Source organism: Heteronotia binoei, chromosome 15 (genome assembly GCF_032191835.1).
Source record: "Heteronotia binoei isolate CCM8104 ecotype False Entrance Well chromosome 15, APGP_CSIRO_Hbin_v1, whole genome shotgun sequence".
Classification (NCBI taxonomy): Eukaryota; Metazoa; Chordata; class Lepidosauria; order Squamata; family Gekkonidae; genus Heteronotia; species Heteronotia binoei.
The window spans coordinates 26591331-26663419 of NC_083237.1; the positions used below are offsets into that span (position 1 = coordinate 26591331).

The window sequence follows — 72089 nt, forward strand, 5'->3', positions numbered from 1 at the left end:
TCTCCGTCGCTCGTTGCCACGTGGGGGCCCTTGGATCCGTTCCTTGTGGGCGACGGAGCTGGAAAACCTCTTCATCCTCCGGGTCGCCTGGCGCCATCTCCTCCTGGTGGACGGCCTCTCCATGTGGATGGCTGTATGCTTTGGTGGCTCTCTCGAAGGCGGCCGCCTCGTTGAAGGCTTGTTGGAGGGTGAGCTCTTCCTTGGCGAAGAGCTTCTGCTGCAGCCTTTCATCTCGGAGGTTCCAGACGAATCGGTCCCTCAGGGCTTCCTCCCGCTTATCGAAACTGCAGTTTCCCGCGATCTGGCGGAGAGCGGCCAGGTAGACTGCAGCTGTTTCCCCGGGCTTCTGATCCCTCTTATGGAAGAGGAATCAGCGGGCGATGATGGACGGCTGGGACGCGAAGTGCCCTGTGAGGAGTCTGATGATCTCCCCGTACGTCCTCTCAGTGAGCTTAGCGGGGGCAGAGAGCCCTCGGGCGATCTCGAAGGTTTCCTCTCCGCAGACACTCAATAGGACGTCTCTCATTCGGTTGTCATCTGTGATCATGTTGGCCCGCAAGTAGCATTCGACCCGCTCTGTGTAGGTCTCCCACCTCTCTGGGTTGGCGGGGTTGAACTCAGCAAGATGGCCCGTCGTTACACTCGAGTTCGCCATGTCGGCGGCGGGCATCTCAGTTTCTTGCGGTTCTGCGTCTTCCTCGTCTCCAGCCAGGTGAGCTGCTTTCCGCTTGGGAAGCCTTCCTAGCTAGATCCCACCTTCGTCGCCAGTGTAATGTACTCAGAGACGAGACGTGTGGAAGGCAACATGCTTTATTGGATGGTACATCACAGAACGAGGGAATGCGGGCCAGGACCCGCTTTATATACATTCTACCCGGAATAGCCCTCCAGCTGGCCAGTCCAATCCTGGCCAGTCAAACTTCCCGCCACTGATCTTGATTGGCGGAGGCTTTTCGTGCGCTGCGCAGAGTAACCAAGGGACTTCCCCTGGTCGTCTCTGCTGCATGGCCGCGCGGTGCTGTAGTTAAACACAAGACACTACAGCAGCTCTGAGCCCCATTCAGTTTTTGAGGATATCATAAAAAAATAAGAAGTGACGACAAAGAATAAGCATCAAAATAATTTGCGAAACTCAAATATAAAAAAATAACAACTGTCTAAATCTGAAGCTTCCCTTGAGGCCCAGAATAAATTTCTATCCCCCTCACTGACCACACAAAGAGTGAGGCTGAGTTTTGATTATCCCACCTCCCTTCCTTCATTGCAGTCCGTATGGCTGCTAACAGATAGGAACGAGCAGAACTTTGTTTGTAGACAAAGCCCAGCAGGAACTCATTTACATATTAGGCCACACTTCCCGACATCACCATTGTTTCACATAGGGCTATTTTGTAGCAAAGGCCCAGCAGGGACTCATTTTCATATAAGGCCACACCCCCTGATGCCAAGCCAGCCGGAACTGCTTTCCTGTGCATTCCTGCTCAAAAAAAGCCCTGGGAAAGAGCCCTTTCCGTTTTTCTGGCAGAATGGGATTGAATCAGTGGGTGGATCCCTTCTGATGTTGCTCAGTTCTACATAGGGCCCCTATGCAGAGATGTGAAGACTAGGGTTGCTAATCCCCAGGTGGGGGAAGGGGATCCCCCCCCCCTCGTTGGAGGCCCTCCCCCCACTTCAGGGTCATCAGAAAACGAGGGGGGGGAGGGATGTCTGTTGGGCACTATGGAGACTGATTCCCTTAGGGTATAATGGAAAATTAATCTGTGTGCATCTGGGGCTCTGGGGGGGCTGTTTTTTGAGGTAGAGACACCATAGCATCTGGTGCCTCTCCTCAAAAGACCCTCCAAGTTTCAAAAAGATTGGATCAGGGGGTCCAGTTCTATGAGCCCCCGAAGAAGGTGCCCCTATCCTTCATTATTTCCAATGAAGGGAAGGCATTTAAAAGGTATGCGAGCTTTTTAAATGTGATGGCCAGAGCTCCCTTTGGAGTTCAATTATGTTTGTCACAACCTTGCTCCTGGCTCCACCCCCAAAGTCCCCAGATATTTCTTTAAGTGGACTTGGCAACCCTAGAAGGCCCAAGGCAAAGGAGTGGACAAACTGAAGGGAAGCTAGCTTTCCTGCTGGCGAAAAAGGAGGAAGTGATCCACTTTGGCTATCCAAACCCTATGCTGGGGATCATCAGATTTGCATAGTAAAAAACCATGTAGGACAAATTGAGCAATACTGAACAACAAAGCACTTTAACACTATATTTGCAGTTGTTGTTTGATTAAAACTAAGGTAATTCTCTGCTTAAATTTCGTTAAATCACTTCAGAATGAAATGTAATGCATTAACTAAATTATGCATTGAGCGTGTTATATCCTCAGAACAGTAAATTTAAGGTCTTATAAGAAAATGCATTGTTAATTGTTCAGACTCCCTGTCTTCCCCTGTCTGTCCCCCAAAAATTCACTTGGAGAATTAAAAAAAACTTTTTTACCCAATGGCTTCAAAGTTTCCATTTTTTTAAAAAAAAAAATCTCTATTGATGCTAAAGAGAGCGAACCTAAGCAGGTCTAACTAGAATCCTGCTCAAGTCTATTCAATGGGGCTTAGTCCCAAGAAGATGTTCTTAAGATCGTGCTCTAGATCTTTACTAAGCAACTTTTTCCCCAAATAAATGAGCAGTGAGCTAATTTGTTGTCTAATTGTTTTAAAGAGATGAATCAGGATCCTGTGGATGTTCTCACAATAATCTGAACCTGGTTTTATGTAGTCCCCCAGAGCATGCAAAAGTCTTCCATTGTGCAGAGTTTCCATTGCAAACTCCTCCTTCCAAATATAATTCTTGTTTGCTTTCTCATCCAGGACAACATTTTTATTATAGGAAGCCTTCAATCTCTGTGAGACCAGAGGTGGTCGCCCTGGGGGAAAACTTCACTGTCCACTGTAGCAATGCAAGCCAACCAAAAGCAGAGTTCTCTCTATACAGGGCTGATTCATCTTTGACACATTTGCCTTCCCAAATGGCAAAGGGTTATGAGGCCAAATTTATCATTTCGAACACCAGGATTTCAGATGCAGGCATCTACCAGTGTTCATATTGCTTTAAATCCAGCACTGAGACGCGATGTTCACATTACAGTGACAAAGCACACATCAACATAGCAGGTGAGAGTCAGCCTCAGTTCTTGTATGCCTATTTTTAAGAATGATACTGAAGTGGCCTTTGCATTTCTTACATCTAGTAATCAAATCAAAAAGTGTCATGGGCTAAAATATATTGTTATAGATGTTGGGTATGCTTTTTTGTTAGGTTAATAACCCTGAATGCAATTGGTGTTGTCAAAGAGAGGTAATGGTTAGGAAATGGTGACTTGATATGTGGGTAATAAGAGGACTTAACTTGACCAATTTAGAGAAATCTGCAATCATGTGCGTCACAGTAGCTATCTGAATTAAGAATCACACAAAAGCAGGAACTGAGAAGAACCTGCAGCTAATGGTTGACTCTTATACAGGACACAGAGTAGGGATCTCAAACCCAACTTGTGTACCCTATATCAGATCTTGAAACACAAGACAGGAACTGAGACAGCTGTAAGCAGAAGGCAGGTACAGCTCCTGGGTCAGTTGGGGAAACCCTATACCTGGGAACCTGTGGGTTTCCCGAATAGCTTCCCTGCGCAGTTTCATCTCAGGAAAATGGCACAGGTGAGAAGGCTGAAGTCCCTTCTCCATATGCACCACAGTCTTGATCCAAGTCAGGAATCTTGCGCACAGGAATTGTGAACCCACTACTCGCATGTGAATGTTACATCTGACCAGTGTTCCCTCTAAGCTGAATTAGCGTGAGCTAGCTCACAGATTTCTAGCCTCCAGCTCACACATTTTTGTCTTAGCTCAGGAAGATTGACCTCAGAGCACAATAATTTATGCAGTAGCTCACGACTTCAATGCCAATAGCTCACAATTTTAATGCCAGTAGCTCACCAAGTAGAATTTTTGCTCACAAGACTCTGCAGCTTAAAGGGAACATTGCATCTGACCGAGCCTTTTTTTGTAGAAAAAGCCCCGCAGGAGCTCATTTGTATATTAGGCCACACCCCTGATCCCAAGCCAGCCGGAATTGTGTTTCTGTGCATTCCTGTTCAAAAAAAGCTCTGTATCTGAGATTGGGTGCAGATCCAGATCCACTCTGCATACTTTGTAATGTATTCCCTGGAGACTAGATATGGGTTAGTGGATCTCCTGTCAAGGGCTTGCTGGTAACCATAGGCTGTTTTGGTACATTGGTAAATAAACCAAACATTACAAAGACATTATAGAACTCCTGTGTTTTTTCTCATCCAAAGGAAATGATGCTCACACCCATACCTGGGTTTGAAAAGAAAATCTCTCTCACTTCCTAAGTCACATAAACATCATTTGAAACATTTTAAGAGAGTCATTCCTGTCTAATAAATTATTTTGTGGCTGTGTTCTGCAGGATTTGTGAACTGAATTTTCACTGATATTTCTGACCCCTAGATCCTAGCATCCCCAAACCCTCCATCAAGGTGAAACCAGGGTACCGGAATGCTTTACACTCAAGCGTCAGTATTGAATGCCAGGGACAAGAAGATGATCTGAACTTCTTCCTTCGTAAAGCAAACACTGGAGAAATATTACAGGAATCATCAGCACTAGCTACAGGCACAGCCACCTTTCATTTCTTTCAGGTTAGGAGTGAGGATGCTGGAAGCTACATCTGCCAATATCACCACAGAAGCTCTCCATTTATCTGGTCCGAGCCAAGTGACCCTGTGAAGCTCATTGTGGAAGGTAAGACAATGCACGACATTCCCTCCCATGCCTTTCCCCCTTTCCCACCACGCATACATGTAGCAGGAACTTTCCATGACTAGTTATCGATATAGAACAGCTTCTCTAAGACCAGCATCAATCAGAAAATGCTCAAGGAAAGCAGGATGGAGAAGAACAAAGAAAACTCCAGCTGAGGATAGCAGGGATTGTGTTTCTGCATTTACAGATCCCTTTGAGATTTTTTTTTTAAATTTTATTGTTATATATTCCAACACCAATCCACCTCTGTGAGAGTCCCAGGCCATAGATACATTATAATATTCCATAAATTTATAACTATTAACATTTCATCCAAATACAACTCCATCACTCTATTTAAACATCTTATCCATTCATTTTCTTATTAACCAACCAATCGTCTTAAATTGTTTAAACTTTTCCAAATATCTCACCATCTTCCTAAACCACCCCTCCTCCTGTTCCCTAACCTTTAATCCGTTCATTCTTCGTATCTTCATCGTTAAATACTCCAAAATAATTATATTATTCATTTTATCCCTCCAGTGATTAATTGTCAATTCCTCAGCTTCTTTCCAATTCCTTGCTATCACTTGTCTTGCTGCTACTAACATCAAATTAATCCATTTACTATCCTCTTTTGATCTTAATCCCACACCATCCAAATTAATAATAGCCATTGCTTTAGATATACTTATTTTCCATCCCATAATCTTTGTCATCTCTATGCCAACCTGCAACCAGAATTTTTTCACTAAGGGACAATCCCACCACATGTGACTGAAAGTTCCAATTTCTCCACATTTCCTCCAACAATTTTTACTCCCTGATTTAGAAATATAATACATCTTAATGGGTGTATAATACCATTTCTGTATCATCTTCAATCCCTGCTCCTGCACTAACCTAGATGTTGTAACGAAGGGAGGTAATCTAAACATCCTCTCCCAATCTTCATCTAAAATTTTATCTCCAATATCTGTTTCCCAATGCTCCTTCAAAAATTCTCTCGGGGATTTCCCTGTACCTAATAAAATCTTATACAATTTTGAAACTATTTTTGACTTATCTTCGCTATACTCTTTCACCAAGTTTTCAAAGGGAGTATTAATTCTTTTACCAATATTTTTAAGTTCTTCCTCCTTCAGCAATGAGGAGATTTGACTTTTTAACAACCAATTAATATTATTCAAAATATTATACTCCTCTTTCTTCACCCCATCAGTACCCCAAACCTCTTTCAATTCTCGAATCGTAATCCTCTTCAGTTTATCTCCTACTTCCTTTGACAGCGATCCCCTTAATGGAGCAAATTTATCATAGTACCACATTTTAGTAATATATGATATCTCCGGAGCGAGTTCTTTTTTCCACTTCTCCCATACCCTACTGGGCCCCATAAAGGTTGATAATTTATCACCTATCTTCTTCCTCCTTTTCGTTCTCTCAAATAAACTTTCCTTTCCTCCTACTACCTCTAAATTTTCCTTTTCTATCCCGTTCAGCTCTTCTCCTAATTCTCCCTCCAACCAAATCATTAAGTGCCTTAATTGATATGCATCATAATAGTAAATTATATTGGGAATCCCCCATCTTTAATACCATAATATCTATACCTATTAGCTGTCCTTGGTTTCTTTGATGCAAAAACAAATCTATCTATATCTCCTTGCCATCTCTTCAGTACGTATTCTGGTATATGCCAAGGCAATACATAAAATAAATAAGTCAACCTAGGAACTAGAAACATTTTAACCATAGCATTCCTTGTACTAATTGACTCCTTTCTCTTCCTCCAGTCTCTCATTTTAACTTGAATTCCACTCCAGATTCTTTTATAATTATACTCAAATATTTTTTTTAATATTCCTAGGAATATTAACCCCTAAATATTTCACCATTTTATTTGCTATGGGAATACCCAAAATTTTTGAAGCTGCTAATTGTAACCCTGGTTTTACATTAACACACATCATCGAAGATTTTGAAAAATTCACTTTTAACCCTGACACTTCCTCAAATTCCTGTAGTATCTTTTTTAAAGGTGCCACTGCGGGCTCCACATCCTTAATTGTCACCATCATGTCATCTGCATACATTGTTAAGAGATTCCCATCTATTTTCCCTTTCCCTGGAACTTCAAAGCCTATAATTCTTTTGTCCTTTTTTAATTTATTCACTAACAGTTCCAATGCTAAAATAAATAACATAGGGGATAAAGGGCATCCCTGCTTCATACCACTCATTACCTGAACATATCCCTCTACTGATCCACCAACTCCTATCAACGCCTTGGATTTAGAATATATTGCCTCAATCACATTTTGAAATTTCTCCCCAATCCTATACTTTTGAAATATAATCTTCATGTATGTCCAATCCACAGAATCAAAGGCCTTATAAATATCCAACGCCAAAAGCGTAAGCGGCAAATCCTTATTTTTAGCTAAATAAACCATACCCATCACCTTCCTAACTGCCTCTACTAAATACTTTTGAGGCATAAACCCAAATTGCTCTTTCCCTATCAATTGTGCTATACATTTTTTAAGTCTCATTGCCATAACCTTTGCAAATATTCGATAATCCATATTGGTAATTGAGATTATTAACACTTTTTACCAATATCCATAGCAGCACAAGGCCTGGTTCTTAACGCTATTACCTTGAGGCCCCATCTAGAAACTTTAGAATCTAACTGGCAGGTGCCTGGGAACACCATCTTTTCCACCCCCAATTTCAGAAATACAGGCTGGATATTGAGGTCTGCACATATGTCCTAGGACAAGCTAAATCACAAAGAGAAAGTTCACACTAAGCACAAAGCCCTTCCATGCAGAAGGAGATAATCCCATCTCAAAGCTCTAGTCTTCTCCAGTCCTCTCCTTCTCAAAGCAGATTCCAATGGAAGTGTAGCGTTCCAAGATCTCTTTTCAACATAGTACATGTCATCAGACAATAGGAGGAAGTGTGCTTCTAGCACACGAAAGCTTAGATTCTGAATAAAACTTTGTTGGTCTTAAATCTGCAACTTGACCCCTACTTTGTTCTGTTGCTTCAGACCAATATGGCTGCCCACTTGCATCTTTTCAACATAGATTGTTACAACAGGGGTATGTTCTCAAAATGACCTACTGTCAAGTCGACGGATTCAAAAATGAGCCAAAGTTGATACTAAGACTACATTTATTGATATCCAGTACTCTGGCGCAAGCCTCTAGCTTGCTAAGAATGAAACCAATACATTGATGCATGGGTTTTAAGATACACTTCAAAAACATTCCTATGGGAGGGGGGTTCCAGGAGGGAACATTCACACATAACTACAGGATACTTTCTCAGGCAATAGCTGGCAGTTTGTCCTTGTATTATCATGCAAGCCTTCCTCCCACCTCAGGCCCTGAGAAGGCACCGACTATTTCCTTCACACCAGTTGCATATCAAAATAAGAAAGGGGGAAAGGGAAGTAGCTAAGGGTAAAACATTAGCTGCAGTGGATCCATTATGATTTTAACCAAGCCTGACACTCAGGCCAAGATCCCCCAGTCTTTAGTCAGAATCATTCGATCTTGACATACTGCCCCCCTTAAGCTGACACTCTTGGTCTCTGAGGGTGCTTATTTAGAAACTTCTTAATCAGATCAGGGGCTGACACATCTTTTTCTGCTACCCACTCATTTTCACTAGGAGGAAAATGTTTCCATTTAATTAGATAATACAGCTTCCCATGTTTAAGTCCAGGATTTCCTGGATCTCATGGTGACTCTGGCTCCCCATCTGGATAGGTTGAGGTGCTTCCGGCCGAGGATGCCCAGGGGAACAACCAGGGTCCTTCCGGAGAAGACTGCAATGAAAGACAGGGTGTACTTTACTAAACATCTTTGGTAACTCCAGCTCTACTGTAACTTTATTTATCACCCTTTTGATCTTGAAAAGACCCAGGTACTTATATGCCAACTTTTTAGATGGTTGGGTCAGTGGAAGGTTCTCTGTTGACACAAACACAGAGTCCCCTACTTTGAAATCTCAAGCGGGGACATGGCTTTTGTCATATTGTTTTTTGTAAGCCTCCTTGGCTGCTTCCAAGTTCTCCTGTATTTTCTTCCAGCTTTTTGTTAGCGTGCCCCACCACTGATCGAACAGGCTTGGCTCTTTCGTGGTGTCCCCCCCTGGGAGCAAAGGGAGGGGTTTTCCCTCATAACCACTCACCGTTTGGAATGGTGAGGCTTTAGTGGAGCTATGAACGCTATTATTATAGCAGTATTCAGCAAAGGGAAGTAGATCTACCCAATTGGATTGTTGATGGTTGATATAACATCTTAAATACTGCTCTAATAGCCCGTTCACGCGTTCCGTCTGTCTGCGGGTGGTAGGCGGAACTCAGCCCCTGCTCCATGCCCATTAGCTTGCAAAACTCCCACCAGAAGGTGGCAACAAACTGTGGGCCCTGGTCGCTAATCACCTTGTCTGGGATTGAGTGTAGTTTGGTTACATGATTGAAGAATAGGTAAGCCAGTTTCTTAGCAGTGGGGACTTGGGCACAGGGAATAAAATGAGCTTGTTTAGAAAAAGTGTCCACTACCACCAATATCACTGTTTTGCCAAGAGAGGGCGGTAGCTCCACAATGAAATCCATGGAGACTATCGACCAGGGTCTAGAGGCAGTCTCCAGCAGTTTGAGTAGCCCAGGGGGCTTCCCCCCCCTTCTTTTGGCCATTAGGCAAATGAGGCACGTAGATACGAACTCAGATATATCCTTTTTCATGGAGGGCCACCAAAATTGTCTGTTAACCAAATGCAGGGTCTTGATATACCCAATGTGCCCAGCCAGTTTGTTGGAATGACAGAACTGTAACACTTCTTATCTCATGGTCTTGGAAACATATAGCTTTTCTCCTTTATACCATAGCCCATCCTCTCGTTTCTGAATTTCCCCGGGCCGTTCCTCCCCCTCCTCTTGGTTTCTGCTGCCATCCTTTCTGTTTGTCAGCAAAGGGTTCATTGAAGTTTCAAAATGATCAGACTTGTCTTTGTTCAAAACTAAGTTTCATTTATTGATTACAACAATGTTACTCTCTACACAGGTTCATTGAAACTGATAACGGATAGCATGAAACATTGGCATTTATGAATACACTTCAAAGGATTTGGGCTTTAAACTACTTCTCATAATAAAACTACATTTGTCCCTGCAAGTAACACTTTCTCAGGCCCGCTTATCTCCCACCGGTGTTGGTTGTTTTCTCCCCCCTGGTGATGTCCTTGCTCTTTCTTGGGAGGTGCCAGAGAGGCTAGCTTGGCGCTCTGCACTTCAAAGGCATTGCTGGCCTTTGGAGTTTTGGCAACTTCCATTCCCACCCCTCCCTTTTCTCCTGCAGGGCGCAAGGATTAATGGCACAGTTTTATTCAGCAATAGGGTTAGTAAGCAGGTATCAGAAAGCAATTATAAAGCATAAATGACTTCAATGAAACATTGCCTGACACTGTTCCCCACCCCTGTAGTTGGCGTTTCTTCTGTGACCGGGTGGTTATGACCGCGGCCACCTGGGTGGGTGGAATTAGAGAGTCCACTATCTCCTCTCTCTGGCTATTGTGCTGGGGCAGACAGGACAGGGCGTCAGCTAAAAAGTTTTTCGTGCCCGGGATGTGCTTAAGCACAAAATCGAATTTAGAGAAAGACCCCGCCCATCTGATCTGTTTTTCACTCAGTTTCCTCTTCCCAGTGAGGGCGAGGTTTTTATGGTCAGTCCATATCTCAAACAGCACTTTCGCCCCTTCCAACCAAGATCGCCATGTTTTCAGTGCAAACATTACTGCGAACGCCTCCTTGTCCCACAGCGACCAATTTCTTTGCTCCGCCGTGAACTTTTTTGAGATATAAGCACAGGGCCTCAGTTTCCCTTCCTCATCTTTCTGCATGAGGATGGCTCCGATGGCTACATCAGAGGCGTTGCATTGCACAACAAAGGGCTTGAGCTCGTTGGGGTGACTCAGGACCGGCTCACTTGTGAACAGCCACTTCAATTTGTCAAACTGGCAATTTGGTGTCCAATTCAAACGTGCTCCTGGCCGTTTTGCCTTCTGGCCTTTCCCCTTGGTTTTTAACAACTCAGTCAGGGGGAGCATGATTTGGGCGAACCCCTGTATGAACGTTCTATAAAAATTTGCGAACCCGAGGAATGATTGGAGTTGTCTACGTGTCCTCGGGGGAGCCCAATCCAAAATGGCTTGTACTTTTGCCTGGCCCATTGCCAACCCCCTGGCGGATACTCGGAAACCCAAGTAATCCAGTTCTGTTTTATGAAATTCACATTTTGACAGCTTAGCATACAGTTTATGACTCAACAGGGTGCTTAACACTTCCCGAACCAATTTCACATGAGACTTTTCGTCTTGCGAGTAAATAATGGTGTCATCCAGGTAGACCACCACCCCTTTAAATAAAAACTTTCTTAACACATTGTTTATAAAGCTCATGAACACCCCAGGGGCCCCCTGCAGTCCGAATGGCATCACCAGGTATTCAAACTGTCCCAATGGTGTGTTGAACACTGTTTTCCACTCATCCCCCTCCTTGATGCGCACCCTAAAGTATGCATCTCTCAAGTCCAGCTTTGTAAAGATTTCCCCCTCCGACACAGTACTTAACAAGTCTTTAATGAGGGGGATGGGGTAGGCGTTGGAAGTTGAAATTGTGTTTATCCCGCGAAAATCTGTGCAAAGTCTAAGCAAGCCGTCCTTCTTTTTCCGGAACAAAACCGGGGCTGCGTGGGGGGCCGTGGCTGGCCTGATGAACCCCCGCTTTAAGTTCTTGTCCAGAAACTTGCGCAGCTCCGCCTTCTTCGCCCATCCCATCGGGTATAGTTTGGCTTTTGGGAGTGATTGCTCCGGTATTAACTCAATTGCACAGTCCGTGTCTCTGTGGGGCGGCAACTCGTTGGCACCCTGCTCACTAAACACCCCCATCAAATCCTGATATGCCTGAGGGATCTCTGGGACTTCTTCCACCGTCAAACACACCCTCTCGGTGGAGGGCAGGGGGTGAGGCCCCCACTCTAAGTTCCATAAATGGTCCTTGCACAAAGGCTCTATAAACCTTATGGTCTGCCTTCCCCATCGAATGTCCGGTTCATGCCTGGCCACCCTACCCCCAACACCACCGGGTAGGAGCAGGAGGGAGCGATCACGAAAGACTCTTTCTCCCAATGCTTCTCGATTCCCATGGGCAAAAATTGGGTTTCTAAGGCGCAGGGTTCCCCCCGCATTACCGACCCGTCCATCTCCTCAAATTGTATGGGGCAGGGGAGGGCGGTGGCAGTCAGGCCCAAGGCCTCTACTATTTTGGGCGTTATTAGCTCTCGATTGCACCCAGAGTCAATTAAGGCCCTCACTTGCATGAATCTCTTTAGCTTGGGGTTCAACAGTCTTACTGGTACAAAGTATAGGGATCCAGTCACTCTCACTGGTGCCGGCTCCTCTGCGACCTGCTGGTGGGCACCTCTCAGAGCAGGTCATTCTCGTTTCCCGACGGCTCCTCCATCCACACCAGCTCGCTCAGCTCGTCCGCCAGGAACGTGTCTTCTTCCGCCTCCTTGATGGCCACTACGTTGCCTTTCGCCACTTCCTTAGGGCGGCCGGGGGCTTTCTTCGGGATGGGGGTGCTCTGCTTCGGGGCGCTCGGTGGTGCCTGCGGGGGATTCGGGCAACTGCTCGCTAGGTGCCCTGGGTCCCCGCACCAAAAACACTTGCGGGGTCCGGCGGGTTTTCCCCCGCTGGACACCCCTGTCAGTTTCTTCGTCTCCGCTTTCAGGGTTGTCTTTGGGTCCCATCCCCCTTTCCCGCTCTGCTGATGGCGTTGCATGGCGACGCGCTTCTTATTGGTCTCAACCTCGCCAGCTAGCTGGATCCAACCTACCAATGTGGTAGGTCGGGCTTGGGTGAGGGCCCGATCCAATATGCCTGCATTCAGGCCCCGGGTGAAGTGCTCGATTTTCATCAGCTCACTCCAACCGCGAACCTTGGCCACGTTGGCCTGGAAGTCCGTGGCATATTCCCGGATCGATTTCTGACCCTGCTGCATGTTGCGTAGGGCCGCTAAAGCCCGGGTCTCCTGGAGGGGGTCTTTGTACTGGGCCAACAGAGCCTGAAGAAACGTTGCTACATAGTCCAGTTCCGGGCTCATGGCTTCGTACAGGCTCACGTACCAGCTTTTAGCCGCCCCCTTCAGCTTCGACCCCAGGTAGTCCACTTGACTAAACTCATCAGGGAACATGTTCCCCCAGTAATGCATGTAGCTGTTCGCCTGGATCGTGAAGTACTCTACTTCATTCGGGTCCCCGTCAAAGGTGGCGTCGAGTTCCCTTCCTCGCCCTCCATCCCGAGGGGTTGGAGGGGGTGCCACCGGCCGGAGCGCTGTGGGCAGGGCCGGGGCTGGGTCCGGGCAGTCCCAGAGAGCGAGAGATTTCTTAAGAACATAAGAACATAAGAGAAGCCATGTTAGATCAGGCCAATGGCCCATCCAGTCCAACATTCTGTCACACAGCGGCCAAATATATATATATATATATATATATATATATATATATATATATATATATATATATATATATATATATATATATATATATATATATATACACACACACACACACACACACACACACACACACTGTGGCTAATAGCCACTGATGGACCTCTGCTCCATATTTTTATCTAACCCCTTCTTGAAGGTGGCTATGCTTGTGGACGCCACCACCTCCTGTGGCAGTGAATTCCACATGTTAATCACCCTTTGGGTGAAGAAGTACTTCCTTTTATCCGTTTTAACCTGTCTGCTCAGCAATTTCATCGAATGCCCACGAGTTCTTGTATTGTGAGAAAGGGAGAAAAATACTTCTTTCTCTACTTTCTCCATCCCATGCATTATCTTGTAAACTTCTATCATGTCACCCCTCAGTCGACGTTTCTCCAAGCTAAAGAGCCCTAAGCGTTTCAACCTTTCTTCATAGGGAAGGTGTTCCAGCCCTTTAATCATTTTAGTTGCCCTTTTCTGAACTTTCTCCAATGCTATAATATCCTTTTTGAGGTGCGGCGACCAGAACTGCACACAGTACTCCAAATGAGACCGCACCATCGATTTATACAGAGGCATTATGATACTGGCTGATTTGTTTTCAATTCCCTTCCTAATAATTCCCAGCATGGCGTTGGCCTTTTTTATTGCAAACGCACACTGTCTTGACATTTTCAGTGAATTATTTACCATGACCCCAAGATCTCTCTCTTGGTCTGTCTCTGCCAGTTCACACCCCATCAACTTGTATTTGTAGCTGGGATTCTTGGCCCCAATGTGCATTACTTTGCACTTGGCCACATTGAACCGCATCTGCCACGTTGACGCCCACTCACCCAGCCTCAACAGATCCCTTTGGAGTTCCTCACAATCCTCTCTGGTTCTCACCACCCTGAACAATTTAGTGTCATCCGCAAATTTGGCCACTTCACTGCTCACTCCCAACTCTAAATCATTTATGAACAAGTTAAAGAGGATGGGACCCAGTACCGAGCCCTGCGGCACCCCACTGCTTACCGTCCTCCACTGCGAAGACTGCCCATTTATACTCACTCTCTGCTTCCTATTACTCAGCCAGTTTTTGATCCACAAGAGGACCTGTCCTTTTACTCCATGACTCTCAAGCTTTCTAAGGAGCCTTTGATGAGGAACTTTATCAAAAGCTTTCTGGAAGTCAAGGTAAACAACATCTATCGGGTCTCCTTTGTCCACATGTTTGTTCACCCCCTCAAAGAAATGTAACAGGTTAGTGAGGCAAGATCTTCCCTTGCAGAACCCATGCTGAGTCTTCCTCAATAACCCGTGTTCATCAATGTGCCTACTCATTCTGTCCTTGATAATGGTTTCTACCAACTTTCCCGGTATTGAAGTCAGACTGACTGGCCTGTAATTTCCCGGATCTCCTCTGGAACCCTTTTTAAAGATGGGGGTGACATTTGCTACCTTCCAGTCCTCAGGAACGGAGGCAGATTTCAATGAAAGATTACAGATTTTTGTTAGAAGATCCACAAGTTCAACTTTGAGTTCTTTCAGAACTCTCGGATGTATGCCATCTGGACCCGGTGACTTATTAGTTTTTAATTTGTCTATCAGTTGTAGGACCTCCTCTTTTGTCACCTCAATCTGACTCAGGTCTTTCAACACCCCTTCCAATATTAGTGGTTCTGGGGCGGGCAAACACTTCTCATCTTCCACGGTGAAGACGGAGGCAAAAAATGCATTCAGCTTCTCAGCCATTTCCCCATCCTCCTTCAGTAATCCTTTTACCCCATGGTCATCCAAGGGCCCCACTGCTTCCCTGGCTGGTTTCCTACTTCTAATATATTTGAAGAAATTTTTATTGTTGGTCTTTATGTTTTTTGTGTAATCTCTCCCGCCATGCGGTTGGTCATGGTCTGCATCTCCGCCTTCAGGCCCCTGACCACACTCTCCACCTCCTTGCAGTCCATCGCTCGAAATTCCCTGGCCATCTCGTCCTCCTCGTCTTTTGGGGCCGCTGCCCCTTGCTCTCTCTCATCCGGCTCTGGGCACTCCTCATGCACCGGGATGACCACAATAGTGTCGATCTCCTCCGGCTCCATAGGCCCTGGATTGGGCCCCTCTGCATTCGCCATCCGCATCCTTCGCATGTGCCGGGTTAGGATGGCTTCCAGCCTAGCCAGGGCCTCATCCATTGTGCTGGTGGAGGTCCAGGGTTGCCACTGCCTAGGGGTAATGAGGAGCTGCTGGATCTGCGGAGGAGAAGCCGCTACTCTCCGGGCGTCCAGGACATGCCACAGAATAGATGGCCCTTTTTCAGCATCGGGAAGCTCACCCTCTTCTGGTATCTTTTCAGCCATTTGGTTACAAAGTGGCCAGGGTGGCTAAGCTTCAAAAGGATTCTTAGCAAAATGTCAAGTCGACGGATTCAAGAATGAGCCAAAGTTGATACTAAGACTACATTTATTGATAACCGGTACTCTGGCGCAAGCCTCTAGCTTGCTAAGAATGAAACCAATACATTGATACATGGGTTTTAAGATACACTTCAAAAACATTCCTACGGGAGGGGGGTTCCAGGAGGGAACATTCACACATAACTACCGGATACTTTCTCAGGCGATAGCTGGCAGTTTGTCCTTGTATTATCATGCAAGGCTTCCTCTCACCTCAGGCCCTGAGAAGGCACCAACTGTTTCCTTAACACCAATTGCAAATCAAAATAAGAAAGGGAGGAAGGGAAGTAGCTAAGTGTAAAACATTAGCAGCAGTGGATCCATTATGATTTTAACCAAGCCTGACACTCAGGCCATGATCCCCCAGTCTTTAGTCAGAATCAGTCGATCCTGACACCTATTAGCTGCAAGCATCTGGAATAAGGTGTTGTTTGAGATCAGCAAATGTCACTGTTTTGTCCTGTCTTGACTGTCATGGTGTAGTGGCTAAAGTGTTGGACTAGGATTCTGGGAGACCTGTGTTTGAATTCCTGCTTCTACCATTGAAGCTTGCTGGGTGACCTCGGCTCTGTTACAGTTACAAACTCTTGGCCTGGCCTTCCTCACAAAATTGCTGTTGTAAGAGAATGAAGGAGAAGAGCATTATGTTCTAAGCGGCTTGAGTCCCAACTGGGAAGAAAAGTGAGATGTACATTTTGAAAAATGCAAAATGCAGTGGATGTCTGAGACACCAAGTGGGTCCAGAGCAATCCAGGCTACTCAGGCACCAGCGACGAATCTTCAGGACTAGAGGGACAAACAGAAGAAAAGAAAATCCTTGGGGTAGCAGGAACTGTGTTCCGGCATTTACAAATTCCTTTGAGCTTAAGCACGGAATACTTTTGTAACACCTTTTGCCAATATCCAGAGCAGCAAAAGGCCTGATTCTTATCACTATTAAATCAAGGCCCCATCCAGAAACTTTGGAATCTAGCTAGCAGCTGGCAGATGCCTTGGAAAGCCATCAGCACAAATGAAATGAGATTGAAAGAGAGAGGAAAAAATGGGATGGAAATCATAAAGGTTTGAAAACATTTTTCCTAGCCAGCCAACTGCCAAGCTCACATCCCTCTGTGGGTTCCCCATGCTCAGAGTAGTCCAGCACAAGTGAGCAGAAGGAGGTGAAGGAGCAGGGAGGAGAGAAAGGAGATGCTGCAGTGTGCTCTGTCCCTTGCGTGCACACTGGGCCAAGTTGGTGGCTGTTTCCCTGGGTCAGTTCCATTCACAGAACTGAAGGAGGATTTAAATTGACTAAGATAGTGCTCTCTCTTTTAAGCAGTCACTATAGTCCTGGTTGTCATAACCCCACCTTGGATCTATGTGTGTTTATATACATGTAATCATATCAGTAAACGAAACTTAACAATACAGAGGATTACCTCCTCATCCCTCCTGGATGCTTGCAGAGCAAAGGCAAATCCTGAAACCCCCCCCTCCCCCACACCACGTTTTCCATAAAGGGGAATCCAATTCCTAGCATTTGAACAACACTAGATGGGAGTTATCAACCTTTGAACTCTTTCCACCCTAGCTGCTGGAAGTCTCTTATCCAATCCAGATTTAGGAAGCTCACACCCATGTTCCAGTCATCTAAGGGTGCACGTCCCACACATCTCATACCCAGAATATGTTTTACAACAGCTCTCCATCTTGCCCTTTCTGGCAGGTAAAGCAAACAGATATCTCTTTCCAAAATTGCATCTCTGCTTGTCCTGACACTGCTCTTGCAGACCTCTTGGTGCATTTAAGAGCCCTCTTCCCTGGGAAACAAGTAGCTGTTGGGGTCCCAGGAAACTCATGGCAAAATTCAAAGCATCTTACATCACTTGATCATGACACCTTCCCCTTGAGCCTTTTAATACATGGGCAGCTTTGCTAATAACAACACTGGGGATATTTCTTATTAAATGTACAAATAAGTAAGAAGAATAATTTAGCAAACACATAACATGACATGATATATTAGCATAATAACATGAGAGTATGTCATATGAGAGAGAGAGTATATATAAAGACAATATACGTATAACATAATATATCATGACTATTTAAAGGTCCAATATAGCCTCCTATTAAAGCCTTTATCTATATTCTATAATATTCTCTACTTTCTTGACATTGTTATCCTATCATCAATTTGATCTACTATAGAATACCATATAAGTAACCTCATAAGGCCCCTTAAGCCTTTTCAATGGGTAGATGGTGTCTTTTCCTGAGACTGGGGCACCCTGTCAAAAGCTTCACTCAAACCTGACCCACTGGGTGGACATACGAAAACAAAACATTTCGTAACTTAAAACAACATTTCTAAACAATAGAGGGCATACAGAATACAATCATGTGTCTCCATAATTCCTGAGCATACTACAAATGCACATTCTAACACACAAATAAATACCTTGGCACAGAGTATATTTGCATTCAGGAGATTACAAGGTTAACAATATAACAATATAGCAAAGTTTACAGACTCAAGTACCATGGACAGCATTCTCCCCTTCCCTTTCTTCCCCTCCATTTTATCTGCTTTCAGTGGTTTCAGAACCATCTCAGAATCTTGTACACTGAACGCTCATGCACACTCTCCTTTATCACACCACACTTTCCGCTTGTGCTGGGCAGTAGTAAGATTCTCATGTTCCAAAGCTAGCACTTCTCTAACAGTAGTCTGCCACTATCAACATAGCTCGCAACAGAATTATCCTCCCCTCCTGGGGTCTCTCTCCCACTAGCACCTGGCCAAGTCCAGAGGCCCACAACACTTTTTACCAAACATCAGCTCAAAAGGAGAAAATTCAAGGCTGCTTTGAGGAACCTTCCTATATGCAAAAAGCGGCTGTTACAAATTCTTATCCCAGTCATCATATTTCTTGAGCATTGTGCCTAAGGTCCCATTGAATCTTCTGAAAGCTTCATTAAATATTGATGATGCCTGGGAATGGATGTGAGATGCTTCACTCCCCACTTTTGCCAAAATTTTCCCAGAGTAATAAAGATGAAGGCCCCACTTCCATTTGTCAAGTGTCTGTTGGTGCATCTGGCCAACAATGGCAGAGATCAAAGCAACTGCCACAGAGGTGGCATCTATCATAGATAGGGGCTGTGCTTCTGTAAATGCAATGCAACATCCACCAGAACCAGAGTTTTGAAAAAGGGTAGTGGGCACTAGCCCTAACCTGGATGGCCCAGGATTGCCCAGTCTCATCAGATCTTGGAAGCTAAGTAGGGTTGGTTACTTGGCTGGGAGACCGTAGGAGGTCACTATGCAGAGTGAGGCTTTGGCAAAATGCCTCTAAACCCAATGTATGTGTGTGGGTTCACTCTAAGTCATCTGCAATTTGACAGCACTTTCCACTACCACCAATGTGCACCAACACAAAATGGCTGCCATGTAGGACAAGACCAATAACAAAATGGTTGCTATGGGAACAATTACAAACGGATGGGAGGTTAAAAAATAATCTGTGACAATAGTTCTGGCTCAGGGGTCTAAAAGAAGCTTGGAGAGGAAGTACTTCCTTGGGAGACACGAGGGAAAGCTTAGAGTATATAATTAATTAAACCTGTCTGTTGAACAGAGTTGTGTTCTACTTTCTGTTATTGGTAAGTGTTGGAGTCTCTCAATCTAGAGTGTCAATACCCAGCTAACTAAACAGCAAATGGGGCAGTATTTACCCTGCTTTCCAAGTCCTTCTACCTATGTATGAGACAAACTTTGTGGGGAGTGGGGGGGCTGTGGCTGCTCATGCCTTCACAGTAACCTATAGCCACATAGTATAGAATGGAGGAAGCAGATGCTTTGGTTCCATTGGCAACATTTGACTCAATGCAGGATCAAAAATGTAAGAGATTGTGTCCCAGGTCAGAAGAAGATATTTGTGTGAGAGTCCTGAGGATGGTGAGATGTATGCAACACTGTCTGCCTGATCACATGCAGGGGTGGCAAAAGGTAGCTCTCCAGATTGGCCATGCTGGCTGGGGCTGATGAGAGTTATAGGCAAAAAACATCTGGAGAGCTATCGTTGGCCACCCCTGAATATAAGAAATGTGTGCAATCTCCTTTCTTCTGTATTGATTATCAAAGCTATGGACATCACCAGGGCTGCACAAGGAAAACTAAATTGTTGAATTCATATAAATGGAAATCTGGTTCAGCCTCTCCTTGGGTTTCTGAGACAGCATTATCCACAACACTCAAAGTATTCTCGGCCAAAGAGGGGTAGAAATTTGTTATTTCAGTATTCAGTAGACTGAATTCTGTGGCTAATACTACTTTGCCTGCGAAAAGAGAGAAGCAGTACTTTCCAGGATGTTTTGTGGTTAATTGCAGCAGCAGTTGGGAGTGTTTTTTTTTTGTTCTGGTGATTTGTGCTTCATTGTTGTTTATACACATTGTTACTAGGCTGTTCTGGGTGAAGGTTTGGCTTTTAGAAACTGCCTTAAGGCAGGAAAGGGTGGGTAGGTGAGGAAAGCAGGGGTCAGCATGTTCCATTCCCAGGGTTCACATCACTGCCGTTGGGCCAGCCCACACCATAGGCAGGCAGGAAGACATGGGAAGGCACCACCACAGTCTGCCAGGTGACTGGCATGCACCCTCTTCATCCCCTGCAGCGTGAGAAGGGGCAGTGGGGAGGCTCCATAATGGAGGGTGAGAGCAGGCTGTCTTCAGCTATCTGGCCACTTGGGGCCAGAGGCACTTCCTGATGGCTGGGGAAAGGTTTGGGGGGCTGCTGGTCAATACTCCCTCTAAGCTGTGAAGTCTTGTGAGCAAAAATTCTACTTTGTGGGCTACTGGCATTAAAAGTTGTGAGCTACTGCACAAATTTGCTTGCTCTGGGGCCATCCTTCCTGAGCCAGAGTCTAAAAAACTATGAGCTAGCTCACACTAACTCAGCTTAGCAGGAACATTGCAAGCTGCTCTGTTTGGCACCCCTCCATGTCTGGCACGTTTGGCAATTGCCTAGGACTGCCTAGTAGACAGGCTGCCCTTGATTCGTTTGAATAAATATTGGCATATAGAAGATGGGTTTATGTACAAAAAGCATTTTATTCTTTGGAAGCAAACAAGTCAAGTGACTCTCTGCTCTCTTACTTTTCCAGACAGCTCATCGACAGAGATCATTGCCCGTCTTGGAGTCGCTGCTTTCATCTTGCTGGCCTTGGGGCTGATTCTGGCAGAGGCAGTCTACAGCTGGTGGAAGGAGAAGCTTTAAGCTTTCCTGACAGATCCTGCACCGTCACCCAACATCCTGCCTGCTTTCAAGGCAGATGCAAATGGAGTTTCAGCAACCAGCCCTGCAGAGCCAGTTTTTCATTCGACATTCACCCCAGCCCTCCACTGGTATTCTATGGTAGCATCAACAATTCTTTGGATGGACATAAAGCCTTGCACGACTTGGGACTGACATATCTGACGGACCACCTCTTCCCATATGTGCCCGAAGGACTTTACACTCAGTAAACCAACATCTTCTGGTTATCCCCAGTCCAAGAGACTTCCACTTAGCCTCAGCTAGGGTCAGGGCTTTCTCTGCCCACGCCCCAGCCTAGTGAAACAAACGCGCACTGGATCAGGGACCTGCCAGATCTGCTGCTATTTCACAGGGCCTGAAAAATGGAGCTGTTCTGCCAGGCCTTCGAATGAGGCAGCACATGTCTGATTTAAATGAAACCAGCCTCCCATGCCGAGTATGCTGAAGTGTTCCATTCTTCAATGTTTTCTGGCATCTCCTTGGCTGATTTCGCACTGACCTTTTACTGGCGCGACCACCCTCCTCACGCCGGCGGATCTGCAGGGATTTCGCACCAGAAGCGCCGGCGCAGCCAAAAGAGCCGGCAACTTCCGTCGCGAAACCAGCTCAAACGGAAACCGCCAAGAAGCAGGAAAACGTTTGAGCGGGTTTCGCGACGGAAGTAGCCGGCTCTTTTGGCTGCGCCGGTGCTTCTGGTGCGAAATCCCTGCAGATCCGCCGGCGTGAGGAGGGTGGTTGCGCCAGTAAAAGGTCAGTGCGAAATCAGCCCTTGATTCTTTGGTTTCAGCTGGAAATAGCATTAATGCTAATGAATTCTCACCTGCTCTGCCATCAGATGGTTTTAATTGTTTTATGTCATGTTTTATTGATTTTAACTGTCTGACTTTGTTATAATCTTGCCCAAGCCTGCTCACAGGGTAGGGCAGAATATAAATGTGTTAAATATAAATAAATAGCCTTCTTCTGGGCAGACTGTAGGGTTGCCAAGTCCAATTCAAGAAATATCTGGGGACTTTGGGGCTGGAGCCAGGAGACTTTGGGGCTGGAGCCAGGAGAAATTAGGGGTGGAGCCAAGATCAAGGTTGTGACAAGCATAATTGAACTCGAAAGGGAGTTCTGGCCATCACATTTAAAGGGATGGCACACCTTTTCAATTCCTTCCTTCCATAAAAAATAATGAAGGATAGGGGCACCTTCTTTTGGGGCTCATAGAATTGGACCCCCTGGTCCAACCTTTTTGAAACTTGGGGGGTATTTCGGGGAGAGGCACTAGATGCTATACTGTAAATGTGGTGCCTCTACCAAAATAAACAGCCCCCCAGAGCCCCAGATACCCTCAGATCAATTCTCCAGGAATTTCTATGGGAATAAATCACCATAGGGAATAGCAGAGTTCCCAGCAGACATTTCCCTCCCCGCCCCCCGCTTTCTGACGACCCTGAAGCGGGGGGAGGGTCTCCAAGCCGGGGGATCCCCTGTCCCCACCTGGGGATTGGCAACCCTAATGTGATGCCATGAAGTCACGGCTTTTTTTGTAGAAAAGCCCAGCAGGAACTCATTTGCACATTAGGCCACACCCACTTACATCACCTTTGTTCTACAGAGGGCTTTTTAAAGGAAAAGCCCAGCAGCAACTCATTAGCCTATTAAGCCACACCCCCTGATGCCAAGCCAGCCGGAACTGCATTCCTATGCATCCCGGCTCAAAAAAAGCCCTAGCACCCACTCAAGTACCCACCCACCTGTTTTTTCCTCCAGGGAAACTGACCTCTGTATTCAGGAGGTCAGTTGTAATTCTGGGAAATCTCCAGGACCATCTGGAGACTGGCAACTTTAGTGGCAGGGCTTTTTTTGTAGCAGGAACTCCTTTGCATATTAGGCCACACACTCCTGATGTGGCCAATCCTCCTGGAGCTCACAGGGCTCTGAGTACAGGGCCTACTGTAAGCTCCAGGAGGATTAGCTACATCAGGGGAGGGAGGGGTGGTCTAATATGCAAAAAAGTTCCTGCTACAAAAAAAAGCCTTGCCTAGCAGGGACCAGATATGAAGAAGTGTGCTTCCACACGTAAGCTTATACCTTGAATAAAACTTTGTTGGTCTTCAAGTTGCCACTGAATCCAAACTTTGTTCTACTTATTCAGACCAACACAGCTACCCACCACCTGGATCTATCCAGTCCTATGTTTGAGCCTCTCTCTCACTCTCAGGGGAAAAAAATCAAATGGCTCTAGCCCTAAAGCCGGGCCAAGTTCTATTTGTGTTATTGGGAGGCCCCACCCAGCGCTGAAATCAGAGCTCAGTGTCTGTCGTCACATCTGCCAGTGTCTGTGGATGGCTTTGAAAGCCTGCGGAGTCCCTCCCCCACAGCACTTGAGAGGCATGACTGGCCTTTTAACAGCTGAGTGGGTGGAGCTCCGACTAAGCAGCCTCTGATTTGCCTCCAAGCAGCCTGACTGCACAGTGAGGCACTGGCCAGATGTTGCCGTTCACTCTCTTAGTCGTTCAGGTGGGTAGCCGCGTTGGTGCGAAGCAGGGGCGGCCAAACTGCGGCTCAGGAGGCACATGTGGCTCTTTCACACATATTGTGAGGCTCTCAAAAACCCACACTGCCCCATCAGCTGGTTTGGATAAGGCACTTCTCTCTTTAAATCATTTCTCCAAGCCAAGCCAGCTGACAGCTTGGAGAATGCATTTAAAGTTAAAGCTAGGGTTGCCAAGTCCAATTTAAGAAATATCTGGGGACTTTGGGGGTGGAGCCAAGAGACATTAGGGGTGGAGCCAAGATCAAGACTGTGACAAGCATAATTAAACTCTAAAGGGAGTTCTGGCCATCACATTTAAAGGGACGGCACACTTTTTCAATGCCTTCCTTCCATAGGAAATAATGAAGGATAGGGGCACCTTCTTTTGGGGCTCATAGAATTGGACCCCCTGTCCAATCATTTTGAAACTTGGGGGGGTATTTTGGGGAGAGGCACCAGATGCTGTACTGAAAATTTGGTGCCTCTACCTCAAAAAACAGCCCCCCCCCCTGGAGCCCCAGATACCCGCGGATCAATTCTCCATTATTTTTTATGGGAATAAATCTCCATAGGGAAAAATAGAGTTCCCAGAAGACATTTCCCTCCCCTCCCCCCGCTTTCTGATGACCCTGAAGTGGGGGGAGGGCCTCCAAACCAGGGATCCCCTGCCTCACCTGGGGATTAGAAATCCCGGTTTCAGAAAAATATCCAGATATTGACTCAAAGGTTCCAGTACAGAAGCAGATGGAGGTGTTTAAAATTCGATCTTATATTAGAGATACATCTGATTTTATTGCACAGGTGGAAGGTTTGCGGGTTCCACCAGATGATGTTTTGGTATCCATGGATGTCACCTCATTATATACCAACATACCACATGAGGAGGCAAGAGCTTTGATAGAGAGGATTTTGGATAGAAGATCGAATAAAGAACCTCCTACACATTTCCTGTCGAATATTATTTTTGAAAATAATTTTTCAGATTTGTGGATCAGTTTTTTCTGCAAGTGCAAGAGGTTTCTATGGGTAGTCCCTTCTCACCCAGCGTAGCTTGTTTGCTCATGGCTGAGTTGAAAGAACAATTTTTTTTATAATTCTGATATATAATCCATTTTTTTTTTGGTTCCATCATTTGGTTTAAGAGATATATTGATGACATTATGGCAGTGGTCACGCAGGAGTCAGAGGTTGCTCCTTTAATGCAGTGGATGAATAATGTACATCCGGCCATCAAATTTAAAAATATGTTGCAGATAGACAGACAATTGCATTTTTAGATACATGTGTCTTTAAGATGGAGGAGGGAACCTCGGCAGTTAAAATTTATAGGAAACCTACAGATAAGAATGTCCCTTTACATTTCAGTTCTTGTCATCCTATACATTTAAGAGCTAATTTACCCTATAGTCAATTGGTCAGAGCGAAATGCAACTCGACTAGGGCACAGGACTTTGAACAAGAGAGAGACAGAATTTTTGAAAAATTCAAGTCCCGGGGTTATCCCAGAAGGATTTTAACCAAGGCAGTTTCAAGGATTAATCAGACACATAGGTCTAGACTTTTAGATAGCTCCCCGAGGACACGGGAGAGAAATGTGGGTAGTAATAATATAACCTGTGCTATGCAGTTTTCCCCTTTGAGTCAGTCCATTTATAATATTATTAAGAAATATTGGTTTCTAGTGAGAGATTTACCAGGATGTCAGGAAATACCAAAAATGGGCTTTAGTAGAGCCAAGAATCTAGGTGACTGTTTGATTAGAGCCGACATTGTACAACCTGAGAGGGAGATGGTTAGAATGGGGGGGGGGGCACTTTAAATGCGGCGCCTGTGGAGCTTGTGGTCTTTCGCTGCAGATGTCTGTGTTTGTGCATCAAGAGACTGGATACAAGATATATTAAAGGATATCACCGCCTGTGCTACACAGAGGTGTATTTATGTGATTTTGTGCCCGTGTAAAAAACTGTATTAGGGATCCACCACACGTGCTATTCGTACACATGTGTTGGAACATAAATCGAGACTGAAGAATTGTGTGCTAGATGCTCCTTTAGTGGAGCACTTCATTCAGTTTAATCATGATGCAGACTCTCTACGTTTTTGTGTACTTCTTAAATTTCCAATGCGATTGCAAGGTAGGATGGATTGTAGTAGATAGTTACATCAGCAGGAATGCGCATGATCTTTAAATTGGGGATGATGTTTCCTCGTGGTCTAAATAGTGATTGGGATTTAGAATGTTTTTTATAATGTATATTGCAAGCATGTGTTCTTGACATTTGTTATAAAAGGTTTTTAGCATTACTGTAGCTGGAGACTCTGTAGCTTTAAGGAACATTTTGAATTGTTGCACCTGTTGCATATAAGCCACCAAGTTTGACTCATTGTAGCACCTTGGAGGTGTTCCTTTAAACAAGCTGGCTATTAGGCCTAATACTTAAGAAAAATTGCTAAGAGGTTTGCTGATTTTATTTAGGGTTTAAAATGTTTTTATGGCTTATGTGCATATGGTTTCATTGTATTATTGTATACTATTTATGTCATTTAGGATTATTGCAGCTTGAAGAAGCTCACGCGAAACAAGGGTTCAGTATGACCTTGTCCTTGGAAACTTGGATTATTGGCTGCATCTTTTGACAGACATTAATTATCTGGAGTACTACACCAGGATTTCATGGAACAAGTTGGGAAGTTTTGCCACAAGATGAAAAGAAGGACTCTTGGTGCTAATGCTTCCTTTTTCATTAAGGACTGAAAGTTATGGTTGTTTTGTAATTATGATGGTGGAATTTGTATATGAGTATGTTTAATTTTGTTGACTTTGTATAATTCAATAATAGAAGCTGGTTTTCACGGTGGGTCATGTACCTTTGATTTCTTGTCCTTTTGTGATCAGCAGAATTAGAATTAGAGAGAAAAATAACACCTTAAAGACCAACACAATTTTCCAGGGTATGAAGTTTTGTGAGTAAATGCTCACACTTCATCTGATCTTTTTAAACTGACAAAGTGGGCTTTGAGTCATGATAGCCTATTCCCTGGAAAATGTCATTGGCCCTTCAGGTGCTACTGGACTCAAATATTGTTCAGCTGGGGGAAGGAGGAGAGAGCTCTGGTGATGGTGGTAAACCAGCCTTACAGAAGACTTGGGGACCCACTGAAAGAATGTATTTTCAGCAGATTAAATAAATGTTGGTTTGTGTTCAATAAATGCTGGGTGCATCTTATTATTAGAGGCCAGTTTTTAATCCACAGATACTGAAATACCAAGACTGTAAATGTACACAAAATGCACTCACAAATTGCAAGCCACACCACTAAACCCCCTATGTTCAATATTTTTTATCTACAAAACCAGATCAAAAACCTTCTGAGCACATGCATTCTCATTTTGCTTTCCTCATTCTTGTATCTCATATTTTTATATGGTTAAAATCAGTTTAAAAGATTATTTTTCAGTCCTGCCTGGAGAATGGGAGAGGTATGCCTTGTCTTTCTATTATTACCCATGCCCATTTTGACAGCCTTGCTCAATATTCATTAAGTATAGACAGACCTCAGATTCAGCAGGAGCTCACAGGAGCACAGCTCCTGAACCTTTCTGAGGGTTTCCCCTTCCTCCCCACCTACCTTTTCCATTAAGTAGTAGGTGCAGTTGCATAACAATTCCTGGATTAGGAGAGCAGCCAGCCAGCCACCAGGGGCTTTGCCATGCCCCCAGCAGCCCTCATTAACTCCTGGAGAAGCCACGCCACCCTTTTTCCACTTCTTAGGTGATTTTGGGTGGGAGGTGGCTTGCTGGTCTTTTTGACTGTGTGTGGGGGGATGGCCAAGGAGAGCCCCAGGTGAGCAAGGCCTGCTTGGGCTGGCTGGATCTTTAGCCAGCCCAAGCAGGCCTCACTCACCCAGGGCTCTCCTTTCTTGCATCAGGTTGCTTTTGGCTGGGGGGCCGTCAGCATATCACAAAGAGCTATGACTACTATACGATCACCATCAGTAAAGAAGAGCCTGCCTATATTGAAGTTGTGCAGCACCATAGAATGTTTTTCATTGTAATTGTATTTTATTGGTTTTAAATTGTAAATATAAAATAACTGAACTGACTGTGATCCACCCTGAGTCCGCTTGCAGAGAGAGCGGGATAGAAATTTAAGGTAAATAATAAATAAATATGCTAATGAGCTCCACCACCTATTTTTCTACAAAACAACCCCTGGGTGTAGACCTCTATCACTTTGACATAGATATTCCCATTCCCTTGCCTAATGCAGGGCAGGGGATCACAGTTTACCAAAGGGTTTGAGATTGTCTTGATCTAACTGGTTAAAGCAGCTGCAGAAGATGCCATTTGCACCTGTTTTGACCCATTCAGTCCAAATAATCTTTTATTTCTTTGGAGCATTCTCATCTGTTCCCATTGCAGCTTTGCTAGATGAAGTCATCACAGGACTAATCCTATGTCTGTTTTTCTTTTCCCCTTGTAGCCCATGGAAACCAATACTGGAGCAGAACAGGATAAAGTCACCTATGCTGTACTGAAAGCCATGCAGTTAGCTGATTCTGTCAGAGTCTCTGAGCACAGCATACACTTCAATGGAGGAGATTCTTGGCTTGATAGCAGAACAGAGACAACATGTGATAGCCAGCACGGTTCAGTAGTTAGAAGATCAGACTGCAGTGCCGGATTAAACCCTGTGGAGGCCCCTAGGCAGTCGAAATCTCAGGGGTCCCCTCGCAAATTTTCTCCTAATGTCTCCTGCAGGCACCTTCTCAAAAGCCCCTTTGACAAAGCTCCAGGGGAGAGGCAGAGAGAGGCAAACCGGCCTGGGGCCCCTAAAGGTGTGGGAGCCCATTGGCTGGTGCCTACTCAGCCTATTTGTTACTCCAGCTCTGTCAGATTGGGATCTGAGAGATCCAGTTATGAATTCCCACTCTGCCACAGAAGTTGCTTAACCTACTCACTCTAAACTACCTCACATCATAGTTGTGAGGATAAGGTAGAGGGAGGAATGGCATTTTTCTCCCCACTGGGGAGAAAAATGGGGTATACTATCTAAATATTATAAGAGCTGACTCATTCTTTGAGAAAAAATTCTACTTTGTGAGCTACTGGCATTAAAGTTGTGAGCAGGTGATTTGGCCACTGCATAAATTGGTTTGCTCTGGGGCCACCCTTCTTGAGCTAAGACAAAAAATGTGTGAGCCAGAGGCTAAAAAAACTGTGAGCTAGCTCACACTAATTCAGCTTAAAGGAAGCACTGCACTCCAGGCTTTGACTATTTAATGTAATTATAAATAAGTATGCTTTTACCATGTGCAGAGTTCATTCCCCACACATGAGGTATCCTCAGCTAGCATGTGAAGAAATGGCTTCAAGGCTACAGATTATAGTGGCAAGCATGACTACACTTAACTCAGGAGAAAGCCCCATTAAGCTCAGCAGGCCTTATTTTTCAGTACGTATGCTTTGGATGGCACTGCCAGTTTAGTGGGTACCACAACATTTCTGCTTTTAGAAACGTAGAAGAAAGTAGGGAGGCTGATTATGACTGAGGAATGTGGAGATAATAGGAGTGGAAAACATTTGGATACAGCTCCAGATATCCTAATTCCTATCCAGGCTGATGAAAAATCACAACCAAAGTGCTACATCATTTTGCGAGAAACTATACAAGTGAAGAATATTCAAGTGAACAATATTTAAGTCCAATAAGCTTCAGAAGTGGGGCGGAGGGAGACAAATCACAGCCTCATGAAGAGTTCCTCTTTCTTCAAAATTAAGGAACCATGTAATACTTATGGATGAATGTGGAGAAGCATATACAAACCTTCCTTCTGTCTTCATGGAATTCTGCGCCATAGTTTGTTCCCTGAAAATATCTCTTCTTTTATCACTAAGAAAGGACCCAGCCATGGTGAGCCAGCCCTTCCAACTGACAGGATGAGATGACTGACCACAGGCAGCACATTTTCAGATGGCATGAAAGGGCAATGGATTATAAACTACATAATTTATATATATGGCTATATGTTTACTGCTATTTTGATTTTCAGTCCCAAACACCAGAATGAATTAGGACATGGAAGAAGATGCCAGTATAATGGGCACGTTCAGGAAGGCATTGTGATTGCACTTGGACCTAGAGCCAGTTTGGTGTAGTGGTTAAGTGTGCGGATTCTTATCTGGGAGAACTGGGTTTGATTCCCCACTCCTCCACTTGCACCTGCTAGCATGGCCTTGGGTCAGCCAGAGTTCTGGCAGAGGTTGTCCTTGAACGGGCAGCTGCTGTGAGAGTCCTTTCAGCCCCACCCACCTCACAGGGTGTCTTTTGTGGGGGAGGAAGATAAAGGAGATTGTAAACTGCTCTGAGACTCTGAGATTCAGAGTGGCGGGCGAGATATAAATCCAATATCTTCATCTTCTTCTCGCTGATAGCAATGACAACAGGCAGATGTTCATCCATCACCCCCTCCTGCACTGTTGCGATAATGTGTGCAGATCATACAGAGCTGCCAGTTCTGCTGAGACTCACCCTGGCTTGCTTTTGGTTTCTAGCAGCCCTGAAGAACAGCAGCCCATCAAGAACTTTAAAAGTGTCTCTGCTTCAATTCAGTATGTGTGTGTTACAAAGATACCAAAGTGGTCTAGAGTGGCCAACTGTCTGATCCCTCAAGAGCAAGAACTAAAGGTGATTAGTAGATGGATAGAAGTCAATTCTCATTTTACCAGAAAGAGATGCATGGTCTTTGTACGATCCCTAACAGTTGACATCCTCTATTTGTTTGTTTGTTTGTTTGTTTTGGGGGGGGGGGGGGTTTAAATCCAAAACCCTTTTTTAACCAAAACTAAAGCCATTTTTAACTGTCCTGTAAGGGCCAAGTGACACGATTTTTTTTAAACAAGCTGAGTCTGCCTTTCCTCTGTTTCTTGCATGGCCTGAAAAGGGGATGTGGTTTGCAGTACAGTGGCAGAAGTTCCCCTGGGTCAAATGTAGTGGCAAATTATAGGGATCATCACCCTGTTGGATCAACGTCATCGTAAGCATTGAGGAGGAACTGTGCCATAGAAAACTGCTGGATTTTAGAAGCTGCAGTTCATGGGATCATCACCGAGGGCTTCCAAATTAGGAGGACTACAAGATGCTTCTGTCTTCAGGACTGAGAGATCCATCAACATGAGGCTGACTTTTACCCTACTGTTTCTTGGTTTGTATCTCACAGCGAAGGGACCAGATATGTGTGGTGGCAGGGTGGGAGAAGCAGAGACCTAGAATCAGCTTCTCTTCCTTGGATATCTTGCCAGTAATGAAATGATCTCCTTTCCAGGATGCTGGATGACTGGGCAGAGAGGGATGTCTAGAGGTAAGCAGCCATGAATAAACATGTCATTAATGGGGGGTGGGGGTGGGAATAATGAGAAACAAACGTCATGGTCTTCTGTCTTCATGAAAAACTAAACCTGTGCCAATGTACCTATAGTTTTGGTGTGAGGTCAGGACATTCCCCATCCTGCTCTCCTTTGAACCATCCATTAATAAGGGGTCCAGCAGTTCATTTATACTATGTTTGAGGCCTAGGTGTTGTAAGGTATACAAGCAGCCTCTAGACAACCCTATTGCTAACACAGAGAAATGTACTGTATAATGGGGGAAGAGGATTAAACAGGAGAGATCCTTTTGCTACACACCTCAGTTCAGTTCTTTGCTCTCCTTTGCCTGTCTTGCCTGGACCTAAGCAACCTAGCTGCATGAAAAGGAAAACACTAAAAGCCCTCCTCCCCTTATTGCTCACCCAGGAAGATTATTAAAGAGCACTTTGTCTGGGTCTCATCTCATGTGGCAGTGAGCCAGTGGGTGGAGCCAAACTGTCATTTATTTTCCAAACATGGTTCCCAATTATAAACTATTTGTTAACCACAGGCAGAAGAGAAAACTGGCCATTAATTCTATTAGCAAATGCCTTAAACAAAGATTTGGATCAATCTTCTCTGAGTCAGCAGGTGTTCAAATCTTGTCTTGTAATATATAAATGTAACCTTTTTACAGAGCCAGACTGTTGATGATGTTGCACCATCCAAAACACATCTGCATTCTCTTTCTGTCCAGGACAAGGTTTTCCAAAACCTTCCATCTCTGTGAGCCCCAGTGACATGGTGATCCTGAGAGGAAACTTCAACATCCAGTGCAGGAATGAAAAGGTGGCACAAGTAGAGTTTGGTCTGTTTAAAGAAGGGCGTGCACTTCTGTTCAGGAATGCAGAGCTGCATGAAGCTGTATTCTCCTTGGTCAATGTCAAGCAATCAGACAGTGGGGTCTACTGGTGTAAATATCACATCAGAAATTTCCCATTTGATCAATGGTCACCTGACAGTGACCCTGTTCACATCAACATAATAGGTGAGGGTCTGGTTCAGTCCTCGTAACTTATTTTCCACATGACAGCTTCATCTTGCATGATATAGACAGCAACATTGTCAAGAGAGGTAACCAAAGATGTTAGGGTGAAAACAATAATCAAATGTAGCTAAACACACCATGCTAATATAAAATATACAATATATTTAATTATGCATAGGAAATATTAAATGTCAGTGTCCTATTACTTTAAGATGAATTGGAACGGCCAAGGGATTGTGTCATCCTTGAGTACAGGTGCTAAAGTGTCATCAGGCCTTTAACCAATTTGGTATGGGATTGGCTAAGGCGACTTGAAATGCAGTAGCCTGCTACCTGTTCAGTGTGGGTTAGGAAAGGACAGTTATAGCGTGGCATACTGTTGGATGGATATTGGAATTGATGACTGTGGACTGTGTATTGACTATTCTATTGGACTGTGTATCTGTACTTCTGCCTGGCTTTACTGGATGTAAGTGTATGACTATTGGACTGCTTCTTGACTCTGATATCTGCCTGACCCCAATACAGTTTGTTGAACTGGCTGTCTTTGTGAGTGTCTTCCTTAGAGCTGCAACTGAGACTGGTCTGACCAGAGTGGCCCAGTGGGCGCTTCTACTACTACTCTGTCATTAAAATCACAATAAAACCACATAACTACTATTCTGTATATAAGTAAGTATAAACTCTTCAATGTCTAACAGGTTGGCTGGTTTTTATAGGCATGTGCCTAAGGGTCAAATTTGCAGCCAGCTGCTTGGGAGTAATCCTGCAACTACTCAAATTGCTGGCATCAGGCCAGGAAATGAGCACTCTGTTGTCTCTCCTGCAGTTCTGCTTGTAGCCTCTGTCTGCAGCTTTCAAAGGGTGTCGGTGATACTCGAGGGCTGGGAAGATCAACTTAGTGTCATCTATTGAGTCAGGGCTGGAGACTGTGGTGGCTCTGCACCAGCTGTTGGCTATGAATCCTGACCAGCCTGCAGTTCATCTTCCTACTTGCTGAGCTCTGCTGATTCAGCTGGCTACCCATGGCTTCTCTTCTCCTGAGGAGTCCTCACTGAGCCCTGGCTGACCCACAACAACTGGGCATGGTGCAAGGTTCTGTAGAATGAAAAGGGGAGAAGCATGCTCTGCCCTTGAGACTCAGAGCAACAGAAGAGATGAGAGAAAACAGAAAAATACATGCTCAGCACCTGGGCATTGGGACAGCACTCCTCAATGGAGATTTCTCTGAGGAAGAAGCTGCCATAGCATGGACAGAGGAATTAATTATTTTGCTGAAAAGCCAAGGCTTTCAACAGAGAAAGGCAGCTACTTGCCAGACTTAAAAATGGACTGACATGTAGGAATGGACTATAATTTTGCTATCAAACCAAAGAAGATGTTCTGGAAGTTACAGATAATCTGAACAAAGAGGTGGGAATCAAATAGCTGGGAGAACTGAACCACTACCTTGGAGTACAAGTAGAAGGAACTGAAAATGGAAGTTTTCTTCTGAACCATAAATACAAGCTTATGTGCCTTGCAGAGCCCCTGGGCCTAAAGAATGCAAAAGGTGTTAGTACTCCACTTGAACCAGCACCTCAAACTTGAAGATGGAATGTTGTTAGAGAGCAACCAACAATACAGAGAAGCAATTGGCAGACTTCTGAGCACAGTGTCAAGACCTGTTATCTCTGCAGCTGCTGGAACTCTGTATAGAAAGACTGATTCACCAAATCATCATGACTGGAATGCTGTAAAAAATACCTCGGAAAAACAGTTGACTTGAAATTAAAGATCTCAGCTTGTGACAGCTCGAGACTGGTTGGATATATGGATGATGACTGGCGTAAAGATCAGACAGATTACAAGTCAACGTGGCTACCTGTTCTTCTATGGAAACAGCCTGATCAGCTGGATCAGCCAAAAGCAGCCATTACTGGCCAAATCAACAAGCAAAGTTGAGTACATAGCTGCTGTGCCTGCAGTGAACTTGAATGGATCACTGGTCTATTAAAGGGCTTTAGTGGTTATGAACCTAAACCAATAACTTTGTTTGAGGACAATCAGGCATGCATAACCTTCTCCAAGGATGAGAGCATCAAAGCAAGAAGCAAGCATATTGTCACCAAATACTGCTTCATGAGAAAGATGCAACAAGGACTGACTGAGACCAAGTATCGTCCTCAGAAGAGGTGGTTGTCAAGTCTGCTATGGTGCTTGAGTAGCTTAGTCACAAACTCTGGTTCAGGAAAAGGATCCTGGGTAAAACCACTCTGTATTCAGATGCTGCTAGCTTAAACTCTCCTCCCCCCCCTTCCCCTCCTTTGTTATGTAGCAATGCTTGGAAATGAGAATATGGGAACAAGATTGTGGTGCCTTCTCAGAGATAGCCGGTGCTAAGAAAGCGCCCAAGGCCAGCCAGTGCTTGAGAACGATAAAATAATAACAATGTGTGAATGTGCCCTGCATAGAGTGCCCCCACCCTTAGGAATTCCTTTGATGTATACCTTAAATGTTTGCTCTTTGTGCATGCTCGCCAGTCTCTCAATCTGCTTCTACAGTCTTGCAACATGTTACAATAAACTAGAAACTTTTTTATCAAGAAGGTCTCGTTATTGAAACATCAGACTTGACAGTGGTGGCTAATATATTCACCAAGCCACTCATGAGAGGAAAGTTTGAAAGCCTGCACAAGAAGCTGAACCTTCATGACTTCAGTACATGAGAAGGGGTGTTGGGATATTTGCAAGCACTCTCTGATGTCATGAAAGAGTTAACCTGTTTGTTGGTTTATGGTAATTGTTAGTTAGCTTTAGAAACAATGAGTTGTTCTGCATGTAGTTCCCACCAGAGAAAAGGAAGTCCTATGCATAATAAAGTGACCTTTAGCCTGGCTACTGGTCAATTCATAGTTGGGTGATGTTATCTGAGATTTTGCACATAGGCGTTTTGGGTTTCTTCTTCCTTCCTTTGTTTAGAGCAAGGATGGCAAAACTGTGGCTTGGGAACCACATGCAGCTCTTCATGCAGCTGTACTCTAACATAATAATAATAATAATAATAATAATAATAATAATAATAATAATAATAATAATAATAATAATAATAATAATAATAATAATAATAAATTTATTCTTATATCCCGCCCTCCCCTGCCAAAGCAGGCTCAGGGCGGCTCATATGACATGGTTTACACCATGATTACACTAAAATCCAGTAATTACAATAAAAGACAATTAAAATAGTTAAATACATTCAATTAAATTAAATAAACAATTAAGATTATTAACAGCTACAATATAAAGTGCCACAGTTCAATATATGTATAGGATGGCTAGGTGTCATTTCCGGGTTCCATCTTAAATGCGAGTTGATAGAGGGTGGTTTTGCAAGCCCTGCGAAACTGATTTAGGTCTCGCAGGGCTCGCACCTCCTTTGGTAGTTGATTCCACCATTGGGGAGCCATTGTGGAGAAGGCCTGCTCCCTTGTTATTTTCAGTCTGGCCTCCCTTGGTCCAGGGATTCGTAGTAGGTTTTGGGAACTGGATCTCAGTGCTTTCTGGGGAACATATGGAGAGAGGCGGTCCATAAGGTAGGCAGGTCCTCGGCCATATAGGGCTTTAAAGGTAATAACCAGCACCTTGTAACGAACTCGGTACACAATTATAATCATGTTTAGCATCCACACCTCAGTCAGCCTCTGAGCACTGACCCATAGGTGGGCAACTATTTCTGCCATGTGTGAAGCAGGGAAAGGAGGGGGGGATAGGCAAGCTTGCAAGCTCTTCTCCTCCACTACAGAGTTTGCCTGGAGAAGTAGTGCAGGGGAAAAGAGTGCAAGAGCAGAGGGAGCCACTGGAAGGAAGGACAGAATTAAAGAGGGCAGGGCAGAGCTCCCCCTTAGTTTCATAGCTTTTGTAGGAGCTTGGTGTCAAGGCAAAGAGAGATGCATAAAAAAGCAAATGGTGGTCAGTGATATATATGGTACATGTGTGTTTCCTTCTCCCACTGGTGCCAAAAAATAATTCCCTAACCTCTCCCTATGCTGTTTTATGGAGACTCTTAATGCCAGATTTTGTTGTTGTTGTTTTTTAAATCTCCTTCTAGCATGGTTGTGTTGTAAAGTGCATACATATGTATTTTGTCTTTCTGTGCAAAGACAGTATTAAGAGTTTCTAATAAAAACTCTTGTGTGTGTAATATTTGTTCATGTCTTAAGGCTTTAAGATATCTGCCCCATGGCGCAGAGTGGTAAAGCAGCAGTACTGCAGTACTTTGGTCTGAACTCTCTGCTCATGACCTGAGTTTGATTCTGGCGGAAGCTGGATTCAGGTAGCCAGTCCAAGGTTGACTCAACCTTCCATCCTTCCAGGGTCGGTAAAATGAGTACCCAGCTTGCTGGGGGGAATGTGTAAAAGACTGGAGAAGGCAATGGCAAACCACCCGGTAAAAAGTCTGCCTTGAAAACATTGTGAAAGCAACGTCACCCCAAAGTCGGAAACGACTGGTGTTTACGCAGGGGACCTTCCCCTTCCCCTTGCCCCTTGCCCTTCCTTTCCTTTCCTTTCCTTTCCTTTCCTTTCCTTTCCTTTCCTTTCCTTTCCTTTCCTTTCCTTTCCTTTCCTTTCCTTTCCTTTCCTTTCCTTTCCTTTCCTTTCCTTTCCTTCCCTTCCCTTCCCTTCCCTTCCCTTCCCTTCCCTTCCCTTCCCTTCCCTTCCCTTCCCTTCCCTTCCCTTCCCTTCCCTTCCCTTCCCTTCCCTTCCCTTCCCTTCCCTTCCCTTCCCTTCCCTTCCCTTCCCTTCCCTTCCCTTCCCTTCCCTTCCCTTTCCTTTGGCTTTCAGATATCTGACATTTATTCTATGTAGCTCTTATGTTAAGCAAGTTTGGCCATCCCTGGTTTAGAGAATAGAGTGTGAGTCTCCATCTTGTAGCTAGCAGTAACTAGAAAGATGTCGCTAGATAGTTAGACTGTTTATGGGTTTACCCTAATCATGTAAACCTTCTTAATTTTATTAGTAAACTTTCTTTTAGCTAATTTACGTGTGTCTGCTGTGTGGTTCCCTTTTACTCTGCTAAAATATCCAACAGTAATCCTGTCTTTAGATTATAACCCTTCAAATTGTGGATGGAACCCACATGACAGGTGTCTCCCCTCCCCCTAATATTCCAACTAGAGGAAAACTAGAAATTGGGAGGGTGGAAGCTATGATGGAACTGTCCATCCTGATTCCTGACATATAGTTCAATGTGTACAAGAACCAGCACTGTGTAACTTTGTGCTAGAAAAGCAAATGTTTGCACCAAGGTAAAATGAATTCTGTATGAATAAAAATGGAGCTCCATACACTTTATGAATTATGGAGATATATACAACTTTTCACCTTGCATAATTTATTCTCTGTGTGAATAGTCATTCCTGGTGTTGCAGCATCAGCCATAGCAATATCTGATTTAACCCCCACCATCCCTGGCTTCTGTTTATTTGCATTTCCAATACATTTAAATCTACCACTACAGCCTTGAGGGCTAGAAATTTGTTTTTAGTGCAATCAGAGCCTCTCAAGAGACTGAATTCTGTGCAATATCCTGCAGTGTAGTATCACAGAATATTGGATAACCTACAGCACCAGAAAAGAACTAACTGGCAGACAATGGCTCTATTGATCTGCTGAGATAAAAGGATATATTGGTTGATTATCAGCAAGGATCACTCCATGCCGTGTTTTTCTGTCATTTAGATCCCAGCTTCACCAAACCTTTCATTAATGTGAGTTCCAAGGGGAAGTTTGCACTGGACTCAAAAGCCACCATTGAATGCCAGAGCAAAGAAAACGGATTAACCTTCTCCCTGCGAAAATCAGGAAAACTGATTGCATCACTGAAGACCGAGCCAAATGGAAACACAGCAAAGTTCCTTCTCTCCATGGGGAGGAGAGAGGATGCAGGGAACTACAGTTGTCAGTATCAGCACAGAGAAAATCCTTTTGTCTGGTCAGAGCCAAGTGACCCTGTGGAGCTGGTTGTGACAGGTGAGGATGCAAGCTGGACGTTTTTCTTTCCGCTGCTTTCCAAGCCCCAGTTCTTATATCTTGCCTGAGGGAGCTTAGATGTCCTTTACGGGACATCATAAATAGATCCCTCCTGGAAGGGCGTTTTCCAACACCCTTAAAAGAGGCTATGGTCCGCCCCCTCCTGAAAAAAAGTACAGCAGATCCGGCCGAATTGGCAAACTACCGACCGGTCTCTAATTTACCATTTTTAGGTAAAATTATTGAGAGAGCAGTGGCGTTGCAGCTGCAGGGTTTCCTGGATGACGCTTCCATCCTAGACCCTTGCCAGTCTGGCTTTCGTCCAGGTCATGGGACGGAGACAGTGCTGGTCGCCTTGGCGGATGACCTCCAGCAGCATCTGGATCGAGGTGGTGTGGCGGTGCTGATGCTGTTAGATCTGTCGGCCGCGTTCGACCATTGGCTACTGACCCGCCGCCTCGCCGACGTAGGGGTTAGGGGGTTGGCTTTACAATGGCTCTCCTCCTTCCTTGAGGATTGGGGACAAAGGGTGGCAATCAGGGGTGAGCTGTCCCAGAGGCGCACACTAGATTGTGGGGTGCCTCAGGGAGCAGTTCTCTCACCGATGCTATTTAATATCTATATGCGCCCCCTTGCCCAGATTGCCTGGAGGCATGGGCTTGGGTGTCACCAGTATGCGGATGACACCCAGCTCTATCTGCTAATGGATGGCCGGCCTGGCTGCACCCCAGGGAATTTGGACCTGGCACTGCAGGCCATGGCAACTTGGTTAAGGCTGAGTGGGTTGAAGCTGAATCCAGCGAAGACAGAAGTCCTTTGTGTGGGTCGGGGCACTCTGGGGAGGGAAATATCTCTCCCGGGTCAGGAGCTTGGGAGTCCTACTGGAGCCTTCACTATCAATGGAGGCCCAGATAGCAGCCACTGCTAAGTCAGCCTTTTTTCATTTGAGGCGGGCAAGGCAGTTGGCCCCCTTCCTAGAGCGTCAGGACCTGGCAACAGTGATTCATGCAACGGTCACCTCGAGATTGGATTACTGTAACGCCCACTACAAGGGGCTGCCTCTGTGCCGAACCCGGAAGCTGCAGCTGGTGCGGAACGCGGTGGCTAGGCTGCTATTGGGGCTCCCAAAATGGGAGCACATACAGCCAGGGCTGCGCGGACTGCACTGGTTGCCAGTTACATACCGGATTCGTTACAAAGTGCTGGTTATCACCTTTAAAGCCCTATATGGCCGAGGACCTGCCTACTTGAGGGACCGTCTTTCCCCATATGAACCCCAGAGAGCACTGAGGTCAACAGGGAAGAACCTGCTGACCATCCCCGGGCCGAAAGAGGTAAAACTACAGAGTACCCGCACGTGGGCCTTCTCTGTTGTGGCTCCACACCTATGGAACCAGCTCCCGGAAGAAATGCGGGCCCTGCGGGATTTCGAACAGTTTCGCAGGGCCTGCAAGTCCATCCTTTTCAAGATGGCCTTCACCGATTAAAAGAGAGAGACTGCTTAAGTAATTTTACCATCTGTTGAAATAGCACCAGGATGTTAATTTTATTAATTTTAGAATTTTAATTAAATTGTTAAATCAGTTATTGTTTTTAAACATTATTGTATAACTTAATGCATTGATCTAATGTTGTTAGCTGTCCTGAGCCTGCTTCGGCGGGGAGGGCGGGGTATAAATCAAATGATTGATTGATTGATTGATATATGTGATGCAATAACTTCCAGTTTTATGCATTCCCAGACCAAAACAAAATAGGATACCCATACCCATATAGTAGAACATGAATATCTCTTTTGTATGATCTTCTTATATGTAATGCAGTGACCTGGTTTTATGCAGGCCAAAACAGGGTACCTATACTTATAGAGAGAGAATGGACGATGAAACATTTTTAGTAAAAGTCACAAAAACTAGGATCAGAAATAAAAAAAAAATATTGCACAAGAGATTAGAGGGAGATGGCAGTAGCCCTGAGGATTGTGGGAAGTGTGTGATAATTATTTTGCTGTATTTAATGACTGCCAGAAGAAAAATCAACAAAGATCCATATGTTCAGTTCCATGTCCATGGTGGTTTCGCTTACATGTATCCCCCTGAAGAGTGGGATTGTACCATAGTGTGTTTGTGTGCAGAAGGATTTCTTGACATTCCGTTGAAAGTGGTGTGTGTTTGAGAGAGGCAAAGACTTATAATAAGGAGACTGAGGGACAGACTTGTGTCAAAATGTAGGCACTGACTAAAAGAGTTGTGAAATACTAGCAGTAGTTGTTTCCATTGCAAAAAGAAAGAAATTGAGATTTCCCCAACTGCTTCACTGTTCCTTGACTGGGTGATGAACAACACTTTGCAAATGTGTTTTTAAAAATCAGCACAAACCAGAACTTTACAAAGATGCAAAGGCGATATGGGAAGCACTGGAGAGCAAATGTCTAACAACATTGCCTGGATCTTCTGTAATAATAGAGCAGGGATCATGCAACCTTTTTGAGTGTGCATATACCTTAGGAATTCTGACACCCTGTGATGGGTGCAGTCAGGAGGTGAAGGCAGCCACAAAATGGATGCTTCAGCTCACCTTCAGTCATTCAGAGAAAATCCTTGTGCAGTAATGGTAGCTGCTGCCAAAGCAGCTTTTTTTAAAAAAAATCTGCACAGTCAATCAAATATCCAGTGGCCAATCAGAAGCCTTGCAGGGCAAAAGCCCCACCTGGCCCCACCCACTTTCTAAAAGCTCTTGACAGGTGTCAGGAATGGTGTCTGTGGGTGCCAAGGTGTTCACAGGTACCACAATGGGGGCCCCTGTGACAGAGAAATGGAGTAGAGGGCTACATGGAAGCAAACAATGCGAAACAAACTGGAATTTATTGAACAGTTCCTCACTTCTATTAAATCATCCCACAAAAGCAAAAAATTAAAACCCAAGAATATAGTGTTTTAACAATATTTTTTAAAAAGGTTCTTAAAAATCCACAATTAAAAAAAAATGGTCAAAAAGCAAATCATGGATGGAAGCTGTTTTTTTGTGGCCAAAGAAGATAAACAAATATCTCTGCCTGCAAAGAAAAGTTCTTCTCAAGTAGGAGCTTCTTCACAGCAAGCAGCTAAACGTCTCTGTATGCAGTGATTTCATTGCAACGGAGAAGCAGTTTTCCATCCAGCTGAGTGCAATGATTTTTAAGGAAGGCTCCTAGTGAAGAACAGAATCCATAGTGTTGTGTCCTAGGCTTAAATGGGAGAACTGTTACTTTTGGAGGGAACTGTTACTTTTGGAGGGAAGCTGAACAAGCCAAAGCTTGTACTCCACACCAGGGTTCCAGAGAAGGCCTAAGCGTGCCCAATCAGGGGAAGGATTGAAACATAAGTAGCCAATCAACATCTAGGCTCATACTGTACCCAGATAGGCCTTTAGGGCCCTGTAAATAGCCAATCCATGTAGATAGTTAAGGACCAATCAGAAGGGGGCAAGAATTGTATAAAAGAGCGGGAAGTTTGAATAGAGCTCAGTCTCTGTGTGTGTGTTCCTGAAGTAAAGCTTGCTGAAATCACTCTCCGACTCTGGTCTCTTACTGCGCCAACCCCAGTACTTTACACTGGCGATGAGGATGGGATGCCAGTAAGAACCAGCAACAGAACCAGGAACACGGAAAGGTGGCTAAATCCAAGCCATCTGGGTCCGCACCTCCGCTCTGCGCACACCCCAGCTCGCAAGCCACCCAGACACGCTGCCAAGAATGGAGGCTCCAGCCAACCTCCTACAGCCCTTTAGCATCGATCGCCCCGAGCTGTGGGACTCGTGGGTCGAAGGCTTCCAGTCATACCTGACCTTCCGGAAGATTACAGAGACTACCATGCAGAGAGCTCTGCTTATCAGTACGTGTGGCACGGAGACCGTGGACTTAGCCAGGGCTCTTCTCCAACCCAGGAAGCTCTTAGAGACGCCGGTGGACGACATCATCAGCGCTCTGGAGAAGTATTTCCAGCCCCAGCCAACCAAGCTCACCCGGCACTGGGACTTCCGACAAAGGACACAGAAGGCAGGCGAAACCACGATGGCGTTCTTGACAAGCCTGCGCCGGGTGGCAAGCCGATGCAGTTTCGCAGACCTCAACGAAGCCCTTCTCGACCAGTTTGTATGGGGCTTGAGGGACGAAAAACTAGTACAGAAACTCCTGTCCCTCTCCGAGTGCGACCTAACAAAGGCAATCGATGTGGCCACCAGCTGGGAGAAGGGCAGATCAGCAGAGCCACGGCTGACAAGACAGGCTGCGGCACACCAGATCAACCCTGAACCATCTACAGAGGACTCAGATGAGGACAAAGCTCTACAAACCGGCTATTGTTCAGCAGGAAGGAAGACCACCCATGTCCCACAGGGCATGAGACACAAGACACTACCTGCATGTGCAAGTTGCGGGGGCCAGCACGAGCGGAAGACCTGCCGATTCCGGAATGCCACCTGTCGACTCTGCAACAAGGAAGGCCACATCGCCTGCGCCTGCAGATCCAAATCCCGAGCACGCGTCCCGCAAAGATCTGCGCACTCCAAAGGCCAGCCAGACTTCGAGACCGACGCTCTCCACGCCCACCCATACCCGGTACAGTACCTACCCTTGCCAGTCAGGCCCTCCAAAATCCGGGTCAATGTAGGGATCGGGGGGGTGCCCTGCCAAATGGAGGTGGACTCTGGGTCAGCATCATCTATTATAGCGGCAGAGACATTTTTAAAAATTCCCACCAGGCTGAGGCCTCGTCTCAGGGACCCGGGGTTTACCTTAGTGGACTTCCAGAAGAATAAGGTGCCTATCTTGGGAGTGGGCCCGGTCCCAGTCCAATACAAGGGGTTCAAGGGCCAGCTACAAGTGCTAGTGGTCAAGAACCACCTTACAAACCTTTTGGGTCTCGACTGGTTCAAGCCCCTGGGAATAGAGATCAGGGGGGTCAATAAGACTGTCGGAGTGGACTTTAACAAGGTTTGCGAAGAGTTCCCGGCCGTTTTCGATGGCACCTTGGGCTGCTACACGGGTCCCCCGGTTACACTACACCTCGACCCCACAGTGCGGCCTATTAGGCTTAAAGTGCGGCGAGTTCCATTCGCGCTCAAGCCTAAAATTGAGGAGGAACTGGATAAACTGATTGCACAGGGAATACTAGAGCCTGTCACCCACGCAACCTGGGAAACTCCCATCGTGACTCCAGTCAAGCCCAGTGGGGAGGTGCGGATTTGTGCAGACTATAAGTGCACCCTCAACAAGGCTCTTCAGGCCCACGCATACCCTGTGCCCATCGTCAGCCACGTTTTAGCCACCCTAGCCGGCGCAAAAATTTTCGGCAAGTTGGACTTGGCCCAAGCTTACCAACAGCTGCCGGTGGATGAGGCCATGGCCAACGCCCAAACAATTGTGACCCACCGGGGGGCCTTTAGAGTAAAGCGGTTGCAATTTGGCGTGAGTGTGGCTCCGGGGTTGTTCCAGGAACTCATGGACTCTCTTTTAAAAGGACTTCCCGGAGTCACTCCATTCTTCGATGATGTGCTGATCGCGGCAGCCTCGCCTGAAGAATTTGCCGCCCGCCTTAGAGGAGTCCTACAACGTTTTGAAACAGCCGGCCTCAAGGTCAAACGGGAGAAGTGCCTCCTGGGCGTGGATCGGGTGGAATTCCTGGGGTTCTCCATCAATGCCCAGGGAGTCCACCCCTCCGACACCAAGCTGCGTGCCATCAGAGATGCTCCAGCACCCACCAACAAGCAAGAACTCCAGGCCTTCCTCGGCCTCCTAAACTTTTATCATGCTTTTCTCCCCCACAAGGCAGCGGTGGCCGAACCCCTGCACCGACTTCTAGACAAGAACCGACCCTGGGCATGGGGCCGCCAGCACGCTAAAGCCTTCCAGGATATCAAGGGCCTCCTGATGTCCAACTCCGTCCTTGCCCATTTCGACGAGACCCTGCCCTTGGTCCTTGCATGCGACGCATCCCCTTATGGCGTGGGGGCAGTTCTGGGCCACCGACTCCCTGATGGGACCGAAGTCCCTATCGCGTATTACTTGCGGACCCTCTCGTCAGCGGAGCGGAACTACGCCCAAATCGACAAAGAAGGGTTGGCAGTTGTGGCCGGCGTCAAAAAATTTCATGATTACATCTACGGCCGGCCCTTTACCCTCTATACGGACCACAAACCCCTCTTGGGCCTCTTTGCATCGGACCGGCAGACCCCTCAGGTGTTGTCCCCACGGGTCCTCCGTTGGTCCATTTTTCTAGCCGGCTACACCTACACCCTAGTGCATCACCCGGGCAAGGCAATGGGCCATGCTGACGCCCTGAGCCGCTTGCCCTTGCCTGACGTGGATCCCGATCCAGCCCCGGCTCATCAGATCCTACTGATGGACATGCTTCCGGACAGGCCATTGCTCGCCCACAACGTTGCTGCCCGCTCCGCTCGTGATCCAGTCCTCTCCCGTGTCTTGGACTGGGTGGGGAGGGGGTGGCCCAAGGGCTCGACTGGGCCGGAATTTACTCCGTTTGCAGCCCGGAAAGACGAACTATCCACCCACAATGGCTGCCTACTATGGGGCAACAGAGTTGTCATCCCCAAACCCTTGCAAAACCAAGTGCTGAGAGCCCTGCACGAGGCACACCCGGGCATAGTCCGCATGAAGGCTCTCGCACGGAGCTATGTCTGGTGGCCCGGCCTCGATGCAGAAATTGAGGCTTGGGTTAAAAGGTGCCCGACATGCCAGGTGTCAAGGCCTGACCCCCCACGTGGCCCAGTGCAATCATGGGAATCCACCAAAACCCCCTGGTCAAGACTGCATATGGACTTTGCTGGCCCCTTCCATGGGCGGACTCTACTCATACTAGTGGATTCATACTCCAAGTGGTTGGAGGTGGTCCAGGTGCCCTCGCCATCATCGCAGGCGACCATCACGGCTCTGAGGGCCATCTTTGCAACCCACGGGTTGCCGGAGACCATCGTCATCGACAACGGCACAGCATTCACGTCCGCAGTGTTCCAGGACTTCTTGGCCAAGAACCTCATCAGGCACATTCGCTCTGCCCCATTTCATCCAGCCACCAACGGCCAGGCAGAGCGGATGGTGCGCATGGCAAAGGAGGCCTTGAACCGTCTGGGCCCCTCAGACTGGCCAAAAGACATGGCGTGTTTCCTAATGGCCTACCGGACCACACCTACCGCCTCCACAGGTTACAGTCCAGCAGAACTCCTCATGGGCCGCCGCATCTGCACCCTGCTGGACAAGCTGCACCCTGACCGGGCCCCAGACAGGCGACCGGCGCCGGAACACCTTAAAGCCCCCAGAGGGTTCTACCCAGGTGAGACAGTGTGGGCACGGAACTATGCCACCACTGGCCCCGCCTGGCTCCCTGGAAAGGTGGACCACGTCACCGGACCGGTCTCCTATGCAGTGACCTTGGAGGGTGGACATCTCCTGAGGCGACACATCGACCAACTCCGAGGTCGCCTGCCTGCCAGGGAGCCAAGGTCAGAGGCTCCAGATCCGGACAACGTAAGTCCCCGAGAGCCTGACACAGAACAGGGTTCCGTGGAGCCCGCTTCTGCCCAGCAGGAGGAGACCCCCGACCGCGCAGCTGAACCCAGGTCTCCCGGGGCCGCCGTCCCAGATGTCTCCAGCTCTGCAGCCGCGGAACCACCAACCGAGTCGGAACGCCCAGTTCCCGCGGAGCTCCGACGCTCGACACGAGACCGCCGCCCTCCGGCATATCTCCAGGACTATGTCACCTGATAGCTGGAACTATGGGGGGAGGGGTGTTGTGTCCTAGGCTTAAATGGGAGAACTGTTACTTTTGGAGGGAAGCTGAACAAGCCAAAGCTTGTACTCCACACCAGGGTTCCAGAGAAGGCCTAAGCGTGCCCAATCAGGGGAAGGATTGAAACATAAGTAGCCAATCAACATCTAGGCTCATACTGTACCCTGATAGGCCCTTAGGGCCCTGTAAATAGCCAATCCATGTAGATAGTTAAGAACCAATCAGAAGGGGGCAAGAATTGTATAAAAGAGCGGGAAGTTTGAATAGAGCTCAGTCTCTGTGTGTGTGTTCCTGAAATAAAGCTTGCTGAAATCACTCTCCGACTCTGGTCTCTTACTGCGCCAACCCCAGTACTTTACACATAGTATGTGTGAAGTGGGAAAGAGGATCTCAATGAAAGAGAAACTCTTACAGTTTTTAATGCTTGCTGAAAGTTTGTCAATGTTTCTGTTTTCTTCGTGGTCTTTAATTTTTGTAATCTTGCCTGAAGTCCTTGACAAAAACAGACTATGGATGAAATCATAATAAATAAAAAGCAGCTTCTTTTTGAAAATAGGCTTCCCTCAGAAAAAGAATGTGAAGGATCTCATGCAATTCTGCAGGACTTGTAAGGCAGAGATGTTCTGCCAGGCCTTTGGTTGAAAATATACAAAAAACCGAGTAGCACATACACACTATATTATTAAAGAAATACACATCAATTGCACAATAACATTCATAAGTTACAGTTCTCTTCCAAAAGTCCCAGTGCACAAAATTTATACACTCCTAAGTCTTGTGCTTGAGATGCAATCTTCAATTTTGTTGAAATAAATCATGGAGAAGAAAAAAACTTTAACAAGGGACTGGTTTCAGCCACACCTTCCTCAGTTATGAATCACAACGCAAATCACTGCATGGAGCTTCTCCAATTCCACAAAAGATCATTCACTAATTGGGACCGAGTCCTATTCTGTTAATGGGCAACGCCTCACATTGAATTCCAAAGCTGGACACAACCACAAGACTTAGGACTGTATAATTTTTGTGCACTGGGACTTTTGGAAGCAAATTGTAACTTATGAATGTTATTCTGCAATTGATGTGTATTTCTTTAATAATACAGTGTTTATGTGCTACTAGGTTTTTTGTTTTTTTTGCCATATTCTCATTGAGTATCTTCTGTATTTACCAGGCCTTTGATTGAGGGAAACAACGGTTTACCTTGGCTGGCACCTTGCTCCCTTTCTCCAACCCGCCCCCCCCCCGATGCTTCCCCCCCCACAACCCCAGTATGGTGTCCTGGTAGTCCAGAATGTGCACAAAATAATTCATCTGGAATTGTTTTGAGAATGTTAATGTTAATATATTGCACTGCTTTTAATTTATAAAATGTTTTAATCATATATTATGTACATTGCTCAGAGCCCGGCTTGCTGGGATTGGGTGATTAATCAAATCTAGATGATGATGGTGAAATAGGGTGGCCAGATCGTCCCGGTCACCCGGGAAAGTCCCGCTTCTGGCCGCAAATTCCCGCCTCCCGGGCTGGCTATACCGGGACCATTAGAGATCCCGGTTTAGCCAGCGAAAGGAGCTGGCGGGCTGCGCGCGCGGGCGGGGAAGGCGGCGAGTGAGGGAGGTAGCGTCCCTACGCGTGCGCACGGCGATTGGTGGTGGTGTGGCGGGCTCTGCGCATGCACGGGGCCAGGAGAGTGGGCGGCGTAGGGCCCGTCACACCGCCGCCAATCGCCATGCGCACGCGCAGGGACGCTCCCTCCCTCACTCGCCGCCTTCCCCGCCCGTGCGTGCGTCCCGCCGGCTCCTCTCGCTGGCGTAGGGCCCCGCCGGTGGTGGCGGAGGGGGAGGTGGCGGAGAGGCCAGCGCTGGAGGCCCGTGGGGGGAGGCGGCGGCGGCGGCGTGGCGGGAGGCCCTGGGTCAGTGGGCTCAGCCGCCGCCAGCCCCACCAGCAGCGCCGCCAGCAGCACCAGCCGCCGCTGCGCCTCCTGGCCAGCCCGCCCGCCCGGAGGGGAGGCCGCCACTCGCGCCCTGGAAGAAGGTAAGCAGGCAGGCAGGGAGGGAGGGGGCCGAAAGTGGGGGGGGCGGCTGGCGGGAGGGGGCAGCCTTCCTTCCTTCCTTCCTTCCCTCCCCCCTTCCTTCCCTCCCTCCCTCCTTCCTCCCTCCTTCCTTCCTTCCTTCCTTCCTTCCTTCCCTCCCTCCCCCCTTCCTTCCCTCCCTCCCTCCTTCCTCCTTCCTTCCTTCCTTCCTTCCTCCCTCCCTCCCTCCTTCCTTCCCTCCCTCCTTCCTTCCTTCCTTTCCTCCTTCCCTCCTTCCCTCCTTCCTTCCTTTCTTCCTTCCTCCCTCCTTCCTCGGACCCCCTCCCCCCTCGGCGGGGCAGCCGCAGCCAGGCCGCCGGCTCAAGCTCGGAGGCCGAGGCGCCCCGCCCTGCCCTCCCTGCAGGCACAGCGGCCTGGCTGCGGCCTCCCCGCCGAGGGGGGAGGGGGTCCGAGCGGCGAGGAGGCCGAGGCGCCCCGCCCTGCCCTCCCTGCAGGCCTGGAGGGAGTGGGCCGGCGGCGCCTGCGGCGGCGTGGCGGGAGGCCCAGGGTCGGTGGGCTCGGCCACCTCCTCAGCCACCGCCAGCCCCGCCAGCAGCACCAGCCGCCGCTGTGCCTCCTGGCCAGCCCGCCCGGAGGGGAGGCGGCCACCCGTGCCCTGGAAGAAGGTAAGCAGGCAGGCAGGGAGGGAGGGGGCCGAAAGCGGGGGGGCCGGCTGGCGGAAGGGGGCGGCCTTCCTTCCTTCCTCCCTCCTTCCTTCCCTCCCTTCCTTCCCTCCCTTCCTTCCCTCCCTCCTTCCTTCCTCCCTTTCTTCCTTCCTCCCTCCTTCCCTCCTTTCTTCCTTCCCTCCCTCCTTCCTTCCTTCCCTCCCTCCTTCCTTCCCTCCTTCCCTCCCTTCCCTCCCTCCCTCCTCCCTCCCTCCTTCCTTTCTTCCTTCCTCTCTTCCTTCCTCCTTCCTTCCTTCCTTCCTTCCTTCCTTCCTTCCTTCCGTGGCTCTCAAATATCCGATGTTCATGTCTTGCGGCTCTCAAACATCTGACCTTTATTCTGTGTTGCTCTTTTGTTAAGCAACTCTGGCCACCCCTGGAGTAGACAATACTGACTTTGGTGGACCCAAGCACTGATTCAGTGTAAGGGAGCTTTGTGTTTGTGTCTTCTGGTGCAATTTTGTTCTCAAATCCTGTATTTACTTCATCAGTATATGGGATAAGGCACTTTCTCAACTGTGCTGCATGATGCAGCTTATTTATTTTGTCCTGTTTGCTCTGTTGGCTCTATCTGCGCCACCTTCATCACTTTCGGGGTGTGGATCCCCCAGTGGGGTGGGCTCCCGACTCCCTCTGCCGGCTGTTTCTGATAGCCCTGCGCCCCCTCTTTCATTTGATATGTGTCCCGTGCGGGTGCCACCCTCCCGCCGGGAGATGCCGCAAAATGAGCCCCCTTGAGGCTTATGGCGGCAGGGCTCGGGGGAAGCGAGCTAGACTGCTGTTCTTTTGAGGGGTTATAGAGTGTTTCGAGCCCGTCCCTGTGGCATCGGTCCCATCATTGTGGGACCCAGGGGGCCGGTGCAGCGACCCGCTGAAGCAGCCTGTTGGTCACTTTCGGGTTCCTGTCCTGCATCTCGACCTGTGTTATTAGTGACAGGCTGCTTTGGTTCCCCCGAGCCCTGCCGCCATAAGCCTCAAGGGGGCTCATTTTGCGGCATCTCCCGGCGGGAGGGTGGCACCCGCACGGGACACATATCAAATGAAAGAGGGGGCGCAGGGCTATCAGAAACAGCTGGCGGAGGGAGTCGGGAGACCACCCCACTGGGGGATCCACACCCCAAAAGTGATGAAGGTGGCGCAGATAGAGCAAACAGGACAAAATAAATAGGCTGCATTATGCAGCACAGTCTCACTGGAATCTCACTGGAATCTGACTGGCTTCTCAGCGTGGAACCCGTTCTCTCTAGTCTTCTCACTTTGAAAAAAGTAAAAAAAGAGTTTTATTTAACTTTATTTCCCCCTTTCCCTCTCTATAAATAATCTTGGTGTTTCCGGTGGTGATATTTGGGGGATTTTTGGGGACGTCACAGGAAGTGCTGTGAAGTCACTTCCTGTTTCCGGCAGTGGCATTTGGGGGAAATGATGTCATTTGGGGGAAATGATGTCACAGGAAGTGATGTCACTTCCTGCTTCCGGCAGGTGGCGCGGGGGAAATGATGTCTCTTCCTGCTTCCGGCAGGTGGCGCAGGGGAAATGATGTCACAGGAAGTGACGTCACTTCCTGTTTCCGGCGGCGCGCACACACACATTCCTTCCCCCCTCAAGGTGTCCCTGGCTGGCTTGCAGATATTATAGCCACCCTAATGGTGATGATGATGAGGGCAGAGAGAAGACTCATTCCAGACTGCTGTATTTGCTGTTTATGTGTTTATATATTTTATTTTCTTAAATATTTTATAGATGTATTTGTATTTAAAATGATACTTTGATGTCTGGGAATATTCCCCTTGTTGGGAATCCTTAGTTGGGATGAAAAGTGGCGTACAAAAGTATTAAATAAATCGCAAATAAATTATCTTTTGTATGTAACTGGATAAACGTCTAACTCAAGATGTCCTTGATTTTTCAGGTGAATCCTCAATTGTCATATTGGCCAGCTGTGTTGTGGGCCTTTTCCTGGTTCTCTTCTTCTTCTTGCTTGCCATTGTATGGTACAAAAGAAGAAGAAAGTGTGAGTTGATAGATGGCTTAAAATACATGAAATGGCAGTGCACAGCATGTAACATAGCTTCAGGAAGGCAGCTGGGTTGGTCTGTAGAAGAAGAGCTTGATTTAAATCCAGGAGCACCTGAGAGACCTGCAAGGTTTTGGTGAAATAAGTTTTCAAGAGTCAAAGCTCCCTTTGTCAGATGTTAACTTGTATTGAATAAATTAAGTGGTCCATCTGGCATAATATTGTCTGCTCTAACTGGGAGTGGCCATCAGGGTTTCAGTCAAAGAACAACCTTTCCCAGGGCTTTTTTTGAACAGGAATGCAGTTCTGGCTAGCTTGGGCAAGGCTCTGTCTCCACTGTACTGTTCTGTGTCAATATGCGAAAAGTAACCTACTGAACAGGCAATATCACATCTGGTGATGTCAGGGGTGTGTGGCCTAATATGCAAATGAGTTCCTGCTGGACTTTTTCTACAAAAAAAGCCCTGATCTTTCCCATCATCTGCTATCTAACATCCTTTGCCTGGATATGTCAAGATCAGCCTTCTGCTTGCAAAGTATGTGTTCTAACACTGAGACCCATGTCCATGCATCTATGACTGGCAGCTAGGGCCGGCCCTAGACTGGCACCTGAGGCAAGGCTAACTTTTGACATTTCCCCTCCACACACACGCTGATAACGTCACCGAGTCACATGGGGGCACCAGAAGGCTAGTGCTCTAGGCAATTGCCTAGTTTGTCTAGTGGCAGGGACGGCCCTGCTGGCAGCAGCAATTCAGAGACAGACGAAGGCCTTTCCCACCCTTTACCTAGAGATGCCAAGACTGCACCTAGCATCTTTAATATACAGTACTTGTGTGCCACCAGTGAGCTACAACCCTCCCCTTGAACTGGCACTAACTCAGGTTTCACAGGCAAAGTATTGGCTTAAATGCTTCCACCATGTGAAGCCCAGTGTCGAGATTTTAACATGATGGAGAGAAAAGTCTTTTTTTTTTCTTCCCCCAAACAAAGGCAAATAGACATTTGGGGAAATTGCAAAAGCTGGATCATCAGGAATTGAAAGCTGTCAGAGAGTTTCAGTCTCCTGCAGATTTCCTTGCCCCTCCCTGAGTAGGAGAAGCAGAACTATGGGAAATAATCAGGCATGAATTTATCTCTGTGGGGAATGCAGTATAGAATTGGAGTTAATTTTTCTAGTCCAAGTAATCTTGAGCATGGCAGATATTAAGCAGGTTATCTCCTCCAAGGATTTAGAATACACAGGAAGAGAGTAGTGTGGGCAATTCTCATTTGCAACAGATTGACTGAAAACCCTCATGAACTCTTTCTGATCTACAGGCTCCACTGCCAATGAAGAAAACCAACCAGTGACAAGGGTAAGTGACCTACCACTCTGTTAATGACTGGGAATGTCCTGCCAAAGTTTTATCCCTCAGATTTTAATGAATACATGTGACAATGGGTGAACTCTCACCAGCCCAACATAAAGGACAGTTGATAAAAACACTAAAAGGTTGGACTCACACACTGCCTGAACTGGTGGTATTAAACTGAAGGCCATTACTGGTAATTATGTTGTATGTTTATTGAATGGGACCCAACTCTTCCCTGTTATTTTGATGGCAATGCCCATCTTTTGCCTAGCATTAATTTAATAACAGAATTGCCAGTGTGAAGTGTTTTAAGATGGTACCCTTTCAGGATAGCAGTTATGATACAGCCACATATATGATCCTATTTGGCAACTCAAGCTACTTTGAAAGAGGACAGGGGGCCGTGTGCTAACCTCAAGTTGATCTGTAGGCAACCCCAGATGCCAGTCACTCTCATTCTGAAGCTGCCTTCTAGAATTATTTTATTGGAGCCTCCTCATTTCTTTTCTATTCAACTGTACTGGGTGATGTCATGGCAGAAATGTACTTTAAATCTCTCTTCCCTCCCCTACCAGCCCCTGAAATGTGAAGCCAGTACAGACTATGATGGAGTAACCTCTGGAGTGGAACAGGATGAATTCACCAATGGAACTGACAATGACGGCTTAACCTATGTTGTACTGAACCATCAGCCCCCGAAAAGCAAGGAGGTGGCCATTCCTGGGAACCCCTCTGAATCATGCATTTATGCCTCAGTTGCCAAAGACAGAGCCAGCGGAAAAAACCATTGCAGTCCAGCGGCCCATGAAAATGCTAAAGCAGTGTAAAAGCAGGCTAAATAGAGCAGAAGGGAGGAGACAGAGGCTCAAGTGCCCTGCTTCAGGTTGGCAATGCCAGGTGTCAGTCGCCCCTTTTCTGAGGCTACTTTTCAAAGTCTTTGCTTATTTAGGCATTCTCATTTGTTTCCATTGCAACTGCACAGGAGGAAGTCATGGCAAGCCTTTTCCCCCTGTAGTTTCGGGAACCTGATGCCAGAACAGACCCTACTGGAATCACTTATGCTGTACTGAAACAATGCTTACTGGGAATCAAGTGGGCAACCATTCCTGACAGGGCTCCTCTGTCTTGTCTCTATGCATCAGTGGCCAAAGACAGAGTTTGGGAGCACCAAAAGGCAGGACTCCTCAGAGTCCTGTGTCCCTTGAGTACTCTGAGTTCCATGGACACCCACCCACCCCACCCATAACTATGTGCAGCAGCTAAGTAACTACATAGAACAGCATTTGGGTAAACCGGATGGCTCATGGAGTCAGAAGCCCCAAAGACTACCAAAGGCATTCCAGTGGCCAGATAACAATAGCTGCTGTCACTATTGACATTATCAATTAATAATAATCAGGGCTTTTTTTTTTTAGCAGGAATGCACAGGAACGCAGTTCCGGCTGGCTTGGTGTCAGGGGGTGTGGCCTAATATGCAAATGAGTTCCCGGTAGGGTTTTTTCTTCCAAAAAAAGCCCTGTGCAAAACAGTGGTGACATCAGGAGGTGTGGGCTAATATGCAAATTAGTTCCTGCTGGACTTTTTATACTAAAAAGCCATAATAATAATAATAATAATAATAATAATAATAATAATAATAATAATAAAAATAAAATGCTATTGACTTCGGCGGCTACATGGTGGCTGTGTATGTCATACCTAAGGGATGCTTATTTAACCTTTATTTCTTCCACATAAGATATACTTGGACAAATCAAATTTAAGTAAAAATACTTTATATCGGAAGAAAGCTACAGCTGAGTTTTTAGGGAGAGAACTCTTCCGCAGCACCATCCAATGGATTATTTAGGAGTCTATGCACCCTTTATATAAAAACAGAAGCTTGGTACTCAGGTTATTTCAAACATATAGCAGGGAAGGGAACAGGATTGTACACAGGCTGCCCAGTTCCCGACCTCCAGATCTTTAGCTGAGTGCCTTCATAAGGCCTACAAGCATACTGTTGAATGTACATGGTGCTTATGCCACAGGACGGCCAACCCTAGAAAAGTAGGATTCCTGATCATGCAGAGAGATGATGTGTACAAGGGGGAGGGATGGTGGCTCAGTGGTAGAGCATCTGCTTGGAAAGCAGAAGGTCCCAGGTTCAATCCCTGGCATCTCCAAAAAAGGGTCCAGGCAAATAGGTGTGAAAAACCTCAGCTTGAGACCCTGGAGAGCTGCTGCCAGTCTGGGAAGACAATACTGACTTTGATGGACCAAAGGTCTGATTCAGTATAAGGCAGCTTCATATGTTCCTATGTGTGCACCAGTGTTGCCTTTAAGCTGAGTTAGTGTGAGCTAGCTCACTGATTTTTAGCATCCAGCTCACAGATTTTTGTCTTAGCTCAGGAAGGATGACCCCAGACCACAATAATTTATGCACTAGCTCACAACTTGAATGCCAATAGCTCACAACTTGAATGCCAGTAACTCACAAAGTAGAATTTTTGCTCACAAGACTCTGCAGCTTAGAGGGAACATTGGTGTGCACATAAGCTGTGTGCAGGCAGTTGGGTGAAGGCATGGATGTTGCAATAGTACAGGGGACCTACATTTCCACCCACCCACCCCCATAAATTTATGCCTAGGGCTTGAGAGGTTCAGAACTAAACACCTGAAGGAACATCAGAAATCTCTCTCTTAAAATACTCAAGGAAGGTGTCATGGGGGATTGCCATAAGAGAACATAAGAGAAGCCATGTTGGATCAGGCCAATGGCCCATCCAGTCCAACACTCTGTGTCACACAGTGGCCAAAAAAATTATATATACACACATATATATATACACACTGTGGCTAATATCCACTGATGGACCTCTGCTCCATATTTTTATCTAATCCCCTCTTAAAGCTGGCTATGCTTGTAGCTGCCACCACCTCCTGTGGCAGTGAATTCCACATGTTAATCACCCTTTGGGTGAAGAAGTACCTCCTTTTATCCGTTCTAACCCAACTGCTCAGCAATTTCATCGAATGCCCACGAGTTCTTGCATTGTGAGAAAGGGAGAAAAGTACTTCTTTCTCTACCTTCTCCATCCCATGTTATCTTGTAAACCTCTATCATGTCACCCCGCAGTCGACGTTTCTCATTTAACACAAGCTGAGAGTGACCTCTAGTGGGAACATTTGAGGATACTTTTCAAGGGCAGGATTGTGTTGTGTACTAACTGTGATATGGATGTTTTTCAAACTTTACTGAGTGGTTTCTGTATGTCTCAAGCTCAGTGGCCAAACCAGACCACTTCCCCTTGTAGCTGTTCTAAAACAGCCCCTACTAAGGGAGTTGAAGGGCAAAGGAAGGAATACTTGTCCTCCACCTTCAGTAAAGCAGATCCTCCAAATTCAGGTTGGTGACAGTCACCTACCTCGCCTGCCCAAAGGTTAAGTGGGCTGGGGGAAGGAAGCAGAAAAGGGGGCATGGAAGGGGAAAGTGGCTCTATGGCTGATTCCTCCCAATCAGGGGTTTCCTGCTTCTGTGACAAATTTGTACCACGAGGGATATTGGCCAAGGACAATGCTTAGTTGATTATGTAATACATTTTACCACCATAATTATTAAAACAATGTTTGACTTGGTGAGTTCTTTGGGGCAGTTTTATTATGTGCCTTTTGCTTTCAATTCCATTTGGAAACGATGACAAATAAATATCATGTATAACAGGAGCTGGCTCATGTTTCTGTTGGCAGCAATGTTTCACTCCATCAGCTTTGGGCTTTAGTGTTGTACAAACTTCAGTCATCTTTTCCATCAATCAGTCTTTACTATGAGAAATAGATGGGGATGTGGTGGCCAGACACAAATGGAAATGGTGAGGCTCTTGTGCAGAACAGACTTCAGCAAATGCAGCATTTCTACCAACCAAAAAATCCCTCCATCATCACCACAGTTAAAAGAACAGATGTCTGTTCTCCTTTGCATTTCATCTCTCAGATGGCGGATTGCATAATGACTTGAGAAAAATCAAAGTGAGGTCAAGATCCAGAGCTTTTGGTTCTCTTGAAACACCTCCTGAGGCAGCTTTTCTAATCTAGGCAATTAAAATGCCACAGTGAACAATATTAAATGGAAGGCATTCATCTTAACTGAAGGCATCGGTTAGGGTTGCCAGCCCCCAGGTGGTAGTTGGAGATCTCTCGCTATTACAACTGCTCTCCAGAGATCACCTGGAAAAAATGGCTGCTTTGGAGGGTGGACTCTATGGCATTATACCCCACTGAAGTCCCTCCCCTCCCCAAAACCCACCCTCTTCAGGCTGCACCCCCAAATCTCCAAGTATTTCCCAACCCAGAGCTGACAGCCCTATCACTGCAGTAGTGTGTGGTCACCTAAACAAAGTGAGGAATTCTCCAGCAATTCTCTAGGGACACAGGGCTTTTCTACTGTACAGTTTGGCTTTTCAAAGGCATCATTCCCCCCTCACACACACATGCAGTATCATTTGCCAATTGTTGTTGGCAAACTATTCAAATTGCCAATAGTTGTTGGCAAAAAACCCAAGGGTTTTTTTTAATTTTCAGTTCCCCCATCATAAATAGATCTGCTGATGCTGTTGAGTCACCCACTTCCCTCACTGTCCTTGGGCTCCTACTTCTCAGAAAACCAAAACTGTATTCAAAGGCAGCAGAATAACTAAGGTTGCCAATCCCCAGTTGGGGGCAGGGGATTCCCTGGTTTGGAGGCCTTCTCCCCGCTTCAGGTTTAGCAGAAAGTGGGGGGATGTCCACTGGGCACTCCATTATACCCTATGGAGACCAGTCCCCATAATATATATTGGAGAATCGAACTGTGGGTATCTGGGGCTCATGGGGGGGCTGTTTTTTGAGGTAGGTGCACCAAATTTTCAGCATAACATCTGTTGCCTCTCTTCAAACCCTCCCCCCAACATTTCAAAAAGACTGGATCAGGGAGTTCAATTCTATGAGCCCCCAAGAAAGGTGCCCCTCTCCTCCATTATTTCCAAAGGAGGGGCACCTTTTTAAAAGGAACATGGTCAGACGTGATGGCCAGAACTCCCTTCGGAGTTCAATTGTGATGGGCCCAAGCATGCTCCTGGCTTCACCCCAAAGTCCCCATATATTTTCTGAGACAGATCTGGAAACCCTAAGAATAACAATCAGATTGCAAGATTTAACCAGTACTTCCAAGTGGCAGAGCATTCCAAGTGATTCAGAGCATTCCTGGTGTTCAGGCTGGTGCTTGAAGAGTCAGTTTCTGAATGCACACCCTGACTCATTTTGGAAATTTATCCCTGCACAAGAAGGGTGATGTCTGGATAAGATGGGGCAGGGGCATAATGCAGGGGAAGAGAGACCTATGACACAAGGCTAGAAGAATACAGTACGTACATCGCATCATCAAACAGAAATCAAAAAGTGACAGCTGCCCCTCCCCCACAATTTCCTCATTAAAAAAGAAATCAAAAAGGGGACAAACTGCCCCAGACCACACTTTCCTCATTAAACAGAATATATATACATACATTTATACATCCACAGTAAAAAGTATATTTTAGAATCCTTGTACAATCAATGCAAAAAGCATTTTTTCCTGTTCTTATGGTCTGTGATTTAAAATAGCTTTTCCACCAAATTTACGTATGGGCTAATTGTGAGAGAAAAGTATTTGACCTGCAAGGTCAATGCTCTAGGTCAAGGGTTTTATGGCTGTGAAATGTATATCTCGCAGACGTGGGAGGATATTCACCCTGTGAGAGAGAGCATGAATCTTAGCAAATTATTTAATGCTGACACAGTTTAGACCTGGACAAAATAAACAGATGAAATTAGGTTCTCACGCAATAAATTTCCAGAGCTTACAGAATGCTTCTTCATATAGGAGACATTATTCTTCCAAACAACATAGTTTAAAAGAAAAAAAACACTTTAAATTGCTTCCAGAAAACAAGTTAAATACAGAAATTAACTAAATACAAGAAATTGTATATGTATTTTAAGTCTAAATTTCCCTTTATGTTCATCCTACAGCAAGTGAAATAGGCAGAAATAAGTTCTACATGCCCTGTTAAATGTGCATTCACCCCATGTTCCCCAAGTATTGTTGACAACACAAATATTTACTGCCAACTTTGGTGATTTTTGATATGGTTCCACCAAGATCAGGATCTGAGCCTTTAATTGTATTCAAGTAGGCATTCATTTGCTTTTGATGGAACTCTTAACATCAGAAGATCTGGGGCTTTGTGCTGAGCCATGCAGCTCACTTAATATCTTGGCACACAATACAACTTTTTTCCATCGTCAGCATCCTCCACCTGTTAGCACTCCAAGGAGCTGTCTGGGGGTTACTTGAGCAATGAACAGGTTGCCTAAGATTCTATAAGAAAAAGAAGAGCTTATCGTTGCTGCTTTAGGGAGAAGAGGGGGTTGTGGGTCACGGGCAGCCTAGGAACTGATCTCCTTGATGAACCAAGGGTGCAGAGAGAGGAGCGAATTCCACATTTTAATCACTCTCTGTGTAAAATAGTATTTCCTTTTGTCCACCCTGAATATGCTATCAGCCTCGTTGTATTGAGTTCTAGTATTTTGAAAGGGAGAAAAAGTTCTGTTTGTCAACTCTCTCCACCCCGTGCATAATTTTATAAACCTCTATCTTGACCCCCTCCCCCACTTAGCCATCTCTTTTCTAAACTGAAAAGTCACTCATCAGCCTTTCCTCGTAGGGAAGGTGCTCCAATCCAACCCCTCCCCCCCCCCCCTTAATCAACTTTGTTGCTCTTCTCTGTACTTTTTTCTAGCTCTGCAATGTCCTTTTGGAGATACGGTGACCAGAATTGTACACACTATTCCAAACAAGGCGGCGATATAGATCTATACAGGGGCATTACAATATCGGCTGTTTTATTCTCAATCCCGTTCCCAAGAATACCTACCACAGACTTTGCCTTTTTCATTGCTGCAGCACACCTGGTTGACACTTTCACCGAACTATCCACGACACACTTGGGATTTCCCCCCTCTCAGTCACAGCAAGTTCTATCCCTATTAGCTTATGCTTGAAGTGGGGATTTTTTGTCCCACTGTGCCATCACCTTACACTTACCAGCACCGAATTTAATTTGCCACATACCACACCCCTACTTCCTAATCATTTATGAATAAATGAAATAGTCTTGCCCCCCCCCCCATACCAATTCTTGTCGGACCCCGCTGCTTACTTCCCTCCACTGTGAGAATTGTCCTCTGATTCCTACTCTTTACTTCCTGTCATTGAACCAGTTTTTAAACAGAAAGAGAACCCATCCTCTTATCCCATGACTGCTAATTTTACTCAGGAATCTCTGACGAGTCTTTCTCAATGAACTCCAAAAGGTTGGTGAGGCAGGACTTCCCTTTGCAGAAGCCATACGGGTGAAGATTTAAAAAACAAAACAAAGAAACCTGGCACGATTGTGATCCGAGGGTGGAAAATGTTTTTGTTTCAATCAATTTTATTAGTAACACATCGCAATAAATTTCAATTTCTTACATCATTAATAATTACTTTTTATCTATCCCATATATTACTTTCTACCCACTCCTCACCCTGTTACTTGACACCCGCAGGTGTTATATACGTAAAATCTTAATATTAAAGGTACCCTTAATTAATAAGAACCAGAATTAATATCCTCCTCCCTCTTGTACTTAGTCATTATCAAAAAATTGTTCAATGCCCTTTTATTTTCCACTCTTTTTCTACGTATCTCCTGAACTTTTCCCACTGCATCTTAAATACTTTAAATCATAGTCTCTTAAGGTTCATGTTAACTTGTCCATTTCACTCCGTCTCATAACTTTTACAATCCAACCCCATTTCTCTGGTATTTTTTCTTGCTTCCACAACTGCGCATACAACGTCCTAACTTTTTCCACTCCATCTTAATTACTTCTAAAGCATAGTCTCTTATTGTTCATGTTAACTTGTCCATTTCACTCATGACAATCCCATTTCTCTGGTATTTTTTCATGCTTCCACAACAGCGCATACAACGTCCTAACTTTTTCCACTCCGCCTTAATTACTTCTAAATCATAGTCTCTTAAGGTTCATGTTAACTTGGCCATTTCACTCCGTCTCATAACTTTTACAATCCAACCCCATCTCTCTGGTATTTTTTCTTGCTTCCACAACCGCGCATACAACGTCCTAACTTTTTCCACTCCGTCTTAATTACTTCTAAAGCATAGTCTCTTAAGGTTCTTGTTAACTTGTCCATTTCACCCTGTCTCATAAATTTTACAATCCAATCCCATTTCTCTGGTATTTTTTCTTGCTTCCACAACTGAGCATACAACGCCCTAACTTTTTCCACTCCATCTTAAAAACTTCTAAATCATAGTCTCTTAAAATTCTTGTTAATTCGTTCATTTCACTCCATGTCATAACTTTTACAATCCAAACCCATTTCTCTGGTATTTTTTCGTGCTTCCACAACTACGCATATAATGTCCTAGCATCTGAAAGCAAGTACCAAATTATAGTTCTATCTTCTTTTGGAAATTTTTCCATTTGTAATCCCAACAGAAAAGTCTCTGCAACTTTCTTAAATTCATATCCCGAGATCCTAGAAATTTCTTGTTGAATCATTTTGCTCTTTCACAAGTCCACCGCATACGGTAGAAAGAACCTTCATGTTTTTTACATTTCCAACATCTGTCTGGCATCTTATTATTCATCTTTGCCAATGTCACCCGGTGAGTTGCATTTGAACCCGAGTCTCCTGGTTTCTTGTTTAGCACTTAACCCGCTAGACTTACTTTACTGTAGCCCACTTTTTTTTTTTCTGCTGAGACTGAAGGCGGCTTACACAGATGTAAAACAATGTACTCAACTAGGATAGGCATTAGAGGACCACACTAGGATCCGGAACCATCACGTTCAAATCCTGACTCTGCCACGCAAGATTGCTGGTGACTTTGAGCCTATCACGCTCTCCTGCCTTAGCCTACCTCACAAGGTCACTGTTGCGAAGATAAAATGGAAAAGGGGAAAACCATTTGATAAGCTGCTCGGTATCATGATTAGGGAGGGAAACAGGATGTAAAAACTAAGCACTACACCACAATGGTTTCCATGAAATGTGGGGGCTGGACAGCTGTAAGAGATCGCAGAGGCTACTGTTACACGGCTAACCTCTACCGGCTTCCAAGCTCTGACAAAATTGGGCTATTCAATTATATTCAGGTTTCCCATGAAACATTTACACGCGGATAATTAGAGAAATAAGAGCCCCAGCGGTGCAGAGTGGTAAAAGCTGCAGCACAGCGGTTCTAACCTCTGCTAGCGACCAGAGTTTCACGGTTAAAACAATTTTATTTGGTAACAAATTATATGTCCTGCATCATTAATAACTTCTTTTATCTATCCCACATATTACTTTCTAGCCACCCCTCCCCCATTACTTGACCCCCGCCGGTGCTATTTACTTAAAGTACTAATGTTTAAAGGTATCCTTAACTAATAAAAAATGAAAATTAACATTCTTCTTTTTTTCTAAGACTTCATCATTATCAAAAAAATTGTTCAACGTCCTTTTATTTTCCACTCCATCTTAAAAACTTCTAAATCATAGTCTCTTAAAATTCTTGTTAATTCGTTCATTTCACACAATGTCATGACTTTTACAATCCAATCCCATTTCTCTGGTATTTTTTCGTGCTTCCACAACTACGCATATAATGTCCTAACGGCTGAAAGCGAGTACCAAATTATAGTTCTATCTTTTTGGAAATTTTTCCATTTGTAATCCCAACAGAAAAGTCTCTGCGACTTTCTTAAATTCATATCCCAAGATCCTAGAAATTTCTTGTTGAATCATCCGCCAATACTTTTTCGCTCTTTCACAAGTCCACCGCATACGGTAGAAAGAACCTTCATGTTTTTACATTTCCAACATCTGTCTGGCATCTTATTGTTCATCTTTGCCAATTTTCTTAGGAGTCATATACCACCTGTACATCATCTTAAAGCAATTTTCTTTAATACTCTGACACGTCGAAAGTTTCATAGAGTTCTTCCACAAATATCCCCAAGTTTCCATATATATTTCTTTATTTACATTAATTGCCCACTTAATCATTTGAGATGTCACTACTTCATTTTAAAAGTAACATATAGATTTTTGAAATTAATTTTTCATTGTCTCCAAGCAGAACTTTTCCCATTTCTGTTTGTTCTCATCTTATTCCTTCAGTTTTAACATCGCTTTCCACCAAACTTTTTATTTGTTGCGTTTGAAACAATCATATTTATTATTCAACTCTTCGGCAGTTTTCAATTCTATTTTACAGCTTTGTATTTTTAGTTTATACGACACCCTTTTTCCCTCTCCCATCTCCGCCGTTATCCTTATTACTTCTGCAGGCGATGAGGATAGAGAAATGTTACGACCGTTCCTTTGTCATAGATTGCTATTTGATCGTGTTTTGCGCGCTTCGGTTTTAATACAAAGGCACGCAAATCGGGGCCCTCGGCGGTAGTTTCTAAAGCATCCGCGCAATTCGATGTTTTGATTACGCGTGTCTTAGACGGTCGCTGTATATAATCGAATAAAATATAATACGCGATCGCTATGTATAACGTTAGACAACCTTGTTACTCTGACTTTTGACAACCCCGAGATAGGCCCCCCTTCTGCGAATTCGGCTCCGCGGCCCGTCACCAATAGGGGAGTCGCCGTTGTTCAAACGCTCCAGCGGGTGCGGGGGGGTCGGCGCAGGATTCTCTTTAAATACGGGAAACCCGAGCGCCGTTCTGACGGCTCCGTACCACCATGGAGAAATTTTCTAACATGGAGGGACCCCTAGGCATCAAGCCTCACAAACATTCAAGAAAAGGCAACGGTGATGAGATAGAAGCGGAGAACACCACCCCCGAGAAGACCCCTCTAGAATCTGTACCCGAAAACATGGAAGAGGAGAGTTTGGAGAACCAGGAAGCAGAAACAGATGCACGGGTAAGTTGTGAGAAAAGAGGAAAGCTGGGAGGATTGCGATGGCGGGTCATGTAGCGTTATGCCCTTTCTTTTTTTTTTTTAAATTAGGCGGCGGAGGGATCAGAGACCAAAGTCGCTGATTTAGAGGATTTGATCATGTGTGGGATGCTAACCCTGGTGTTGCTCAAATCTTTAAGAAAGCGTGGTTCTAATCTCAAGAACTCAACACAGGTGGAGAATAATGAATCCCCTTTGTGGGAGAGTTCCACAAAGAAGGCTTGGGAAAAGGCAGAGCTCTCTGAGAATGGCGTCTCTATCAAGGAGTCAGAACGTGGAGGGAAGGCACAAGAAAATATGGAGATTGTGGAGGAAACGGTCTATTTGAAAGCGCTCTTTCCGAATGTAAGGCCTAAAAAAAAAAACCACCGAGGTGTATGGAATTGGGGGGCGGGGGGCACGCTCATGAGACAGGATACTAATTTTTTTTTTTTGTTCTTCAAACTTTTAGGTAGAGAATGTGGCAGCGGTCAACTCAGGGAGGCCGGACACCTGTCACTGCCCATACTGTGGGGGTCTAGCACACTTTCAAGATTCAGATGAGGAAGATTCCCTAGCAGATGCCGAGCACGGTACCGCCGGTGATTCCGGAGTGGACATGGAGGATACCTCTGGAGATTCTGAAGCAGACACGAAGGATGAAGCCGTGGAAAAGGCGAGAGAACCCCCGATTGATGAAGCGCAAACACCGGAGTCTCCAAAGGAGGTTGATTCCCTCATGGAGGAAGAAGAAGAGGTTGCAAAGAAGGAAAAACATACAGATTAGAATCGAGAATGTCCCAACCACATGTAGATGAGAAAACACACACGTCTATTTGTATATAAGACCCGTGTCCTGAAGCGGATAGTAAGAACTGTATTTTTTCAGTAGGGTGGGGGAAATAGCACGCTTGTTTTTGTTTTCTCACATTGATAAAGCGGATGTATCGTTGCTACACTTTCTGTACATACACACGTGTCTAATCCTTGTGAATCGCAACACGACAAAGATGTACGCCGTGTATTTCTTACCCTGCCCCCCCCCCCCCCTTGCAGGATTTCCCGGCAATCCCCCCTTCCCTCCTATTCGACACCAAAGTGGAAGACGCCTCATTCGCGGAGAACTGTAGACACGTGGATCGGGATGCAGATTGTTGTTAATTTAAAAAAAGCTACGCTTTGTATATTCTCGCTTTAATAAAACGCTTTTCTATTAGATATGACGGTATGAAACACGTGGTGTGCTCGACTGAAATAAGCTTAGAATTCCCTCCATAAAAATCCAAACACACATCGTTACGTCGATTGCACCGCAAGGTCATCTAGCGTATTTTAGCATAACGTCTCAGTTCTCTAGAATGGAACTAACAAAACATACAAACTTAGGATCTGAACAATCTTTGTTTCCATTTGTTTGGTTTTTTAACGTTGCCAAGGTGGGTTGTGCTTCATTTAAACATTCAGGCCTAGACACCGATTTAAGCAACGTTATTAAAATGGTAAAAATATAGAGCGGACTCATCACGGGTACTTGTTCATAGTTTCATCGCGCTTGTTCATAGTTTCGAGTTCACGATGTACTTTTATCGCACAGCCATGAGGAAAGCTAATCCTGCTAGGACAAATCCGGCGGTCGCTATGATAGTGTTGCTTTTGGTATCGCACCGGCTGATTGAATCAGAACCGTGTTTGTTGAAGTAGCGGTAGAACCCTTCCCAGCCACCATGCGCCTCCAGCCACTCGCGCTTCTCCACAGACAGATAGATGACCAATGCTTCTGTCAGGCCGCCGATCTCCTCGTGGGCCCCCCGCTCAGCCAGAGCTGTTGCCAAGGTGCCGGTGAACACAAACAGCGCCACTACTCGACCCCAGTTAAGCCCGCCATCAGATGCCATCTGCGCCGCCACACGTCTCAAATGGACGCCTGCCCTACCAGGCTCCACCAAGATTGCTGTGGAGCAAATGGAGTGAAAGAATGTCTTCTCACGGCTCTCCAGCTCGTCAGCCACTCTCCGCAGGGTCTTGGCCGTGTAGCTGTGAGACAGCACCGAACCACTCAGGTTGTGTCGCAAGTACCCATCCACCAGTCGCCTTGTCTCGGCTGTCAGATCGCTCAGCATAGCGACTCTTCGATGACTGCCTATGAATACGTCGACCCACTCCAACCGTGCCCCAATACCGCCGGTTCTATACAGATATGGTTTTACAACCTACTTTCCCCCAATCGGTAGGTTTCTTACAAACCGAGAAGCCGACAAATTAAGCATCCGTAATAGAAATGTAGAGGAAGTACCGGCCGAAAGAACACGGGTAAAAGAATGATGGGATTACCTACGTGTATAGACAAGGAACATACCCCCCCCCTTTCCCTAACATGATCCAGCGGCGGCCTATAACGCTGTTGCTCGTGTGTTACTTTGTAATATGTTTATTGCACCCCAACCTGATTCCGGCCTCCCCCCATTCTCACCTTTTCCCATTATGCTCACCCTCGGCCCCTTTGATTCGTAGCCATCTTTACAGAATATTACACCCGCTTTCCTATATAAAATCAGATAGACTCCCTCCGTTTCTTGCCCCGTTTGCCCCAGCTAATTTTAATCCGCCCAAGCAAACGCCGAAGAAACCTATCCTCCCACGATTGCGATCCACAGCCTTTACACCGTCACTCCTACCCTGTTCAATAGGTCATATTTACAGGGGAGTGTTTCACCGTAAAGTGAAAATAAAGAAAAAAAGCTTATATGTAATAACCGGCTGTGTCCGATTATTCAATGTATTTTTATACTTTGTTTCTTTGTTGCCCCAAGTGTTTTACAAAAAACCATTAGCCAAAAATTGGCATGATTATACATTATTAAAACAAACCAGGAGAAGGACTTTCTGTGTTGGCGGTATCGGCTGAGAGAAGAGACGGCCCCCGCCTTCAGCCGGGGCATAAGAACGGAACCGCTACAGAAAAAGACTTGCTCCGGCTTTTAAAGAACTTTTAAAGAGCTGTTCAGGATTATGTGGGGAAGAGCGTGCACGGTGTTGATTTTTTAAAGTAAGGAACCCGTGAAAACACGCTGTCGGTATTAGGACTTGTGTTTAAACAGCTCTCGGTCTATTTTAAGTTTTCTCGGTGCAGAGACGTTATTTTCAGCGTTATTGGTAAAACCATACGTCTATCGACGTATCGGCGTCAATCTCCCTCTTACTGATCAAAAGCGACCTCCCTAAATGCAACGTGATCTTTTTAATATCGAATATTTTTTAGTATCAAAATTTGCACAAACTCAACGGCTTCTAAATACATTTTTATTTTTATACATGTGAATGTATAAAATGTACATTTATTACAGAAAGTTTTTTAAATTTATTTACAAAAGGGGGAAAAGAAAGGTATTCACAGATGTGCCATTCTGAAATGTATTATGCAGAAATTTCTCAACAAGTGTCACATAGGGTCGGTGGCATTTCTGAAACAACGTTCTCAATTGTTCACAGGGGGTCGGGGATGTTCGTACGCCTTCCACCAGGTTGGCCAATGTTATGACATGATTCTTGTTAATACCACAACAATCAAGAAAACACGCAATAACCGTGATCACATACAACACGGGGCTCATATTCAGATTGCGACAAACATATCTTAAGTTCTCATCGTAAAAAGCAGAGGACCACGTCAAACATACATGAGAATTCTGTCCGGGTCTATCTAAAATGCATCCGTCACACATAGAATAAGAGAGATCGTTGGAGCAATAATTGAGAACAGAATAAGCGGTGGCAGTTATCAGTTTGTACATCGCAGAACGTGACTTTTGCTTGTCCACAGGTGGAACGTCTTCATCGGACACTCCCACGTATTTTTGCAGGACGGTTTGAATCGACGTCTGAACACCGGACAAGTCCACGAGACAAATTTTCTAAAAAAATCACAAACACACAAAATGAGAAAAGGAGTCTAAACAGAAACAACACAACCTTTTACACATCTTTCCCATGTTGTTCTACCCACCTTAAATGTATCTTGTTGTGACGGATTCACGGAGTCACAACTCTCACCATCCTGGAAACATCTACTCCGCTTCGATGTACAGGTTTCTGCCCCATCTTTCATTTTCTCGGGGGAAGCAAAAAGGCGTTTAGCAAGAACCGGCTGTACATTCTCCTTGTCAGAATCGGTGCTAGGTTTTTGAATCCTCGCTGTAGTTTTCCTCCTCACGGGTGCTCCGGGGGCCACGGGATTAAAAACAGACAGAGGTGTATTCGCCATGGTGGTACGGAGCCGTCAGAACGGCGCTCGGGTTTCCCGTATTTAAAGAGAATCCTGCGCCGACCCCCCCGCACCCGCTGGAGCGTTTGAACAACGGCGACTCCCCTATTGGTGACGGGCCGCGGAGCCGAATTCGCAGAAGGGGGGCCTATCTCGGGGTTGTCAAAAGTCAGAGTAACAAGGTTGTCTAACGTTATACATAGCGATCGCGTATTATATTTTATTCGATTATATACAGCGACCGTCTAAGACACGCGTAATCAAAACATCGAATTGCGCGGATGCTTTAGAAACTACCGCCGAGGGCCCCGATTTGCGTGCCTTTGTATTAAAACCGAAGCGCGCAAAACACGATCAAATAGCAATCTATGACAAAGGAACGGTCGTAACATTTCTCTATCCTCATCGCCTGCAGAAGTAATAAGGATAACGGCGGAGATGGGAGAGGGAAAAAGGGTGTCGTATAAACTAAAAATACAAAGCTGTAAAATAGAATTGAAAACTGCTGAAGAGTTGAATAATAAATATGATTGTTTCAAACGCAACAAATAAAAAGTTTGGTGGAAAGCGATGTTAAAACTGAAGGAATAAGATGAGAACAAACAGAAATGGGAAAAGTTCTGCTTGGAGACAATGAAAAATTAATTTCAAAAATCTATATGTTACTTTTAAAATGAAGTAGATGAAGTAGTGACATCTCAAATGATTAAGTGGGCAATTAATGTAAATAAAGAAATACAGACGGACACATGGGAATATTTGTGGAAGAACTCTATGAAACTTTCGACGTGTCAGAGTATTAAAGAAAATTGCTTTAAGATGATGTACAGGTGGTATATGACTCCTAAGAAAATTGGCAAAGATGAACAATAAGATGCCAGACAGATGTTGGAAATGTAAAAACATGAAGGTTCTTTCTACCGTATGCGGTGGACTTGTGAAAGAGCGAAAAAGTATTGGCGGATGATTCAACAAGAAATTTCTAGGATCTTGGGATATGAATTTAAGAAAGTCGCAGAGACTTTTCTGTTGGGATTACAAATGGAAAAATTTCCAAAAAGATAGAACTATAATTTGGTACTCGCTTTCAGCCGTTAGGACATTATATGCGTAGTTGTGGAAGCACGAAAAAATACCAGAGAAATGGGATTGGATTGTAAAAGTCATGACATTGTGTGAAATGAACGAATTAACAAGAATTTTAAGAGACTATGATTTAGAAGTTTTTAAGATGGAGTGGAAAATAAAAGGACGTTGAACAATTTTTTTGATAATGATGAAGTCTTAGAAAAAAAGAAGAATGTTAATTTTCATTTTTTATTAGTTAAGGATACCTTTAAACATTAGTACTTTAAGTAAATAGCACCGGCGGGGGTCAAGTAATGGGGGAGGGGTGGCTAGAAAGTAATATGTGGGATAGATAAAAGAAGTTATTAATGATGCAGGACATATAATTTGTTACCAAATAAAATTGTTTTAACCGTGAAACTCTGGTCGCTAGCAGAGGTTAGAACCGCTGTGCTGCAGCTTTTACCACTCTGCACCGCTGGGGCTCTTATTTCTCTAATTATCCGCGTGTAAATGTTTCATGGGAAACCTGAATATAATTGAATAGCCCAATTTTGTCAGAGCTTGGAAGCCGGTAGAGGTTAGCCGTGTAACAGTAGCCTCTGCGATCTCTTACAGCTGTCCAGCCCCCACATTTCATGGAAACCATTGTGGTGTAGTGCTTAGTTTTTACATCCTGTTTCCCTCCCTAATCATGATACCGAGCAGCTTATCAAATGGTTTTCCCCTTTTCCATTTTATCTTCGCAACAGTGACCTTGTGAGGTAGGCTAAGGCAGGAGAGCGTGATAGGCTCAAAGTCACCAGCAATCTTGCGTGGCAGAGTCAGGATTTGAACGTGATGGTTCCGGATCCTAGTGTGGTCCTCTAATGCCTATCCTAGTTGAGTACATTGTTTTACATCTGTGTAAGCCGCCTTCAGTCTCAGCAGAAAAAAAAAAAGTGGGCTACAGTAAAGTAAGTCTAGCGGGTTAAGTGCTAAACAAGAAACCAGGAGACTCGGGTTCAAATGCAACTCACCGGGTGACATTGGCAAAGATGAATAATAAGATGCCAGACAGATGTTGGAAATGTAAAAAACATGAAGGTTCTTTCTACCGTATGCGGTGGACTTGTGAAAGAGCAAAATGATTCAACAAGAAATTTCTAGGATCTCGGGATATGAATTTAAGAAAGTTGCAGAGACTTTTCTGTTGGGATTACAAATGGAAAAATTTCCAAAAGAAGATAGAACTATAATTTGGTACTTGCTTTCAGATGCTAGGACATTATATGCGTAGTTGTGGAAGCACGAAAAAATACCAGAGAAATGGGTTTGGATTGTAAAAGTTATGACATGGAGTGAAATGAACGAATTAACAAGAATTTTAAGAGACTATGATTTAGAAGTTTTTAAGATGGAGTGGAAAAAGTTAGGGCGTTGTATGCTCAGTTGTGGAAGCAAGAAAAAATACCAGAGAAATGGGATTGGATTGTAAAATTTATGAGACAGGGTGAAATGGACAAGTTAACAAGAACCTTAAGAGACTATGCTTTAGAAGTAATTAAGACGGAGTGGAAAAAGTTAGGACGTTGTATGCGCGGTTGTGGAAGCAAGAAAAAATACCAGAGAGATGGGGTTGGATTGTAAAAGTTATGAGACGGAGTGAAATGGCCAAGTTAACATGAACCTTAAGAGACTATGATTTAGAAGTAATTAAGGCGGAGTGGAAAAAGTTAGGACGTTGTATGCGCTGTTGTGGAAGCATGAAAAAATACCAGAGAAATGGGATTGTCATGAGTGAAATGGACAAGTTAACATGAACAATAAGAGACTATGCTTTAGAAGTAATTAAGATGGAGTGGAAAAAGTTAGGACGTTGTATGCGCAGTTGTGGAAGCAAGAAAAAATACCAGAGAAATGGGGTTGGATTGTAAAAGTTATGAGACGGAGTGAAATGGACAAGTTAACATGAACCTTAAGAGACTATGATTTAAAGTATTTAAGATGCAGTGGGAAAAGTTCAGGAGATACGTAGAAAAAGAGTGGAAAATAAAAGGGCATTGAACAATTTTTTGATAATGACTAAGTACAAGAGGGAGGAGGATATTAATTCTGGTTCTTATTAATTAAGGGTACCTTTAATATTAAGATTTTACGTATATAACACCTGCGGGTGTCAAGTAACAGGGTGAGGAGTGGGTAGAAAGTAATATATGGGATAGATAAAAAGTAATTATTAATGATGTAAGAAATTGAAATTTATTGCGATGTGTTACTAATAAAATTGATTGAAACAAAAACATTTTCCACCCTCGGATCACAATCGTGCCAGGTTTCTTTGTTTTGTTTTTTAAATCTTCACCCGTATGGCTTCTGCAAAGGGAAGTCCTGCCTCACCAACCTTTTGGAGTTCATTGAGAAAGACTCGTCAGAGATTCCTGAGTAAAATTAGCAGTCATGGGATAAGAGGATGGGTTCTCTTTCTGTTTAAAAACTGGTTCAATGACAGGAAGTAAAGAGTAGGAATCAGAGGACAATTCTCACAGTGGAGGGAAGTAAGCAGCGGGGTCCGACAAGAATTGGTATGGGGGGGGGGGCAAGACTATTTCATTTATTCATAAATGATTAGGAAGTAGGGGTGTGGTATGTGGCAAATTAAATTCGGTGCTGGTAAGTGTAAGGTGATGGCACAGTGGGACAAAAAATCCCCACTTCAAGCATAAGCTAATAGGGATAGAACTTGCTGTGACTGAGAGGGGGGAAATCCCAAGTGTGTCGTGGATAGTTCGGTGAAAGTGTCAACCAGGTGTGCTGCAGCAATGAAAAAGGCAAAGTCTGTGGTAGGTATTCTTGGGAACGGGATTGAGAATAAAACAGCCGATATTGTAATGCCCCTGTATAGATCTATATCGCCGCCTTGTTTGGAATAGTGTGTACAATTCTGGTCACCGTATCTCCAAAAGGACATTGCAGAGCTAGAAAAAAGTACAGAGAAGAGCAACAAAGTTGATTAAGGGGGGGGGGGGGGGGGAGGGGTTGGATTGGAGCACCTTCCCTACGAGGAAAGGCTGATGAGTGACTTTTCAGTTTAGAAAAGAGATGGCTAAGTGGGGGAGGGGGTCAAGATAGAGGTTTATAAAATTATGCACGGGGTGGAGAGAGTTGACAAACAGAACTTTTTCTCCCTTTCAAAATACTAGAACTCAATACAACGAGGCTGATAGCATATTCAGGGTGGACAAAAGGAAATACTATTTTACACAGAGAGTGATTAAAATGTGGAATTCGCTCCTCTCTCTGCACCCTTGGTTCATCAAGGAGATCAGTTCCTAGGCTGCCCGTGACCCACAACCCCCTCTTCTCCCTAAAGCAGCAACGATAAGCTCTTCTTTTTCTTATAGAATCTTAGGCAACCTGTTCATTGCTCAAGTAACCCCCAGACAGCTCCTTGGAGTGCTAACAGGTGGAGGATGCTGACGATGGAAAAAAGTTGTATTGTGTGCCAAGATATTAAGTGAGCTGCATGGCTCAGCACAAAGCCCCAGATCTTCTGATGTTAAGAGTTCCATCAAAAGCAAATGAATGCCTACTTGAATACAATTAAAGGCTCAGATCCTGATCTTGGTGGAACCATATCAAAAATCACCAAAGTTGGCAGTAAATATTTGTGTTGTCAACAATACTTGGGGAACATGGGGTGAATGCACATTTAACAGGGCATGTAGAACTTATTTCTGCCTATTTCACTTGCTGTAGGATGAACATAAAGGGAAATTTAGACTTAAAATACATATACAATTTCTTGTATTTAGTTAATTTCTGTATTTAACTTGTTT

General features: G+C 45.4%; 2 protein-coding genes and 1 non-coding gene across 3 annotated transcripts; 2 read left to right on the forward strand and 1 right to left on the reverse strand.

The window, feature by feature from the left end:
• Positions 1 to 625: 625 nt before the first annotated feature.
• On the forward strand, positions 626 to 52758 carry LOC132583329 (immunoglobulin superfamily member 1-like). Its single transcript, XM_060254993.1, has 8 exons — positions 626 to 712; positions 3018 to 3153; positions 4513 to 4806; positions 31737 to 32027; positions 37748 to 38038; positions 50472 to 50573; positions 51897 to 51934; positions 52507 to 52758. The coding sequence occupies exons 1-8, from the start codon at positions 626 to 628 to the stop codon at positions 52756 to 52758; spliced, it is 1491 nt and encodes a 496-aa protein (XP_060110976.1).
• Positions 52759 to 54021: 1263 nt separating this feature from the next.
• TRNAS-GGA (transfer RNA serine (anticodon GGA)) lies at positions 54022 to 54096 on the forward strand. The gene has a single exon. It is a non-coding gene; the product is annotated as a tRNA-Ser (tRNA).
• Positions 54097 to 64525: 10429 nt separating this feature from the next.
• LOC132584364 (anti-apoptotic protein NR13-like) lies at positions 64526 to 65062 on the reverse strand. Its single transcript, XM_060256233.1, has one exon. It carries the CDS (start codon positions 65060 to 65062, stop codon positions 64526 to 64528), a length of 537 nt encoding a protein of 178 aa, XP_060112216.1.
• Positions 65063 to 72089: the final 7027 nt, after the last annotated feature.

Bases quoted from the DNA above. Each gene is read 5' to 3' on its own strand.
- LOC132583329 (XM_060254993.1), top strand. From the start codon at position 626: ATGGCCCGTCGTTACACTCGAGTTCGCCATGTCGGCGGCGGGCATCTC. The intron at 713-3,017 runs GTGAGCTGCTTT...CAAATGGCAAAG, and splicing joins TCTTCCTCGTCTCCAGCCAG to GGTTATGAGGCCAAATTTAT. The intron at 4,807-31,736 runs GTAAGACAATGC...CTTTCTGTCCAG, and splicing joins TGTGAAGCTCATTGTGGAAG to GACAAGGTTTTCCAAAACCT.
- LOC132584364 (XM_060256233.1), bottom strand. From the start codon at position 65,062: ATGCTGAGCGATCTGACAGCCGAGACAAGGCGACTGGTGGATGGGTAC.